This window comes from Lygodium microphyllum, chromosome 24 (genome assembly GCF_053477565.2).
Source record: "Lygodium microphyllum isolate KBCC chromosome 24, Lygodium_microphyllum_v1.1.10, whole genome shotgun sequence".
Lineage (NCBI taxonomy): Eukaryota > Viridiplantae > Streptophyta > Polypodiopsida > Schizaeales > Lygodiaceae > Lygodium > Lygodium microphyllum.
Genome location: NC_141158.1, coordinates 55,153,234 through 55,225,322, shown reverse-complemented (window position 1 = coordinate 55,225,322; position 72,089 = coordinate 55,153,234). Strand labels below are relative to the sequence as shown.

Sequence of the window (72,089 nt, the reverse complement as noted above, 5' to 3'; positions counted from 1 at the left end):
GGATTATGTTCATGAATTATGTTATGTATTTGTGTATGAGTTGGGCTATTGTCTCAATGTGTCTTGGGCTTCAATCCTCTCTTGTTTGGATGTATTCGGTTATGAGCTATGATTATATGAGATGATCTCTTCCATGTATGACAGGATGCTGAAATAATTTGACTAGATTCACCTCTATCAATTATCTTCTACATCTGCTATTTCTTTAATCCCCTTCTCTTTTGTCTACTCCTCCCCTTGAATCTCCATTCACCCTACTGTCTCTTACCCCTATGGTAGACTTTTGACCCCAAACACTCCGACAGTGCATACACATGTAAGTATGCATGCATATGTCTAAATATATATGCACATGTATACACATGTATATATGCTCATTACATATAAATATATATTTGTGTGTGTGTGTGTAAAGAGAGAGAGAGAGAGAGAGAGAGAGAGAGCATGGATACACACTTATAAAACACATACAAACATGCATACATCAACACGTGCATGCATACACATCCACACACAATCATACATACATATACATGTGTGTATGTCTAAATACATACACACATGTATGAACATATGTATATATGCTTATATACATGTAAACATATATTAGTGAAAGAAAAAATAGAGAGAGAGAGAGAGAGAGAGCATGGGGTTTTTCCAAATCCGCCTTGCAATGGAACGTTCACGGCTGAACCCACTAGGATCGACCTGAAATTTGAGCTCTTAGTGGCCAAGGTCTCCTATTAGCATTCTAGCATTGGATCCTGGACATCCTACTTTACGCAGAGATATCCAAGTTAAAGTAGACCCATGCCGTACTTGGTTCAAAGGGAATGGGAAACGAGAGGGATGCGTTGCTCAACCTCTCTGCTTGTAGGGCATAGTCCCATTCCGGTCCCCTAAAATGGCATGAATCGAGGTTCTATCCTAACGATTTCTAAGGTCAAAGACAATAAACCTTGTGAGAAGCCTCCTAGTTTTCTGGGACCACCCTACTGTAGAACGGACCCATCGAGGATTCCGCCCACCCGCTTCCCTTAATAGCTTTAGTTTTCTAATTAGGTCCTACCACATTTATGTGTGACATTTAAAGTCAGCTTCATTAATTAAGCCTTTTAGGGAACAGGGTTCGTTCGCATAACTTATAGCACATGCGCAAAAACAGAGCAAGCAATCTATTGACAAACAAGTTCCTTAACTTATCTCAAGTTAATCTTTGTCTCTCGCCCATACATGAAAAATTATGTATCGCTTCTGTCCAGCAGAAGTATCCCTTCTGCCCTACAGAAGTAACTGGTCTAAATCTCATGGTACCACAAACTCAATCCTTTATCTAGAATAGGATCTCCCAACATACCCAGACGTTGGGGGCCACGGAGGTCTTCAACTCCATTTGTGAGAGCTTTCGCTCAACCACCAAGACCCGCGGACCGCTTATTGTTTCAAGCATTCCAAGCCAAGCACTAATGGCTACCTCTCACATAGCTGACGCGCCATCCATATCTATGGGTGTAGTGAGCTTACCTCCATACCGATCGAGTTACCTCCTCTCCCGCGCACTCCAGTGGCTCCACGATCCAAGTGCAAGCTTCAAGCAAGCTCCATCCTCAAGCTCCATGCTCCAAGCTCCATAGCCGCGAGCAAGAAAAGAGAATAGAAGAGAATAGAAGAAGAGAGGAGAAGCTCTCCATCTCTCCGGTCCCTCGCCCTCACACACTCACTCCCTCACACTCTCACTCTCCCTCCCTCAAGCACAAGATCAAGTAAACAAGAACAAGAAGAAGAAGAAGAGAGCCACTTTTAGCTACACACAAGAATGAGCTTCTCATTCACTTTTCAACTTTATATACAAAACCCTAAATCCCTTTTGGGTGGTCATCCCCTTATCCCCTTTTTTACATGGCCGACCATGGCCTAGGCCCTTTTTCCTATTGTCATTCTATCTTCCTAGCTTTCTTTCCACTGCCTGTCTACATTTACAAATTGCACAGGTGAGAGCCCGACGCTCCTTAAATTAAATCATGATGTGCTTGCGTTCTTTTACAAAAGCATTGACTTGCACTTTTCCTTGTGCGTCTTTTTTCCTTATTTAGGACTTTTCTATGCTTCTTGTGTTTCTAGATTTTTCTTGACGCACCTTCATCTTCCGCGTCACTTTGCCTTGGCCTTTGTCTTCTACTTTAGTTTTTCTAGATTTTCCACCTTGTTCGTCTGACGAACAATGCCATTCTAGACCTAGCAAGGGGTGTCCAGAGCTCCAACTGACCCACAAGTTGTCTAGGAACGAAATATCATTCATATAGTTGGCCTTTTCACCACTCGACCTTCGGCCCATGAATCAAGCAGTGCCCTCTTTGGGTTAATCCACGGTGCGATCATGGAGGTGATCCACCCATGCAAAATACCATTCCTTACTTAAATCCTTTAAGAATCAAGCACAAACAAGGCATTCAACCCTAATATCATTTTCCAAGAAAACATTACTTTATTTCCATGGCGACTTGTCATCACAGATCCTTGCCATGCATTTACCATAAATCACAAGCACTTAGAATAATCATCCAAACAACAACTAACCACCAATTGAATGTAAAAGCATTTAGGATGTTATTCAATCAACCAACAAAACCAATTGCATTCTTTTCAAACAATGCAAGAATAGACGATATAATATTTCCATCGTATATTTGCTCTCCCCCTTGGGATCTAAGACCAACACTATGCAAAAATGTTTCTTATCACTTTCTTCCTTCGGCTAGGGCATATGTTAAGGGTTCAAACACTATTCATGATGTAAGTTATATAGATCACTTACCTTGATTGATAACCCAATCCTGAATTTGGATTGGCAAAAGTCATCGTTATCTGACGGATCTCAAGGCATCTTAGTTTTAACCCTTATGATTAATTTCTTATACTAGCTCTTAGTCAAGTCATGAGGCAAATAGAAAATTATCCTCATATATCAAAATATGTTATAGGCATAATGTGTAAATACTTGATAAGTGCGAGATTATCTCAAGTAATTACACTCCAACAAACCTTGCCTTGAGCTAGAATCTAGTTCTTCTTAATATTTGGGCTCTTAGGCTAAGTACTTTTGAAGTATCTAAACTAGTACTTTCTATGATTCTTAATGTCATATTCTTTTAGCACTTGTGTTATTTATAACCCTTGACTATACTTTAACCTAGCACTTGTATGCACAATCTGTCAATGTCGTTCTTTTAATGACTATATCATTCATAACCCTTGACTAATTCTTCCTTGTAATTGCTCTATCAACGAATAAGCCATATGCAACTAGGTGCAATAAACTTTTCTTGATATATGCACTTCGCAAGCTCCATCTTACGAATATGTGAGATGAAATGATCTATACTCGTGCATCATAGTATGAGCCTAACGTATCTCATACGAGGATCAAAACAAGCATCTACCAATTTGGAAATACATTACTTACGACCGGAACCGCAATTGGATTGACAATGATAGATTTGCCCGAAGCTTCGTTGTTGGTTAAGAGATTACCATCCGCACGTGACATTCTTCGCTTAGGAGCCATCGTTCGCAAGTAGACTCAAGAGATTAAGAAGGTGGAATAGATTCAAGATAGGAGAGTGTAAGAGAAGATGGTTGAGTCGAGGATCGAGATAGAGGAAATTGTGTAGCCTCTCTCTCTCTCTCTCTCTCTCTCTCTCTCTCTCTCTCTCTCTCTCTCTCTCTCTCTCTCTCTCTCTCTCTCTCTCTCTCTCTCTCTCTCTCTCTCTCTCTGTGGGAGTATCCTTCTCTCTACCTCTCTCTCGTAGCCTCTCGAGGTCTCCTTATGCTCTCTTGTGCCTCCCCATGCCTCATATTTATAGTCAATTAGAAAAGAGGGCTTGGGCTAAAAAGTGGAGCTCTTTGTGGAGGGCAATCTTGGAAAGATCATTGATCTGATGCTTAGATCATAAATCTGATGGTTCCATTGGCTCTGAAAGGGGGGTAAAACGCTAAGATACTTGATTAGAAAGCTCTTAGTTCACTCATTTTCTTTGCTCGAAGTGATGTTTTCTGTCTATAGACTGTGATCGCAACTTGCGCGATTTCACAAATCTCTCTCTTTATTTTTTCTTTTGATAAAATATCCCAAACTAACTAAAACATCACTTGTCTTTTCTTTTAAATGACATCCAGTTCTAGAAATCTCCATATCTTAGCCCCAACCAAACCTCTTACAACTTTTCCATGTGAATGCTTATCTTTGATAAAGGAACCAAATATCCTAAATTTGTGCATGAACGTTCTTTCAAACAAAGGCACCATTTCTACTAGTACCAAAATCATAAACATGTTAACCAAAAATTTAAGCTAGAAAGATCTAAGCTTGAAAAGTTGTTTTTCAATTATATTGATAATAAATCAAGATTGACCTTGCATCTTGACACAATGATGCAAAATACATATGTCCCTACCTTCCATAAACTCAACTTTTACACTGTGACCAATTTGCATGTGTGCTAGGTCATGCCCACCAATTTGTAAGGTCTCATCTTAATTCAACTTGAGGCAACATGAACATTCATGTTGCACGGAAAGATGACCTTCGTTCAATTAAAATGCCATCTAGCATTACCAAACCACATAGGTTTCACAATCAAAGCAAGAGAAAGGTTGCCAAAGCTACTGTGGTTACATAGCTCACTGAAGGATGGATTTTAGGCCTCGAAACGTGCCTAAAAATAAGAGAAAAATATAGAAATGCAGGGGAAAATGCTCAACCACGAAGGCGGCAGCTCGACCTAGGACGATTTTAAGCATCAAGTGCTTGACGGGCGCCCGTACGACACTCCGAGAATTTTCATAATTTTTCCGTGCGCCTGTGCCAGTCAATGGAGTTGCCGGTCAGTGCCGGATGTCGAGACGAGTTCATAGAAATTTTCAGAGGGATGATCGGGTTCCGTACGCGCAAGATGGCCCGAAATCGGCCGGCGTGCGCAAAGGGGGGCCCAATTTGGGAAATCCCAAGAGGTGTAAGGGAGGGGGCACCCCCCCCCCCCCCCCTCCAAAAATCGTGATTATAGGGGGGGCGGCGGCTGTTTTTGCAGCCGCCAAAAAAATCGCGCCCCCCCCCCCCCCCCAAATCATGAAGAGACTTCAAGCATAAGCCATGAAGGAGATTATGCCAGGCTCCTGCCTCCAGTCTACGCTCCGCATCGCCTCCTCTCGCGCGCAAGATGGTGGCCTGGTTGGAGAGAGAGAAAATCAGTCTTTCTCTCTCCTCCCTCTCTCTCCTCTTAACCCCCGTTCGTGCGTGGAAGAGTAGAATGGAAATGGATGGTCGGATGTATGCCGATTCTTGACGAGACTGAAGGGCAATGCCAAATCATTGTAGATTGCTGATTCCACGCAGAATTCATGGCTGGAAATTAATCGTGGGACGTGCCAAATTTAATGGAAAAACCCGCAAGACACGATAATAATTATTTTTACAAAGAAACTGGCCTTTTGATGCAAATTTGGTTGATAAAAATGTGTTCATATGGATTGAGTTTTGAGTATGTCGTGCTTTGAGTTGTTTTCTGGCTGTTCATCATTTAAAAATCAGAAAAACATGTGCGGGATAGCAGAAAATAGAAAACCGAGACACGAAAAACCATAAAAATGAAGGAAAATAGGGTTTTTTGGGCTAAAAATGATGCAATAAATTAATCCACACCTACTAAAATTCTTTTTCTGCTGAAATGAACTAAGGGCCACAGCCCATAAGCTGAACTTAATTTTCTGCAATTTAAAAATAGGAGAAAATGGGAAAAATTGCAAGAAAATTGTGGAAAACCCCTAAAAATAGGGGAAAATTTATATTTTGGGCTTCGAAAAATGGGGAAAATTATGAGTAATGTCCGTGAATGTATAGTGAGGCTGAGGCATGAAGATTTGCTTCAGATCGGCCTTGCTTCCGTGTTTTAGTTCGGTTTTGTCCGCTTTTGATATGAAAAATAAGGGAAAAAGTCGTAAAATGCCATGCAACGAAGCATACAATCGTTAGAAAGAAACCATTAAAAGGATGTTTTTGCACTTGTGCACGATACTGTTTTACTAAATGTTTGAGCACTAGACATCCACGAAATGCATAGAGCATGAAAAAGAATTTAAAAGTATTAGAAGCCAGCTCCTAGACATGCATAGCACTTGCTTGTATTAGGACTTTGACCCTACGTTGAGAGGCAGTGAGATACCCATGCTATAGGCTAGCCGTGGGATCCTAAAGGGGAAATCAAGTAAGGACAATGGTACATTCCTGGACACGCTTATTTGGTACCTTGAGCGACGTTTGTGCGGAATGTCTAAATGTTGAGCGACGCATCGAGGGGCCAATCCCCAAGGTGTAGGAGAGTCGCAGAGGGTCGACGGCATTCAGCCGTAGGAGGAACCCCATGTGTATGTGATTCGAGCCTTTTGGCTATGTGAAAGGGACTCCCTCTGAGGAGTAATATTGGGTTAGGATCAGTTGGACTACAACGTATTACAAACGCAATGTTTAGGAAGGCAGAGATTTTGATAGATGCTCCTGGCCGCGAGGCCGAGGGGTTGTCTTGTGCGTAGTGACGAGGTCCGGCTAGTGCATGAGCCAGTGCCGGCCCGTTTTTTGGTCCATCAGTGGTGCGTCTGTCGAGAGCCGCTTAAAAGTGGCGGTTCTCGAATCCTGGTTGTTTAGGGACCAACTAGCAGTTTATGCCAAAGGATACTGAGATTGATCCGTTATTTATTGATAAGCATCGTCTAGCAGAAATCCAAAAGCAAGAAAGAGACGAAAGAGCTAGGCGACGTGCTGAAATTTTTAGGAGATATTCCCCTAAGCGTAGCGGTGCTGAACCCTTACGAGGGAGTGGATCTAGTGGTCTTAGTACCACAAGCAGTAAGTTAGGAGAAGGTGGAAGCTCTAGTGCTCCCCTTCCTTCTATAAGCCAGTCCACATTAAGTACGGGAGGTGTAACCCCACCGTCCCCTATTCCTAGTGCAAATCCAATCCTTGTCATGGCGCAGCCTATTGCAATTCCAGCAGGAATGACGGATTTGCCGGCTCTAGGTTACCCGCTACCCATTTTTAATGGGCTAGTTGAGGAAGATGCGGAACTCCACATTAGGGAGTTTCAAAAGCTGATGTTTAATTGTCGCATCCAAGAAGAAGGACATTTAATGATGTTCTTCAACATGACTCTCAAAGGACTCGAGCCGCTATATGGTATCATGGTTTAGAAGCCGGAACCATATTGAACATTGATGCATTTTATGGAGCTTTTCGAAGGGAGTTTGCCCCTGAAAGGGATGGGCAATATTGGTTGCGTGTACTCAATGTGACCCGCCAAGAACCACACGAGGATATTCGTGCTTATGCGAAGAAGATAAAAGAGGTTTTCCATAAGTTGGATACCTCTATTCCTATCCCCGCAGCTGCCCAGTTGCAATATTTCCTACATGGTTTGGACTTTAATATCCAATTGTAGTTTAGTAGTGTCCCCTTGGGGGATATAGATACTGCCATTACACGAGCACAAGAGGTGGAATCCCGACTACAAGCAGCCTATGCTTCTCGAGGTAATTCGAACATGGGTTTAGTATTGGGAAATAATATGGCAATGGCCAATGGCAGTAGTGGCCAAGGGATAGCAATGGCTAACCCTAATGGGAGAGGGAACATGATACAGAATGTCCCTTTATTACCAGCTCCCCCTAGCATGTCGATGCCTACGGGCAGTCAAATGGCTTCAAGTGGTGGAGGCCAGGCGGTCAATGCTAATACCATGCATGTGGCTCAACAACCAGTGCCTAATCGAATTGTTAGGCCGATGGAACGACATGGTAATGACCAAGGCTATGAGTCGAGTTCTTCCAATGTTCTTGGCGAGGTTAAGGACATGATGAAGCATTATACCGATATGATTACGGAGCAGTATCGGCAAATAGCCGTTGATGTCAACTTCCTTAAAAAACAACAAAATTTGATAGGAAGTAGATACCCAGAAGAGGGTGCACCGTCGAGGTTTAGTTGCAAATGGTGTGGTGGGCAGCACTATCCAAGGAATTGCCCAAATGTTAAGTGCGACATTTGTGGAAAATCTGGCCATTTAGCAGCTACTTGCTGGAGTAAGATCAGTTCCCTCCAGCAAGGAAGTCGGCAACCAGGGCCTGTTAATCATCGTGCCCCAGGAAATGATTCCCAGCGAGAGGACGGGCCTAAACAAATACTTCAACGACCAAAGACTACAGTGGAGGAGCTACCAAGTGGTAGTGGGGTTAGTTTGATTGAGGCTGTACGCGTTAATGATGCTGAAACCTCTAATCTGTGAGCTGTCCTTACAAGAGGTCAAAAAGGTAGAGAGGCCGACAAGGATAAGCCTGTCGACGGAAACCCTAAACAAGGCGACAAAGGAACGCAAGTTTTGGACCCTTCCCTGGAAGGGGAACCTTTGAAGCCCGTAGAAAGTAAAGCCGATAAGGAACCACCAAAGAAGAAGGTGAAAGTTAAGAAAGAGACAATAAAGCCAGTGCAGCGACCTAAAGAGCGGATGGTTTGGCGTGAAAAGCGAGCTCTATCAAACTATCATGAATTCGATTTGGCGAGCTCTCTTTGCGAAGTCAAGCCGGATGTGAACCTCTTACAGCTTATTAAGCTTTTCCCAGGAGTACGCAAGGAATTTAGAAAGATCCTACGTACCGGGTATATTGTAGAACCTTTGGGTATTGCGCGAGTTGGTGATGACTGGTTTGAGCATGCTGAAAAGCATTGCCCAAGGGTTGCAGCCTATGTCGATGGGATATTAGTAGATTATGCCATTGTCGACACGGGATCATTTGTTAACATTATGAGTTCTGAACTGATGGAAAGGTTGGGTCTTGCGATTCAGAAAGATACCTCCACAATTCTCAGAATAGCAGATGATAGTTTGAGACAGCCAGAAAGCTGCATTACTAAGGTCCATGTCACTGATGCAAATGTAGAATGCATGTTGGACTTTAGGGTGATTCGTTTTGCAGGCCGGCCAAGTTACCAAGTATTACTTGGACGACCTTGGATCTTGCAAGCGGACTGCCAAGTAGATATACCCGCCGGTCGATTGATATTCAGCAGAGGTGCCCAACGTGTGGTGGTTGATGCTTATCCTGAGTCCCCGCAGAGTGAGAGAGCTCCTCTATCTTCTACAGAATTGGAGACATTAGAAGACTTATCTGCCAGTGAGACATCATCGAGTGATGAGTCTAAAGAGGGATCCACCACGGAAGACATCTATCAGATCACTTTGAACGAGCCGATAGAGGGCCAAGATCATATAAGAGATGCAGATGTTATCGAGCTAGACCTTGGTACGCCTGATGATTCGCGGCCAATCAAATTAGGTTCTATGCTCAGCTCAGCAGAAAGGGAGGACTATGTGGCCTTGATCCAGGAATTCCGTGATATCTTTGCCTAGAGTTATGATGAGTTGAGAGGCATTCCTCCTAGTCTTGCTGTTCATACAATTCCGTTGAAAGAGGGCAGTCGTCCTGTACGGCAAAAAGTAAGGCGTATGCCTTTCGAATTGAGGGACGGCCTGTTTGAAGAGTTACAGAAGCTTCGAAAAGCGGGTTTGATTTTTCCTGTGCAACACACGGAATGGTGTTCGCCAGTTGTGATTAGAAAGAAGAAGAATAATCAAATCCGTTTATGTGTAGACTTTAGAGAGCTAAATAAGCAAACAGTTAAGGACTACTACCCGTTGCCATTTATTGACCAGATTTTGGATCAATTAGCGGGTAGGGAGATATATTCGTTTATGGATTGCTTTGCAGGATATAACCAAATGGCAATTGCAGAAGAGGACAAGTTAAAAACAACTTTCATTACTGTATTTGGTACTTTTGCATACCATGTGATGGCCTTTGGTTTATGCAATGCGCCTGGTTCGTGGCAACGAACAGCAGATAAGACATTCGGTGACATATCCCCTGAAGAGTTGAAGGTGTTTATTGATGACTTAGGGGCTGCCACCTTGAGAGAAAGGCAGTTGATCATTCTAAGAAAATGCTTTGAGCGCTGTAGACAATTTTGCATCGCCCTAAACCCACGGAAGTGTATTTTTGGAGTACCTTATGGGCTATTGCTGGGTCATGTAGACAGTTCGGTGGGAATTGCGACAGACCCCAAGAAGGTCAAAGTTATAGTTGCCATGGGTCCACCACGCACTCCGAAGGAGGTGCATAGCTTTCTGTCTTCGGTTGGTTACTACCGTAGATTCATCAACGCCTTAGCAGAAAGAGCGTTGCCGCTTACAAATTTATTGTCCTTTAGCTGTTCGTTTGTATGGGGTGACCCTTGTAAGGTAGCATTCAAGGATGTGAAACAAGAGCTAGCAAGAGCGCCCGTCTTAAAAGCACCTAAAAGAGGTGAGGTATTTTATATATTTTCAGCAGCCACGATGTATAGTATCAGCTGCTGTTTAGCCCAAATTTGGGAGGAGAAGTGGTACCACCCGATTGCTTTTGCTAGTCGGAAGCTGGGGGTATCCGAAATCAATTACACCTACATGGAGAAGCTGTGTCTAGCGATGGTCTTTGGGACCAAGAAGTTCAGGCATTACATTCTCTACGAGAAAGTCGTGCTTTATACGAAGGCGGAGGGACTTCGACTATTGATGAATAAGTTACAGCCGCCTGATCGTCTAGCAAAGTGGTTAATCACTTTGCAGGAATTTGATTATGAAATCAAGAGTAAGCCACCAAGGTTGCAAGGCATCGTGGAATGCCTTGTGGACTTTGGGGAGCCGAAAGAATCTGTGACTGAAGGTAGTGACATGGAGTTGTTATTTAAAATAGACACGGCATCTATTCCCTCCTGGTATCCTGCAATAACACATTATTTATCAACAGGAGAGGCGGGATCCGAATTATCTAAAGCTGAGAGAAGGAAAATTAAGCAGCAAGCGTTAAAGTTTGCCTTGATCACAGGTACATTATATCGGCAAGGGGTTGATGATATCTATCGCCGGTGTGTGATGCCTGACGAGGTGCCATTCATTTTGGAAGAGTGCCATGATTCTGCTTGCGGTGGCCATTTTGCTGGACGGCTTACAGCACAAAAGGCTTTAAGAGCAGGTTATTGGTGGCCTGCCATCTTCCAGGATGCGTTTGCGTATGTTAAGTGATGCGATATTTGTCAACGACATGATAGTCAAGAGAATAGGAAACGACCACTCACCCCTATTATGGCGACACTTCCATTTGAGAAGTGGGGAATAGACTTTGTGGGTCCTATTACTCCGTCGTCGACTACGCAAAAGAGGTACATCATTGTCGCAACTGACTACTTCACAAAGTGGTCAGAAGCACGTGCAACAAGGAAAGATGATGCTAAAGAAACTGCTAGTTTCCTTTTAGAGCAAATAATATGCCGGTTTGGTCCGTCGAAAGAATGTGTCAGACCGCGGAACCCATTTCCTGAATAAGGTGATCAAAGATTTGACAGAGATGTGGCAAATCAAGCATAACAAGACAACCCCATATAATCCGCAAGCCAATGGTCAGGTTGAAAGTACCAACAAGCAGCTTGTAGGCATCCTGTCTAAAATCGTGTCGGAAAAGAAATGAGATTGGGATAAAAAGTTATCCGTGGCAGTGTGGGCCTATAATACGACTTTCAAACGAGCCACTGGCCATACCCCGTTCAAGTTAGTATATGGGGAGGAGTGTGTCTTGCCTTTAGAAATTGAGCTGCCGACTATTCGGTTTGCCATCAATCATTCTTTGAGCGCTACAGACGCACTTTTTGAATGCTTGACGACACTGGCACATTTAGATGAGCTTAAGTTGCAGAGCTTATTGCACCAAGAAGTGGCGAAGCGCCGAATGAAGCAGCTACACGACCTCAAAGCCAAGAAATACACCTTCAAGAAAGGACAGCTTATTCTGTATTATGACGCACGATGAGAATTATTTCCAGGCAAGCTAGAACCCAAATGGGATGGGCCCTATAGGATCATTAGAATAGGAAAGAATAAATCTACAGTGTTGTTAGCTGACCTTGAGGGGATAGAATTTAAAAATAAGGTTAATCTTAATAAGATTAAACCTTATTATTTATGACTGCACTAATGCTATGACTGCCTTGCAGGTCTAGGCGAGATCGATCAAACATCTGCAAGGAAATCGTGATAGAGGTTGATGGATCGTCTGATCCCTTATTTAGAACACCCATATTTAGAACAGAGATATCATCAGGGAAAGCTCATTTGGTGGAGCAAAGGATACAAGGTGCTTGAGCAAGAAGGCGGGACATTTATTTGGGAGATCAAGGTCTTCTGCCATCACTACCTACAAATTTTGACGAGTATCACTGTTGAATTCAATGATGATGGAGGGATGGAGCCTACAGTCCACCCGTTGAATATGCTGAATTTCGATTACCATAATTACGAGTAGAGTTCAGGATGGCAGGATATGTAAACCCTTTATGGACGTACACCTTGTACTTTGATGGGGCATCCAGGGGTCCATGCAAAAAAGGAAGTGTAGGAGTTGTCATCCGAGACTCCCGACGACGCATTGTCATGAAGTTAGCTGCTTATCTCGGGGTGAATTTTACCAATAATATGGCAGAATACAAAGCCCTGATAATGGGTTTGAATATTGCAAAGAAGGGTGGTATCCGTCAGTTATTGGTGAAAGGGGACTCTCAGTTGGTTTTAAATCAACTCAATGGGACGTACATGGTACGAAACCCTATCCTTTGTATGTACCATCATACTGCCATAGCCCTGCTAGACGAATTCGATAGAGTGTCTTTTCAGCTGATTCCACGGAATTGGAATCAGTTTGCCGATTCTTTGGCTAATCTTGCGTATGAAGAGGACCTCTTCTTTAATTGTGGCCCTTGTCCCGATATATCTATTGATGGTGAGACAGGACCTGGTCGTTTGTGGGGTATGCTTTCTGAACATGCCCTCTTTGGCAGACGATGGTTGATTTGGGTGATGCAGAGGGTAAGTGAGACTCATATGCCTTTATTATCTTGGACCCACAGACTGGTTAGACGACATGTGATGCGAACACCTCTTGCGATATACGCAGGAGGGATAGGTCATAATTTAATGTACCTAGTTTAGGGCTACGAGCCTCTGTTCCCCTGGAATAGTATGCTTTGCTGTCTATCATAGTTGTTTCCAGGAGGATGTTATGCATAGTATGGTTTTATTTCATTAGGCCAAGAGGGCCGATGCAGTTTTGTAGTGAAGTGTTTGATTTCATTAGGCCAAGAGGGCCATTTCCCTGTCTAGTGCGGGTGCGTTTAATCGGGTTTTTGTTTTTAGTGTTGTGCTGGACAGGTTTCGTGGTTCGTGGAATTTGGTGGAGCCTGGAGGAGCCTTTTGCTGCGATGGTAGCTTCTTGTGGCCAATCCAGGTGATATTTCTCCTTTACGAGTACCTTTCTTTCATGTTATATGTGTATCTGTACTTGTCGAGGGGATATATTTGTGTTGGGGACCAGCAACCAAGGCATGAAGTCCCAAGTTTAGGCTAAGTATGTTTGAGGGAGGTCGGAGTAGTCATGGCCTCCTGTAAAGACATTGTCAGGCATCGAAAGACCTGTTTTAGAAGGAAGTCCTAGTGGCCTTGTCCTGCTAGCCTGCTAGGCAGCCGTTCTAGGAGTTCTTGTTAGTAGTGAGGCAGTTAGAGAAGCCTGCCAAAAGATAATAATGATGATGCCCAGAAACTTTGTACATCCTAAAATATGAATATAAATACGAAGGTGTGTAAAAAGGGGTTCTAACCCCTATCAAAGCAAAGAAAAGGAATGAAAATATATAAGCAGTTGATCATTGCCTTGCGAGGGCCTGGTAGGTTCCTGGGGACGAGTCAGACCCGGGGCCGATACCTTGTCTTCCTAGGGGTGGCTTCTTGCTGCAAACCAAATGAAATACCAAAACAAGGAAGGTTGGAGCGAAAATAAAAGTGAGCGTTAGAAAAGGATTAAGTGTCGCCTTGCGAGGGCTTGGTAGGTTCTTGGGTGCCGAGACAGATCCTGAGACCGATGCCCTGTTCTCCTTGGGTCACTACGCTCAGCTCCCTCCTTTTTACATGCCCAAGTACGTCAATAAAATAAAAAACCCTAAAAGAAGACATGTATTGAAAGAAAATACTCCTTGATCAGGCTATAGGAGTCCTCGCCTTGTAGGAGCTCCTAGTGGTGTTGTCTTTAGTTGGTAAGTAGTTCAGACTACCACTTAGGGCAACCTCTTTGACATTTCTTTTTAGTTTGGCTGTGTTGGAGCAGTTGGTTAGTGACTCACTTCGGATCTTCTATTAGATGATGCTAGGCCTATTCCTTGTGGCTGTCATGCCTTGGTTCTGTCCAGGGGTAGGGGGAGCATTGTGCTGAGTTTTATTATATATTTGTTTTGTATCAGTTTGATGCTTCTTTGGTTGTTTATGTGCAGATATGTTCGTGGGTTCGACGGACTGAGTCGTCCTATCCCGTGGTCGCCAATGAAGGATGGATTTTAGGCCCCGAAACGTGCCTAAAAATAAGAGAAAAATATGGAAATGCAGGGGAAAATGCTCAACCACGAAGGCGGCAGCTCGACCTAGGACGATTTTAAGCGTCAAGTGCTTGACGAGCGCCCGTACGACACTCCGAGAATTTTCATAATTTTTCCGTGCGCCTATGCTTGTCAGTGGAGCTGCCGGTTAGTGCGGGATGTCGAGACGAGTTCATAGAAATTTTCAGAGGGACGATCGGGTTCCGTACGCGCAAGATGGCCCGAAACCGGCCGGGGTGCCCAAAGGGGGGCCCAATTTGGGAAATCCCAAGAGGTGTAAGGGAGGGGGGTGACCTTTGGCACCCCCCCCCCCCCCCCCCCCCCAAATCATGAAGAGGCTTCAAGTATAAGCCATGAAGGAGATTATGCCAGGCTCCTGCCTCCAGTCTACGCTCCACATCGCCTCCTCTCGCGCGCAAGATGGTGGCCTGGTTGGAGAGAGAGAAAATCAGTCTTTCTCTCTCCTCCCTCTCTCTCCTCTTAACCCCCGTTCGTGCGTGGAAGAGTAGAATGGAAATGGATGGTCGGATGTATGCCGATTCTTGACGAGACTGAAGGGCAATGCCAAATCATTGTAGATTGCTGATTCCACGCAGAATTCATGGCTGGAAATTAATCGTGGGACGTGCCAAATTTAATGGAAAAACCCGCAAGACACGATAATAATTATTTTTACAAAGAAACTGGCCTTTTGATGCAAATTTGGTTGATAAAAATGTGTTCATATGGATTGAGTTTTGAGTATGTCGTGCTTTGAGTTGTTTTCTGGCTGTTCATCATTTAAAAATCAGAAAAACATGTGCGGGATAGCAGAAAATAGAAAACCGAGACACGAAAAACCATAAAAATGAAGGAAAATAGGGTTTTTTGGGCTAAAAATGATGCAATAAATTAATCCACACCTACTAAAATTCTTTTTCTGTTGAAATGAACTAAGGGCCACAGCCCATAAGCTGAACTTAATTTTCCGCAATTTAAAAATGGGAGAAAATGGGAAAAATTGCAAGAAAATGGTGGAAAACCCCTAAAAATAGGGGAAATTTTATATTTTGGGCTTCGAAAAATGGGAAAAATTATGAGTAATGTCCGTGAATGTATAGTGAGGCTGAGGCATGAAGATTTGCTTCAGATCAGCCTTGCTTCCGTGTTTTAGTTCGGTTTTGTCCGCTTTTGATATGAAAAATAAGAGAAAAAGCCGTAAAATGCCATGCAACGAAGCATACAATCGTTAGAAAGAAACCATTAAAAGGATGTTTTTGCACTTGTGCACGATACTGTTTTACTAAATGTTTGAGCACTAGACATTCACGAAATGCATAGGGCATGAAAAAGAATTTAAAAGTATCAGAAGCCAGCTCCTGGACATGCATAGCACTTGCTTGTATTAGGACTTTGACCCTACGTTGAGAGGCAGTGAGATACCCATGCTGTAGGCTAGCCGTGGGATCCTAAAGGGGAAATCAAGTAAGGACAATGGTACATTCCTGTACACGCTTATTTGGTACCTTGAGCGACGTTTGTGCGGAATGTCTAAATGTTGAGCGACGCATCGAGGGGCCAATCCCCAAGGTGTAGGAGAGTCGCAGAGGGTTGACGGCATTCAGCCGTAGGAGGAACCCCATGTGTATGTGATTCCATCCTTTTGGCTATGTGAAAGGGACTCCCTCTGAGGAGTAATATTGGGTTAGGATCAGTTGGACTACAACATATTACAAACGCAATGTTTAGGAAGGCAGAGATTTTGATAGACGCTCCTGGCCGCGAGGCCGAGGGGTTGTCTTGTGCATAGTGATGAGGTCTGGCTAGTGCATGAGCCAGTGCCGGCCCGTTTTTTGGTCCATCACTCACCTACAAATTGAATGTTTTCCCATTCGTAATAATCCACCCATAAAAAGGCTAAGTGCAAAACACCAATGTTTGTTAGTACCACTAGCATACCACAAAAGAGCATGTAGAAATTTACTGTTGGAAAAACCTATAGAAAGTGGTGACACCTTATTCTCATGTGCACATCAAAGTCTAGTTTATGCAAAATTGAATTGAATCTGTGAAACATGATTTTCATTCTATGAAAAACTTTTAATTCAAAAACTCTCAAAACTTCTAGCTCTACATTTATTCAAATCACCAATGTCCACTGCATCACATGCATCTTCCAATTAGACAAGACAAGCTACATGCCTTGCAATATCATGTTTCCTTGCACCCCTCACCTCCCACCCTCCAAAATTTTTAAAAACAAAAAATAGAACACAAGAAAAACAAAAGAAAAGAGATAGAGAGAGAAAAGGAATCACCCCTTTAAAAAAACACACACAATTTAAAAATACCAAGAGAATGAATAAAGTTAAAAGTGGACTTAGCCAATGTATAAGCATATGCACTTGCACCTTAACATGCCTATATGTGTAGTATTAACAAGGAACTATTAAAATGGAACTAAGTTGAGTAAAACCATGATAATGGCTTTACTAAAACTATATTATAATTCAAGCATCAACAAAACCTACTCTCAAACCTACATGGCACAAAACCTTTATTTATTTTTCATATTTTAAAAATAAAGAGCTCTCTCTCTCTCTCTCTCTCTCTCTCTCTCTCTCTCTCTCTCTCTCTCTCTCTCTCTCTCTCTCTCTCTCTCTCTCTCTCTCTCTCTCTCTCTCTCTCTCTCTCTCTCTCTCTCTCTCTCTCTCTCTCTCTCTCTCTCTTTCAATTGTCTATATTTGTGAAAGTGTAGTTTGAGTGAAACATCACATATAATCAAGACTTCTAAGTTGTAAATATTTGTGAAAGTGTGGTTTGAGTAAAACATCACATATAACCAAGATGATGTGTTTTGAGCACGCATGAATGTTGTATTGTTATTGGCTACTCCATAATGCCTATTATGGTCGCTATGCACATATCCAAAAAAAAAAACTCTCTTTTTGCATGTTGCAATGATATGATCACTGCACGAATGTTCTAAAAATCTCTCTTTTTGCTTGTCATAATCAATGATGATCATTGCACAAATGTCTTGCATCTAGAAACTTTGACAATAAATCACAAAGGAGCCCAAATGATATTCAATAAAACAATCACAATTTGATCTTAGAGTTATCATATACCCCTCTCGAGGTTTTGCTCAATGAATTCAACATTTGCCTTCCAGAGCAAGTGATAGCATTCCATCAGGGTGCCTTGGTTGCAATTCTCCATAGCACCTCCACAATGCACAAATCACATACAATTCCCCCAAATGTTATAAACAGGCCAGCAAACCTCAACTACAAGTGATTAAGGGTTGTGTTGGATTCGTTGTTGCCATTTTTGCCAACGTACTTCTCTCTTGCAAAAACCCATTTTCAATTATCTCCTGGATCACCTCTAATATCATATCTTTCATAGATGATACATTCTTGCTCATGGCTTGGAACGAGGATTCATATTGCTATCACTATAGCTTGGGAAGTAGGTCTGCTTGTGGGACACTATGTTTTTCAAACTTTTGTGTATATCTAACATAGACTTTGATGGAGCTTTGATGCTCAAATGAATGCATAAAGTGGTGTACAATGTAGCTCTTATGTTGGGAGTTCTCTATTTAGCCATACATTGCTACTAGAACTTGACAACTTATCTCTTGCTTCAGAGGAGGCTACTATCAAGCTCCTTTCAAACGTTCCTATTGTGCAAGTCCATGGAGCTCGAATTGCCCCTCTATTGAAATCCCTTTTGAGAGCCAATTTGAAAAAGTGATTTTGGTTAATATAAAATCTCTCTCTTCGTATTGTCAACCTTTCAAATACAAGTAGTTTTTCCTAAAATGTACATATCATGCACATGTTGCTCACATTCTTTTAAAAGAACATTTTTAGAACATTCTAGAAGATATCTACATCATCACTTATATCATCATTGATGTTAGCATGCATGTCATGCCAATGTATTGATGTGCATGTCGTGCCATATGGCATCCTCCTGTAACGATGTGTGTTCCCCTTAAATCCCTAGGCTATAGTATAGATAGGGATCATGGGCTACAAGCCCTCCAATCTTGCCAACACCAATCTGCAAGGTATGTCCTCTTCCAATTCTTAACTGGTTCTAGTCTTGGCTCATATTGAGTCTTGTCTTGTAATCAAGCCACTCTCTTGTTAGAACTCTCTTATAATCAAGTTCTCTTATAATCGAGTTCTCTTGCAATCCAGCTCTAGTTCAATTTCTCTTGCAACTTATTGTCTTGTAAGTTGTGAGAGCAATCTCCTCACTCTCAAAGAGCACTTGTCGTGCCCATGACAATTTTGAAAGAATATACATATGCAATCAAATCATTACCCAAATGATATTTTTTTATTTAATCTCATATAAACTATTCTCTCAAGCACAACTCTCTCTTGGTTTTCCCCTTTCTTGAGAAGAAATTCCCATTGTTATATAATTTTGAGGCCTTCATACAAGAGTTCTCTACCACATTTAGAGAGAAACAAAGCAACAATAGCTAAAACAAAGATTAGAAATCTATGCAAAGGGTCAAGACCCACCTCATAATTTATATGCATTAGAATTTCAACAACTCACATGTAATTTAACATGGCAAATTAAGGATATTTTGCTCACTATGCCAAAGGTGCATACACAATGTGAATTTCTCCCTTAAGCAATTGAATGTAACAACCGCCACTTTGAATTCAAGAATGATAGACTTTTGAAGATCCAACCACCTAAAAAGACCAAGTATCTAAGGGAAAGCCTATGCAAATTGATATAACACGGTTCAAGCTGTTGACAGCTCAAGAAAAAACAAAGTTGGCACATTAATGGATTATGCATGTATTTCGGCCAGTCTAAACGCATAGCTAAATATTGTCCCAACAAAGGAAGGATGATAATTCAAGGTGCCACTACATCATTGTCGGGAAACATTGACATCCAACCTCAATAGAGACCATGCAGCTAAACAAGGCTTCATGATGGAATGGTTTATCGTGTCTTGAATCATTGCCAAGCAAGATGGAGTGGTTTCCTAACCAGATTCAACTTTTTCATTACTTATAGGCCTGGCCACCAACAAGGAAAGCCAGATGCTTTGTCTTGAGGATCCTACCCGACACCAAAAGAAGGTGATGAAGCCCATGACCACGAGAATTCAATAATCTTGAAACCTAAGCAACAAGGAAAGCCAGATGCTTTGTCTTGAAACCTAAGCAACTAAGGTGATGAAGCCCATGACCCCAAAAGACCTTAGATTTTAATCAAAGGTTAAGAAGGAAATTACAAGAGACTCATTCACCAAGGACATGATGCAATTATATCAAGGCCAAGAACAAACTCCAAGGGATTTTCAAGACATTGATGGGTTGCTCTATTGTTAAGTACTCTACATGCCTCCCTCTCTTTTACAAGTGAATATACTCAAGCAGAGACATGATCTCCCCTCAACAACTCAATTTGTGATAAACAAAAATTGAGCTAGTTTCTAGGGATTTTGGGTGACCACAAATGTGGAAACTAATCAAAGACTTTGTGCATTCTTATGGTCGACTTCGATTTAGCAACTTCAACTTCATTAATCAACTCAAAAAAATATTTAGATTGTTTTTGAACAGCACACTAACCAAAAAAAAAAAAAACTCATTCTTTTCTCACCCTCATTATTTGTTATTGTAATGAAGGTATCACCAAAAATTAGATATAGGCAATGCTATAGTGCTTTTTTAATCCTTAACGATGGTGATACATGCAATTGAGCTAAAGTCCCTTGTCATCAACTCATGGCCTTCTTCACCCATTACCTATTCCAAGTAAGCCATGGCCATCCTTATCCATGGACTTCATTGTTGAACAAACTTCTTCTAGAGGGTATGATTCTATATTGGTGGTGGTTGACCGATTCACAAAATTGGTACACTATCCCAATAATGGAGAATATCAATTGGAAAACGAACAGCAAGGCTCTTCCTAGAACAAGTATCGACACCACACGTTACCTAATGATATTATACGTGACTGTGACCCCCAATTTAGATCTGGGTTTTGAAGGAGCCTCTTTAAACTTTTGGGAGTACAAGTCAATCTTTTTTCAACCAGTCACCCATAGAGTGATGGACAAATTAAAAATGTTAGTCTTGTAGCAATATCTTAGATACAATCAACTATTATCAAGACAATTGGGTGGATCGATTACCCCTTGCAGAGTTTGCATACAATAATTTCTCCTATGCCTCCACTCAATTCACACCATTCTTTGTTAATTATGGTCAACACCCAAAGATAGACAATTATGTAAGATCACATTAGAAAAATCCTACTACTACAAACTTAGCTTAATACCTCTTTGATATTCAAAAACGAGCTCAAGAGATGCGGATTAGCTTTGCATGCAATCCACCATCATACAAATTGGATCTCTCGCTTCTTCGACATGATCTATGTTCTTTTCACCCCTCCTAGAAACTCGATTACCGATGACTTGGGCCCTTCAAGATTCTTGGCCGAGTAAATTTAGTAACCTATCATCTCAAACTTTCCCAATCTTTGAAAATCCATCAGGTATTCCATGTTTCATTCTTGGAGGCATACATCCAGTATCCTTGGAACAATACAAAAGCGATCGCCTCCGATCATGGTTGAATATCACCAAGAACACGAAGTAAACAAAACCCTTGATTCAAGAACTTCAAGAGAGATTACAATATCATGTCCACTAGAAGAGCTATGATACAAGTGAAGAGAGCCTCTATTAAGAATCACGATGTTATATTCAACACCCAACCAAGCCAAGGCCCATTCAAAAGCACACCACCACCCCTCATGGAGCTGGATGCTAGAATAAGGGGTAAGGTAGTGGATGCTTGAGCAAGAACAATCCTTAGCTCATATACAAGCTAGGATAGCACCTAGTTTTATGAAGTTTCTAAAAAGTCCTAAAACATTCTAAAATCCTACATTGTCACTTATGTCATCATTGATATCAACTTGCCATGTATGTGTCAATGTACATATCATGCCATGTGGCATCCTCCTCTAACATCATGTATCCCCCTTAACCTCCCTAAGCTACAGTATAATAGGGGTCATAGGCTACAAGCCCTTCAATCTTGCCAACACCAATTGTGAGGCCCCCAGTCTCTTGTATCAAGTCTTATCTTATAATCAAGCCACACCCTTGTGAGTGTTTGCTTATAATCACGTTAACACCCAATCAATTTCTATTTCAATCTCTTTCGAGTTCCTATCTAGTAAGTTATGGGAGCAATCTCACTCTCAAAGAGCACGTGCCATGCCCATAATGCAGTACCAAGTTATGGTAGCAATCTCTCTCAAAGCACACTTGCCATGCCCATAACTAAGGGCCGCATGAGAAAAAAAAGAGGGGGCCTGAGAGGGGGGGTTTTTTTTTTTTTGCGGGGGGGGGGGGGGGGGGGGGGGGGGGGGGGGGGGGGGGGTTTTCTTGAGGTCTTCAACTAGATGCAAATGATTTGTTATGGTATCTAAACACAGAAGGTTAACATGATCTAAAGGATGTATCTAGTATCTTAGGATGTGAAACTAAAGGATGCATTGCTTGAAAGTTTTTAAAACAAATATATAAAATGTCCAAGATATCTTACTCAAAAAACTTACATTCGGTATTAAGAATGGTCATGTATTCAAGTAGCTTTAAAGAATACCCAATAAGTACCTTTAAAGAATGCACCACTATGTGGAATGCACCATTTATTACACGTAAACATACTATTTGTTTTATTTTCTACAAGCAAAGCAAGCAATTGCTTCCCTTAGCAAACACATAAGGCGCAATTAACAAGCTTGGCCAACAAGCCATCTAGCCATATCCCAAGGCGTCAAAGCCATCAAACCGTAACCAAACCTCTTACAATTCATCCACATGAATGGTTAAATTTAATCAAAGAACGAAATGTTCTAAAATTATGCACATGGCATCAAAAGGGTCCACAACCAAACCACTTACAATTTCTCCACATGGATGCTTACATTTACCGGACCAAATATCCAAAAATTATGCACAATGTTGCCTTGCAATAGGGCACCATTTCTATTCATGCAAAAATCATAAACATGCTAGCCAAAAATTAGACTTTAAAAGACTAGACTCAAAATGCTCTATTGCAATATTGATAAATCACTTTAAGGAGATCAAGATTGATCGACAATATCAAGCTAAAAAAGCAAGGCTCAAAGACCTACCAAATGTTGTTAATCAATACCAAAAATCAAGATTAACCTCTCCCCTTGCGAGGAAATTAGTTAAACTTGATAATCCTAGAGAACCAAATGTGATCAAAATAGAATTTGCAAGCTTTACATAAACATGCCAATCATATGCGTTGCACCCATAAATACCTAGATAGGGTATGTATAAACAAGAGATGGTCTTAACTCAATAATCCTCGAGAACCAAATGTCGTAAAAATAGAATTTACAATCTTATATAGACACGCCAATCATGTGTTGCACTCATAAATACCTAGATAGTGTACGTTTAAACAAGAGTATCCTATCATATAAACCCATAATCACATTCCACCAAAATGTATTATATAAGGCACAAAGGGAATCGAACCCAAACCAAACCTTTTGCAGTTTGTCCACTTTGGATGCCTATGTTCAATATAACCACCAAACATCCTAAAACAAGGATAACAAAAGACATATTCATGCAACTATCTTGCACACAAACACGTAAACCAAAATTCAACCACTAAAAACCCAAAAGCTTCAATGCCACAATGACCAAACAAAATCCTAAAAAGAAATTACATTACAAGATTACCAGAAAAAGGACAAGCCCTTGAACCCAAAAAGGAGAATGTGTAAAGAAAGCACATGCTCCTGTGCCCCTTATATACCAAGCCCAAGCCCTTGAACCCAAATATACATGGATTAGGAAAAATGTGTAAACAAAGCACATGCCATTTCACACTGATATACCTAGATGGTGTGATAGATGTGTAAAGAAAGCACATATGCCCTTGAACCCAAATACACATGCATTGGGAGAATGTAAACAAAGAACATGCCCTTCAACACTTATCTAGATGGTGTGACCCTAACTTGATTGATATAACATAACCACGTTTCATTGGAAGACAAAACTTTGACCCCAACCAAACCTTCCAATTAGTTGTCCACTTGGATGCCTCGTCTTGATAATAAAACAAAACTTCCTAAACTTCTACAATGGTGCCATCAATTGTCACAAACATGTGAACCAAAATTCAACCTTGAAAAAAGCAAGGCTTAAATTAAGGGACTTAACATGAACAAATCGAATCAATAAAATCATGTGAACCAAAATTCAACCTTCCAAAAGCAAGGCTTAAATTAAGGACCTTACAACATGAACAAATCAAATCAATAAAATCAAAACCTCCCTCGTTCTAACCTCCTACCTTAAAAACCAAAAAAGAAATCAGCTAGCTAATCTCACAAGAGTTCAACTCCTATGGAATTCTCCTCCCCACAAAGGTAAGGATATTAGAGCAATGTATATATTGCATAACCACAAAAATACACCACATCACAATTGTAACAAAAGTTCAAAAAGTAGCATACTCATGCTAAATGCTAGTCATAGATCATACATAGCCACAATGTACATCTAGCATAACCACCATGACAATATTCAAAACACACTTTAGTGCTAAATGCCAACTTAATGCCTATGCGTACAACTTTGAAACACACAACTTTGATTACTACCATAGCCAAAGTCAAAAGCCAAACTCCCAAGCACCAAAATTATAAAGATCACCTTACCTAATCAACTCCCAAACATTAGCTCCGAATTCCTCTAATCATTGTGGTAAAATGTCACATCCTTGGTTGTGGCGTTAAGAATTTTGTGCAACAATTGTAGGGTTAAGAATCTGGTATAGCCATTGACCAATAATCATATGACCACCTTCCATAGTGGCCCATGGGTAAATGTCCAATGCTCCTAACCAATCCAAATTGCTATTGCTGCCTTGTTTCCCCTGTGATGTAGGCAACCAATAGCCAATTTAACAACCCATCACCACTAGCAACTACGTTTGCACACACCCACACTACCATAGTAGTAGGATGGATGTTTCACATCCTTGGTTATCGTAGAGTTAAGAACCTTGCACTATAGTCAATAGAGAAGAACCTAGTGTAGCTATATACCAATAATATCACTACCTTCCACGTGTGACCCATGGATGACAATGGCCAACATCACACCCCTAAATCTTATTTGCTATTCCTAGCTCCCTTCCAGTTGGAGAATTTCCCTGATAAGATACATCACACAATCAATAGCCAGTTTGGGGACCCAACAGCACTAGCAACTACACTCTCCTCACCCACCAACTCTCTACAGTTGCAAAAGCATTCATGTCACTGCTACCAGCACCAAGACTGTGTGACAAAAAGGCTCGGCCAAGTAATGACCACCTTCCTTTATGATGTGTTACTTGGCCATTCAATAACCATCTTATGCACAGAATTCAAAAGCATTCATGTCACTGCCACGAGCATCAACCGACACTATATTCAGTTCAATCCAAGACGTGCATTGCTATGCCAGGCAATGACCGCCTTTCATAGCGATGCATTGCTTGGCCAGGTTATCACCATCATCAGTACATCCTGTAGTTGCATTCAATCAAATTGAATAGGGCTATTTCAGCCAACTTGGGCATTCTTTACATTAATCACCAGATTTCTCAAGCTTTGACTTCTGCACTACTAAAATCCTTACCCCAAGGCATGGATATAATGCAAAACATCCATATGCAATTCATCAATCAACCACCTACAGGAACTTAACATATTGTTTAAAATTCATGTAGCTTCCATAAATTTCAAGTACTTAGTTACTGAAACTTAAAATGCCTTTGGATGGTCGAAACACCTGCAAAAATTTCGACAGGTCTTGCATATATTAGATATAAACATATATCATACATCATGTATGATGCATGCGGATTTTATTTGCAACCAAAAGTAGCGCACATGCAAAGGTACTAAACACCATTTGTACAACAGATGTATCCAAAAAGAATATGCATGTACTGCTGTACCTAGTGTGGTGTACAGCACACTTGGCACGCACACTATGCTGCATGATCTCTATTCTTAGTGCAGTGCACTAAGCCGTGGTGTCATGCATATATTGTCCCAAGGATAGATTTTTTTTTTTTGTATATGAAGATGCATGCTGCTGTGGTGGTGTCCCAAGGATAGATTTTGTTTTTTGTATATGAAGATGCATGCTAGCAGGTGTAGAAGCTATAGGCTCATACAATGACTACACCGTAATAGTACTTTGCTCTCATTCTAAACCATAGAATACAATGCATTAAAACGTGCACAGGATGCTGAAAGCCCAGTTCACGTATTAAAACACCTACCAGCATGTATCAGTGTGCTTGGATAGAGTAACTACTGTTGCATAATAGACATCTATTGCACAACAAAATTCCCTGCATGAGTATCAGGTGTTGAAGCCCTTACAGGCAAGGATCTATGCACTTATGTATAGTAGGTGCTGTGCAGGATAAGAGATCTATTGCACCACAAAACACCGGAGATTATGTATTGAAGCCCTTAAAGGCCTGGATCAGTGCACTTATGCATTAGTCAAGTGCTGTTTCAGAATAAGAGGCACTGGTTTAACCAGTAAAATCTCCAGAAAGACCTCTGAACTGATGAGACGAAGAAAGTTACAAAGCAGCACTGTTATCTAGTACAGTAACTGACAGATTCTATCTGAAACCCGAGGTAAGACATACAATCTTCCAGACAAATAAACTAGGTAGACTGACAACAGAGAACCTACCATTTTCCGACGTAATTTAACTTTTGATCATTAAAACCCCTCCAGTACCAAAGCAAAAAACAGTAGTAACAATGAGATACATCTCATTTCTCAATTCCAAGTGTCAAATAATAAATATTTTCTTTTGCTTTCTGTGCAGCATATCGCCACAGACTATCCACCAAAATATGACTCGTAAAAATATGCAAACTGAAAAATTCCACGGAGACTCTTGGAGAGAAACTCTGAACCACTCGCAGTTTGCAGTCTCTGTAAAACGGATCTGTTGACCTGTGCAAATCATACCATAAACCCCATGATGACCATGTTCCCTGCCTCAATGTGAACTGCCTGATCCGTCTCTGTACTAGTCAGCGAAGTTTTCGGCGCATGCTTGTAGTTCAATTGAAAATACTATTAAAAATGTAAGTTGGTCCCAAGGACATCTATTTGCTACATGGCAACTCCATGCATTTTGCCAGTCATACAACATGTGAAGCTTGATTAGAAGCAGCCACATGCTTTTTGGCTAGTTAAATTGAAATAACTAAATAAACTTGCATTAGCAGAAGGCTTAGGAAGTAAATAAAATGCCTCGTAAATTTCAGAGGAATCTCAGATGCACAATGGGAAGAAAATTTTTTAATAAAGGCCTGTTAAGACAAAGCACTAACCAGAGACTTTATAGTCAAGCCTAAGCACTCTAAAAATGAGAAAAAGCAACAAAAACTCACAACTACCATCTAGATGCAACAAGACAAGCAAGACAACTAGCTTCCAGAAATATCACTCTTAAGGAAATTCTAAACACTCAGATCACTTTGGAAGCATAATGAAAAGAGGGATATGACAAAGTGAGCCGCTCACAATAACAATGTACAGTACATAAAGAGGCCCACTCTTAACTGGGCGAGAATGGAAGCCATTCCCGCAATTAAACCTTAACACTCCACCTTCAAATCATGGCACCCTTCGACTGTACTAAGCCGAGATTATTAAAAAGAAAGACTGATAACTTGTGAGATGCCTTACATGAACTTTCATCATGAAATCATGCACTTCTAACAAGATACGGCTTGCAATATAGACTCGTACCTCTCTTCGACACACCTTTGACAATATCCCATTCTCAAAAGTTCATGAAACCGTGCAGTTATAACAAGATATGGCTTGCAATATAGATTGATGGCTCTCTTCAACACATACCTTTGACAATATCCCATTCTCAATCTACAGTGACCAGATAGAGTGCAGTAGACATCCCATCGCAATAGACCCTTCTCAGACTACATTCACCAGAATTTGTCACTAAACATTCTCCAAAAGCTCCATAAGTGTTTGCCCGCAGCCTTCACAATCAACATTTAGCAGGAAAGGAGCCATGGTTCCCCCTAAAAAGTAACATAAAAGGCTCACACTTCCAAGATAAAAAGCAGACATTAAGGAATAAAATCTAGATTTGCCAAAAGAGTCATCATGATCAAAGCTAATAAGCTACATGGAGACTCAAAAGAAGTGTTACCAGTTCCTTAATAAAAGGAACATGTTTGTCAAATATAATTTACAATCAAGATGATCAACTCAAAGTCATGCCACCTTACTCTACATGTCTTATGCAGGTTATTCCTCACCAATGCGCATTTTCAATCTGCATTTTCAAAGTCAGTCATAATACTTTATAGCAAAGCTACATGAAGAATACAATCTGCAGGCAATCTAGTTCCTTAGAACATTATATATTTGCCAAACCAATGTGAAAGCAATTTCCTACTCTCCTGAAGCTACAAGGATGCTTTGAGTGTAACTCCACCAACTATAACGGTATTAAAATTAAGCTTATTTTCCAAACCAATGTGAAAGCAATTCCCGACTGTCTCCTGAAGCTACAAGATTGCTTCAAATGTAACTCCCCCTATAAGGGCATTAAAATTAGGCTATCTTGTTTATTGAAGTAGCTGCAGAGACCTCTCAACATAACTTCAGTGCAGATAGAACTATACTTCTACTGGATACCTTTCCACCAAAACTGTAGAACTATACTTCTACAAGAGAGAATTATTATTACCAACTGATGTCTCTGTCTCATAAATAATGCATCCATTTAAAACTCTTCGGCATAACTAAATTCTGGGCACCTTGGCAGCCGGAGAAAGGGGCTCACACAGAGTTAACAATACTCAAAAACTCACCACAAAAAGGGATGTCTAGCAAAGGACCCACTGATAGACTGCATCACAACCTGAAAGACTGTTTTTCAAGCCTCCAGATCTGCACATGCAAAACATCTGCAAAAAAGGAAGGTCCTTAGGAAATGCAAAACCCACCACATCAGTTAGAATTGCATTATGGGCTTCGCTAGATACTAGATTGAATTGAAGAGACTCACATGTCACACCAAAGCCCACTCTCATGCTAGGAAGACCTCATAATTTACATTGGGTGGGAAGGTCTTTGGAAGTACAGAAACCACCGCATCAGTTAGGATTGCACTATGGAGACATGCTTCCTCCCATGCTTCAAAGACCTCATATTTGCATTTTGGAGCCTTCCACTCAGCATACCTTAGTCCCCCACACCAAGGAGGGCAACCCAAATATCAATTTATATTTTTCAAACAGTAATACAAAACTCTTAATGCTGCTGGTAAAGTTCACAAAACTTTAATGCTGCTGGTGAAACCATACAAAACAAATATATATAAAACACAGATTGTTATGCTGCTTCTAACATCTTCCATTCAAGAAGACCAAAAAAGGATTATTGCCACACTATGGAATTCAATCTACTAGTACCAACTTTTCAATTCTAAAATTCAACGACCATCAAACTTGTGAAATACACCAAGAGAAACACACACACATATATGACAAAGGTTTTTAGCAATCATTGAAGCTGCTGCCACTCCAGGCCTTAATCTCAAAAACAACTAGAAAAGGAAACATTATTGTGCCACAGACATTCTATTACCATGAAAATGCAATGCACATAGCGATGGTCAGTGCTGAGAGATATCTGCATACATATAACAAACCTGCAGGCGTGCAATACTTCTTAGCAGAGAATCTGATGGCCTAAAAATTCAGCTTTCTCAGTTTGACCAAGAGTGATAATACTTAAAATCACCACCACAGATTGCCTATGACAACAGCATTGCTACCATGATTCAACGTTCTGAAAAAAATAATAGCCACTTTACTACATACCATCAATAACCAGCAGATCTGCAATAATGTTGTTAAGCTCTTTTGTGTACCTCAAAACCAGCCTCTTCCAAGCAGAGCACTAATCTTATACTTCCAAACCAGCCTTCCAAATGAAGCCCTAAACTCCTGATCTCCCGCACTGTGCATAGAAATTATGTAAATAGCCTGAAGTTGACAAGCACCAGCTTCATGCTATTTCCCATGCTGCCAGCACCAAGTCCACGCTATCTCCCAAGCTGCAAAGTAAAACTTCTGGAAATAACTTGAAGTAAAGCACCACTACAAAACCCCTTAACATATTTGACAATCTCAGGGACAATAATGTATGATGTAATCTACATTGACATACACACTGAACCGTTGTAGGATCTCTTGCTGTCTGAACTGACTTGACCATATGAAGATACTGCATCAGAAGTGTCCAGAATTTGAGCAGAAAACTCAAATTCAGGCCATTCCTTCATAAAAACTTGGAGAGTTCTTAATTGGCATAAGCACCACTCCAGATTCAGCCCATCTGCATATTCAGCAATGCTCCCTAACACAATGCAAGTAAACCTTTTGAAAATGGCTTGAAGTAAACCACCACCAACACACCCCCCGAATATAATTGACAATCTATCAGGTAATAATGTGAAATACACAGTAACACACAAGTGTTCTAGATATCTTGCTGTCCGACTGACTTGACCATGTTACAATTTCATCAAAAAGCCTCCAAAAGTAGATCAGCGATCCCTGATTCATTCTTACATGAAGGCCTGTAGTGTTCTACAACAGCATAACCCCACTCCAGGTCACGCCAACTCCATGTCCAGCACACCTTACATGTACTATATCAATAAAATACCACTCCATTACCCCATCTGCATATTTCAGCTAATGCTAGTCAAACACAAAACAAATTTTATTCCCTCTTCAGTTTAGGATAATCCTTTACAGAGGAAAGCCACCTATTAGATCCAAGTTACAAAAATAATATATCTGCCATCCATCCGTACATGCTTGCGACCACTTAGGCTAGAATTTATTTCGGATGATACTTACATGTTTTATTATCGACTACTTTGATGTTGATTATAGAACCAAACACAGAAATGCCATCTATTTTTACGAAAGGCTTTCGTCCATTAGTTTTCCGAGAACAAGAATGTACACATTGTCAACAGTGCTACCTGGTTTAGTACATAGTAGGAAGTATGACTAGCTAATGGCAAATGAATGATGCACGTAGGTAAGAAATAATACTCACATAGCATACTACTGTTTTTGCTCTTGAAAGAGTGTGATGCAAGATCAGGCATTAACTATTAGGTACTCAAAATAATGCCTCATCAGTACATTGGCACAAATAAGTAGAGCATTTACATGCATCATTTACTCAATTGTGCGCAGCGCATCTCCTTGATGAGTCACATCAAATGCTCATTCCATACAGACAATGGAACTCATAGATTGATATCATATGTTGTCATTAACAAAGGCTTAGTCCTCAGAATAAAAATTTAACACACTAAAAACATATCTATGAACATACAACCCCATCCATGACAAAATGGCACTATAGCTTTGAGAATCCAAATGTGTAGAGGAATTCAATATCAGTCAGTCGAGTTATAGATAGAGAAGCCCCACAAATAGCTATACATATAAAGCCGCATATCATTGCAATATCATCTAAAAGCATAAAAACTAAAGTTCTATGTGGCTAAATGAGACGAATGACAATCAAATCACAAATAAGTCTTCTCTACGTGCAAAATAGACCCAATCAAAGAAAAGGAACACATTTGAATCACACAACAATCTTCTAATAGAAGACCTAACACAGACATGATATTATACTTCTTGTAAGAAATTTTAGGAACCAATCAGACGGTAATAAACAAGATAAACAAGAAAGAGATTTTAGGAGCCAACCACATAGTAGTAAACAAGATATGTCAATGGGATATCATCTAGCAAAGTAAAAACTGAAGTTTTATGTGGCAAAAAAAACGAATGGAAAAAGGATAACACAATCAAATCACATACCAGTCTTCTCTAGGTGAAAAATTAAAAAACCAAACAAAGAAAAAGAACACCCTTGAATCACATAACATCACCTAACACTCTTCTAATAGAAGACCTGACGTAGACATGCTATCATAGTTCTTGTAAGAAATTGTAGGAACCATCCACATAGCAGTAAACAAAATATATGATTGGAAGTAAAATGTAGACTTGTCTGGCTACAAAGAGAAGCCACATCAATCAAATAGATAGAACGTCGTCTAAATCTTAAGAACCAACCCTAAATTGCTCTTCCAACAAATGCCCTTCCCAAAAAAAAAAAGGGAGATTAACAAATCTCTTGCAATATAAACATCAAAGAGTGTATTAGTAAAAATGCAAGACCATGGGGGATAAATCACCAAGAAAATTAGCCTATCAATCACACCATTGAGAAAAGCATACCTTTAAAGAAGGCCTGAATGCAAAACCTTTCACCAACTACCAATCAACCTACTTGTCAACAAGCAGAAAGCAATTCTGGTACAATAAACCTAGTGTGGCAGCTACTAACCTTAGATCAAGACAAGAAATTGTTGCAACTAAGGTCAAGGCAAGAAACCGTTGTGACCACTAATTTTAACATCTTACAACAGCAATCTAGAACACAAACTGCTATGCACAATAAGGCAAAACAAACAGCCCTAATCAATGCATCCAGGTCCAAACACGCAATTATCCTACAAAACCACACAGTAATCAAGCCATTGCATGAAAGGTCTCTAGCAAAACCACTCAAGAAAAACTGTGACTTCTACAAGCAACCCATTGTCAACAAGCAAAAGGCAACCAATCAAGCAATCTGGAGTGACAACTAAAAACTACTTGCATAAACTCATTATAACACTAATATGTGCACCATATACAAGCTACTACGACCAATGCTTCTAAACCAATATGATCTACATCTCTTGTGGCCACTATTTGTGGCAAAAAGTTGTCCACGCACATCTACAATATCAATTCAACTTGAGCCAAGCAACGAAATGCAATTTGATGTCAATTTTTTCAAAGCTATTACATTCAATGATGACTATGGTCACCTTCCACAATACACCATGGACAAATACATTCATAGTACATGCTTCCAATGCTTTACCACTCTTGCACCTTAGAAACATAGTTTCCATATTTCCCTAATCCGTACACAACACAGCACCCAATCTAAATCCATTTCCATTAGGCACTCTAACATAGTTTGTGTGGTAAACTTGTTCCAATCCGTACACAAGACACCACCCAATTTGCATGGTAAACTTGTTCAAGCTCCTACACAAGACACCACCCAATCTAATCCATTTCCATTAAAAACACATAGCTTGTGTGATAAACTTAACCAATTGAACATTCCTTATACCATTAAAAATGGTATTTCAATGATGATGAGGATGATGATAGCACATTTTAAATCAAAGCCCCTCCTCTATCACTTCTTTTGGCACAAGTTTATTGTGCATGCATCTCTAATTTACCATTCCCATCAATGATACCTATTTTAAAGAAAGCGTTTATACTTGTTAGCCATGAACATAAGGTCTACACTAGTTGGCAATGAATTGATCAACTAATTGAAGGCTACTCTTTCTTACCAATTGGGAGCAAGTCACATGCATGACCAACTAATTTATAACTACTTTCTTACCAAACCGGGAGTAAATCGCACACATGTGCCTACTTTAAAGAAGATAAGATAAGATAAGATTTACACTAGTTGACAAGGAATTGACCAACTAATTAATAACTACTCCTCCTTAATAACAGCAGGGAGTAAAACATATGCAAGGACTTTTGAAATAATCAAGACATGTTGACCTATTGATTTTCAATAGAGTGGAGGGAGGGAATGCATGCTACATCTAAAGCCTCTTAATATGTTCCTAACACAAATTTGTTCAACTTTTGCAAAGATGTAAATTGCTTCAAACTAGCATATCACGAATCAGACAACACAGCTTGATGAACTAAGCGAATTCTTCCTAGATGGGAAATTCTAACACATTTAAGACAAATTCTTTCTAGATGGCAAATTCAAACACTAAGTATTTAAGTAGCAACAACTCATCTCGATGAACTAAGCGAGATACCAAAGGCACAAATGAACTTCATCAAGAGAGCAAACGTGGTTTCCATCTGAACTAAAAAGCTAGCTATGGAGAAGTATGTTAGCAAATCTGCTCGCATTTTACACTATCACATAGCCTTGTTTATTGTCATATCATCATCGTGCTAACAAATGCCTCACATACCCCCATTGTACACTATCATCTGCTCTTGTTCATCATTGAGAAAAACTGAAGTAACATCAACAGAATGGAAGAAGCTGCCAAACATATCTTGGCCTTTCATATCTTCATCAAGCTAGCAAGTTCGTCATCTCCTCATGTTTCACTATCGTGTAGCCTTGTTCATTGTCATATCATCACCATGCTAGCAAATGCCCCACATACTCCCATTGTACACTGTCATCTCGCCTTGTTTCATCATCATCAAACACTAAACGAACATCAACAAAATGGTGGCAGAAGCTGCCAAACCTATCTTGTCCTTTTAATTCATGATTAACTATTATTTCATTAAATTGTACCTAATAGGTTAGCAAGAAATAGCAACGGCAACACCTATTTACTTCGGTTTCTGGTTAAATTAAATCATCCCTAGTACCATCTGCAGTGTTGCATGCATAACATTAATAGCGTTCTCTCATTTCAGCACTTGCAGATTACCTTAGACCTGTGCATACCCATCTGTATCAGAAGCATTAAACAGCAACCAAAACCAGAGACAGCGACACAGAGAGAGGGTAGAGCCCCTCCCCCAACACAAAAAATGCTATTTTTATTAGGTGTAGATCCACCCCGTGAGCGCACCCATAGGGGAAGGATCTCATGGAGTCCAAAACAAATAATATACCTCACCCTTCATGAACGCCAGCAACTGGCATGGCTTCAATCATGATGACCAGAGAAGCCTCAAATACAGCATGACTCACATGTTACATATCTGTCCATTCTGTACAGAGATCAAACTGTATAAAATAACTTGTCCTTGACCCTGTAAATAAGGGGACACAGAAATATCATATAAATATTGAGAGCACGAAAAGAGAAACTGAATGTTGCAAAAGCACAACATAGTGTATGCAGGGATACCAGTGAAAAAAAAATGGATTTATGGAATAAAAGTAGAGATGAACGGAACACGTACATCTGTGATGATCATAACAGAAGGGCATATCCATATAAGAGAGAGACTGGATCCAAACAGTCAAGGCCACATAGATCGAGCATTTTGCGATTGATGCACAACCTTGCTTACACTACGACAATTCCACAAATCTAGAACTGGAACCTGAAATGTGGCAGAGCATCAGAATTTTCCAACACAATTTTAATTGGAAAACAAGCACATCCCCATTGCTTGTCTGCGTGATTGCATCAAGGCATACCCCTCTGTAAAGAGAAGATGCGACAATTTTTTTCACGAATTGATCTACCAGAAATCCAACTCTTAGAAAGAATAGAGACGTTTCAAGTTCCCGTGAACAATTAAAGGCCTGGCGTTACAAACTTCATGTTTTCTACCGAAATCGCATATTTACAATCTGAATCAACGAAAATCGTCTCTTTGAAGCATGTGGAAAAGAAAAGCTTACATGCAGATTTATCTTCTATCTCTCAGGCAAGTCGGTGGAGATGAAAGCATGCTTGAGACCCTGAAAAAATCAGATCTTGCATGCAATACCGAAATCTGGGGGGCCGATGGAAGCAAGGACCACGCCAACAGTGCAATAAGCGCAAGGATTGGAAGGCACGGCCACGGAAGAGAACGAAGGGAGATGCGATAGGCAGAAGGATTGGAAAGATGGAGGAGGTGCGATCCGGTGAAAGATTAGAAGGGAAGGAATGGAGGAGACAAGCAGGTGGAAGGAAGGCGCGAGATGAAAGAGAAAAACTGGAGAGGAAGGAATATGGCGAGGTGGAAGAGCAATCATTCGTTCACTGAGAGAGAAGAAAACGGAGGAAGTCGGTAGGTTGGAAAACTATTAAAATTTAGGGCAGGTCAGGCGAAGACCAAAAATTTAAAAAACAAAAAACAAGAAAAAAGAAAAGAGCCGTCGCATCGGTCGGTCTCAACAAGGCGTCCCACGTGGCTTCGTATCGACACCTCCCCAACTTCCAGAAATTTCCAGGACGCGTTCACACCTGCCATGTTCGTTCCCCCCCACCGGAGCTGTTCCCACAGGGCGGTTATTTGCAAACCATTTCAAGGGTTTCAAAGAAAGTGAAAACTTTTTCCAAGGCACATGGGACTAGTTCCTGTTTTTCTAAGAAAAAGAAGGAGAGGGTAAAGATATTGGGGAGTTGTTCTCATGAGGGTTTTTGGTGGTTGGGACGCAGGAGGCGCAGAGGGGGGAAGGGGATTTTCTTTCAAAAGATTTTCACAGAAGCTCAAAAACTAGCTTGACACATGCAGCTTAGTAAAGGAGTACGAAGTTCCATATGCAACTCTTGCATGTTTGTAATGTAGCAGTTTTACTTATTGTGTTTAGACATGTGACGTGTTTTAAAGTAAACTATGTTTGTAAATAAGTTTTAGCATTGTTTAAATACATGGAGAATCTCAAAAGGAGAATATATATACTTATATAGCTTGAGTCCATGATCATGAGTTTGAACATTCACTTTTTTTTTTGCAATGTTATATGAGGTTACTTCTCTTAAAAATAATATTTTTTATATCTTGCTAGGTGTCCGTAAAGGTTATTGTACCCTATCATGGTTGCATTTTTCTTACGAATAGTGGCTTGCTCAAAATTCCTAGCCTTGTCTATGATATCAACTATTGCTCCTATGTTAACCTTGAAGTTATCCTCGAACAGTTGGAATGTTTCTATGTCTTTCTTCATTTTCCTAATGGGATTTTTTCGGTGTTGTTGGATTTTTTTCTCGATGTTGTTCGTATATCCTATATACTCCTTGTTTTTCTTACATCTTATGTTGTAGATGAAACACTTTTGTGTCTCTACATTGGCGCTTCTAGTCTGGCTCGTGGGTTTCGGTTGCGGACAATGCCGGATGATATGGAAGTACTTGAGGTGATGGTAGGACTTGCAATAGTTGAGGCTACATGCTTGGCACTAGCAAAAGTTTCTTGGTTTGCTTCTATCCACATTTCTATGAGAGAAGTTGTTATTGTTTTTTTTTTTTTAAATACTGTTTGAGAAGGAGTCTTGTTTAAGAACTTGCCTATCATGTAGATTATGTTGTTGAATGAATCCAAGTTGGAGCCGTGTTTTCAAGTGTAGACCTCTTTGCTCAATAGATATGTGACCTCGATCGTTATTGCAAGATTGTCACAACTGTGATTATAGTGGTTATTTTCATGTAATCTTCTAGTGTGTCCTTGCCTTCTTTTTTCATGACTTCTACCAACTAGTTGAGTGAGATGTTAAATCCGTAGTGAAGCGGCTCAATTGGGTATGTTCTAATGCCATTTGTTCTTGTGTCTAAAAGCTCTTGGGCTGTGCTTGTTCATAGTGGATTGTCAACCAAGTCTTCGTACTACTGAAGTTCGAGTTTGTTGAGTATGTCTTTGAGAAATCCTACATGTTAAGTGCATATAAGTTAGCATTGTTGCTTCAAGTAAAAATGAAGGTTGCGAACTTTGTAGCAAGTTGTGTACCATTTGCGAGCTTGTCATTTGATACAAGTTGTCGTTCATTGTCAAGAATTTGATTAAATTATATGGCCATAAGCTTTTGGAGCTTGTTGTACATTGTGAAGCCATTGACATATGTTGAAGACTTTTGCCCATCGACGTTTGCCAATCTCATTTGGTTTGTCATTACATACCTACAATTTTGTGTATTTATAGAACGGTTCTCGATCTGACAGTGGGTGTTCCTATGGTTTTGAATGTATAATTAGAACATCAACATGTATAGGTCAATGTGGTTAGGTGAAGTAATATATTTGTATTTTTATACATATAGTGTTGAGATATCGAGCTCCACTCGTGATACGCCAGGGTGGCCGTTGTGTATTTATGTCACCGACGTGTCAGTTGCAGACGCGGTTGGTACACCGCCCATGAATAATAGCTACATGATAGCTATCCTTATCTACTCTAGTTCGTGGCTCAGTTAGTATGCCACCTTAGTTAGTTGAGTTTGGTTTGAGACCCATATATAGGGTTCTTCTATTTCTTTGTATTGGAGTTATTTTGGCTTACACAACTAAGAAGAGGAAAACTGTTTTCAGCCTCCACCCTTGTGTGTATTCCCCCATTGTGCAAGCAAGAAAGCTTCAAGTGAGACTCCTTCCTTCTCTCCCACAATCTTGAAATGGTATTAGAGCCTTGTTCGTGGTAAGGAGCTCAAGGAAGCAAGCCAAGCTCGTGGTGTTCTGGTAAGAGGAGCAGTGTTGCTTTCATTTTCTGTTTTGGGAGCAGATCTCTGCAGCCCTTGGCGACCTTGTTTTTTTTTATTTGAGGCCATTTCGGGGCCTGTTTTGGAGGCGGAAGTTTTCTCCACGCACTCAAGAAAAGGCCCAGTTTTATGCTGTGCGACCACTGTTCTACAGGTCGGTGAAAAGTTACTGTAGAAATTGCATTGTATGCTTGTGCGCAAAGACATTGGGAGTTACTGAATCATCCCTGTTGCCTGTTGATGCAAAATCGTCACTAGGAAGTGACTGTGTGGTCAAATACCACTTTCGCTAGTTTTGCAGATTTTCCCTTGTGAGGGTGAAGCTGTGTTTTTTGCAGTGACAGAATTTTTTGCAGTATTCTGTAATGGCATCTGATTCTCTTTCACAGATTGTCACTGAAAAGCTTGACAAGAACAACTTCCAAGCATGGAAGTTTAGAATGACGAATTTCCTTATGGGAAAAGGATATTGGGAATTTGTTGCAGGAAATGAAGAAGAACCAGTTCTTCCTGATGTTCCCAATCAACAGCAAATGCAGGCATTTAAAGCATGGCATGAGAGAGCTAGGAAAGTTATGTACTGGCTGTCTATCACCATTTCAGACTCTATGATTGTGCATATTCAGGATGCAGGTACGCCAAAGGAGGCATGGGACACTTTGTCAAAAATGTATAGCACAAATACGCAAGCCAGGAAAATGCAGCTCAAGCAAGAGTTGCATAATGTGCAAAGAGAAAGTATGAGCATCAATGACTACCACATGAAGGTGAAGAAGATTGCAGATGCACTTGCTTCCATTGGGTCGCCAGTGGAAGATGATGATTTAGTTTCTGTGACCTTGAATGGTCTAGGAAAGGATTATGCACAGTTTCGGACATCCATTTCAGTTCATGAAAGATTTCCTGATTTTGAGGAGTTGATTGCTCTTCTAATTTCTGAGGAGCAGAGAAATGGTGGTGCATCTTCTTCAGGAGGAACTTCAAAAGAAGCTGTCTTCTACTCAAATGCTGGAAGAGGTAGAGGCAGAGGTAGAGGAGGCCGATTTGGAGGCCATGGCAGAAATCAGAATATGCAGCAAACTCAAGAAAACTGGTCCTATGGAGGAGGACGTGGTAACTCTAGAGGCAGGGGGAGCCAAAGAGGTCGTGGTGGATGGCAAAGAGGCCAAAATGCAAACAGTAATGTTGAATGCTACTATTGTGGTAAAATGGGTCATATGGCTAAAGACTACTATAAAAAGCAGAATGACATGATGAATGGAAAACTGCAACAAGGGAATTATGCATCTTCTAGTAGACAGAGTGATGACAGAAATGAGCATTTGTTTATGGTGCAGCACATGAACAATTCTGTGACAAGTGTAGAAGAAAGCAATGATGTATGGTATGTTGACTCAGGTGCATCAAACCACATGACAGGTCATGCAGAATGGATGGAGGATGCAAGAAAAATGGAAAAACTAGGATTTGTAGAGACTGGTGATGATACTGCACATCCTATTGTGTAGATTGGAAAAATTCCTTTGTCTATGCAGGATGGGAAAAAGAAATACATGTCCGATGTATTTCATGTCTCGAATATCACCAAGAATCTGGTTTCTGTTGGTCAAATGGTTGAGCAGGGCTTGCAGGTCTGATTTAATCCTCATGGATGCTTTGTTGAGGATATGAAAAATAAAGGTCGCTTGATAGCAAAAGGAAAGAAGAAGGGCAGAATGTTTACATTGGATGTAGACATGTCTGAATTGAGTGCATCAATGTTTGCACATGGGACCGGTGTAGTTGCAGATATTGATATCTGGCATAAACGCATTGGTCATGTTAATGTACAGCGACTTAAATCAATGCAGGCCCAAAATATTGTTGCAAGATTGCCCAAATTCAAGGTTGCAGAAATGCATAAGGTATGTGAAGCCTGTCAGTTTGGAAAACAGGCAAGGAAACCATTTCCTAAACATGTTCAAGAGAGCGAGAAGCCATTGGAATTAATCCACTCTGATGTGTGGACTACTAAAGCTGCATCTCTTGGAGGCTGTCATTATTTTATCACTTTTATTGATGACTATAGTGGAAAAGTTTGGGTGTATTTTATGAAAAAGAAAAGTGAAGTTTTTGGGCATTTCAAAACCCTTAAAGCTATGGTTGAAAAAGAAACAGGCCTGCAAATAAAATGCCTAAGGTCAGATGGAGGGGGAGAGTACCTCTCAAATGAGTTTGCAAGGTTTCTGCAGGAGCATGGCATAAAGCAACAATATTCATGCAGTCATACCTCACAACAAAATGGAATTACAGAAAGGAAAAACAGGCATATTGGAGAGGCATCTCGTGCCATGCTAAATGAAAAAGACTTGCCAGATTTTTATTGGGCTGAAGCAGTTGCTACAGCAGTCTACATAATGAACAGGACTCCCACTGCAGCAATACATGGAATGACTCCAGAGGAGAGGTATACTGGTAAGAAACCAGATATTTCTCATTTGAAAATTTTTTGTTGCATTGCCTATGTACATGTGCCAGATGAATTGAGATCCAAGTTGGATCCAAAAGCTGAGAAGTGCATCTTTATTGGTTACTCTCTGTAGCAAAAAGGGTATAGATGCTATAACCCTTCTACTCATAAGTTTACAGTGAGCAGAGATGTTGTTTTTTATGAGATGAGTAGCTGGTATAAACTAGTAAATGTGATTGATGATGTAGATGCACAAAATGGTAATGCTGCACAGAATTCACAGCACCAGTCACAAAATATTAGTGGACCTGGAGCGTCCTCTAGCAGTGGTTCACATTCTTCGCCATGGACAGGCAAATTGAGATCAGGAGAATCTTCTCAAAGTAATGCAGATAGTGGTATGCAGGTATCACGAAAAGGAAAAGAGAAGGTAGATCAGCCCATGTTTGATGTGAATGCAGGTCACTCTTATGTGGATGGTGAATCCAGTGGCTCAGAATAGAGCATTGATGATGAGTTGGGTATTCCTTCTATTGTTACACCTGGAGTAAGGAAGACCAGGGATGTTTTGAGAGCACCTGGGAGTGAACCTACTTTGCGCAGGTCTACGAGAGCTAGGTATCCTGTGGATAGGCTGAAATATGATGGATTTACAGCCATTCACTATGCATATATGGTCAAAGTGATACAGGAACCAGAACCCACTTCTTTTGAGCAAGCCATGGGAAAAGAAAAATGGGAGAAAGCCATGGATGAAGAAATGGATGCCTTGGAAGCAAATGCTACATGGGAATTGGTACCTTTGCCTAAAGGTAAAAATGCAATTGGCTGTAAATGGGTTTATAAGGCGAAGCATAATGCAGATGGTTCTGTGAACAGATACAAGGCAAGATTAGTAGTCAAGGGGTATGCGCAAACATATGGCATTGACTATGAAGAAACATTCAGTCCGGTTGCAAGGATGGCAACCGTAAGAGCGGTCATTGCTATGGCTGCATCAAAGGGATGGTCTTTACATTAGATGGATGTAAAGAATGCCTTCTTGCATGGTGATTTGCAAGGAGAGGTCTATATGGAGCAGCCAGCAGGTTATGTGCATGCTGTTCATCCTGAGTTTGTTTGCAGGTTGGAGAAAGCCTTGTATGGCTTGAAGCAAGCACCTAGAGCATGGTCTGACAAGATAGGACAGTATCTTGTCACTATTGGCTTTCAGATTTCCAAGGCAGATTTCTCACTTTATGTGAGAAAAACAGAGAAAGGTATTATGCTACTTGTCATTTATGTTGATGATTTGATTATGACAGGTGACAGTGATGAAGATATCCTTCATGTGAAAATGCTATTGAAGCAGAAGTTTGAGATGAAGGATTTGGGAGAGCTGCGTTATTTCTTGGGCATTGAGGTGATTAGATCACCAAGTGGGATACAGCTCTTGCAGAGGCATTATGGATTGGACATGCTGTCCAAATATGGGATGACAGGCTGTAAGCCTATTTCAGTTCCTTTGGAGCAGAATGTGAAGCTGAGCACAGATGTAGGTGAGCTTCTAGAAGACCCCACTATGTACAGACGCATAGTAGGAAGTTTGATTTATATGACTATTACCAGGCCAGATTTGAGCTATGCTGTTGGATTGGTAAGTCAGTATATGCAGGCTCCAAGGAAACCACATTTGGATGCGGCTAGACGCATACTCAGGTATGTGAAGTCCACATTGCAGTATGGACTATTTTATGAGACTGGGGTTCATATACAGTTGCATGGATACACTGATGCTGATTGGGCTGGTAGTATTTCTGATAGACGATCTACCAGTGGATATGTGTTCTCTTTTGGGAGTGCTGCAGTCACTTGGAGCAGCAAGAAACAGCCTACAGTTGCCTTGTCGAGCACAGAGGCTGAGTACAGGGGTGCAGCAATGGCTGCATGTGAGGTAGCTTGGTTGCATAAGCTACTTTATGATATGCATCAGTCTAGAGATGGGCCAGTTGTCATTTATTGTGACAACATGAGTAGTATACACTTGGCAAATAACCCAGTCTATCATGCTAGAACAAAGCACATTGAGGTGCATTATCACTATGTGCGAGAGAGGGTTTTACTAGGCCTTATTGATCTAGTTTATGTCAGCACAAAGGATCAGGTAGCTGACATATTCACGAAGGCATTGGGCGCAGAGAAGCTGCGCAAGTTCAGAGACTTGCTTGGTGTGCAGGAATTGGGATTGAGCTCGAGGGGGAGTGTTGAGATATCGAGCTCCACTCGTGATACGCCAGGGTGACCGTTGTGTATTTATGTCACCGACGTGTGAGTTGCAGACGCGGTTGGTACACCGCCCATGAATAATAGCTACATGATAGCTATCCTTATCTACTCTAGTTCGTGGCTCAGTTAGTATGCCACCTTAGTTAGTTGAGTTTGGTTTGAGACCCATATATAGGGTTCTTCTATTTCTTTGTACTGGAGTTATTTTGGCTTACACAACTAAGAAGAGGAAAACTGTTTTCAGCCTCCACCCTTGTGTGTATTCCCCCATTGTGCAAGCAAGAAAGTTTCAAGTGAGACTCCTTCCTTCTCTCCCATAATCTTGACATATAGGTATCATATAGATTGTGCATACCTTGTCCAAAGTCATCTTCGCCTTGATGGGTGTTGTGTATCTGTAAAGGTGAAAATGAGGAAACCACATTAGTGTGTTAATAAATCTATTAGTAGGAGAAGAAAGTTGGGATAACACATTAGTTTCTTAGCAAACAATGTTTGAAATAAAGTTTAGAAGATTATTTTATTACTTGCTACAAGAAGCATATAAGATTATTGTGTGATGGAATGTATTGTGTTTAATCTTTGTTTATTTTTTGTTGAGTTGTGTTGTTTCTTTACTTGCATCATGGTGTAGGAAAGGTGTCGGAGTGAAAGCAGATGGATTTAGAAGGCCAACAATACACAAATTTATTCTTTCGATTACGAGGGAGAGTATTACGTAGGCTAGTTTGAGTGTGAACACGCTTGTAATGTGTAAAAGTGTTTTTTGGTTGACTGTGGCTCCTTGTGATTTGTGACTGGTGACCCCATACGTGAGTGTCAAAGAGATGTGGATTTATGGCACCACTTGCTATTCAGTGCCTTGTCTTGGTGCTTGCCACGCTGCAGGGTAAGTTGTTGGTTCGTTGATTGGATTGCAACTTGGATTCCTGATATCATTTTGTCATTTGATGTGTCGATACAATTTATCTTACACGTCGCACCATTTGCTACACCTATGGTGAGGTCAATGTTCTTAGTTATTATTGCAATTGTGTCAACTGCTATCTCATCTATCTCGTGGGAGTTCTTGTCATGTAGCAAGGTGTGCAACGATGGCTTATCATTTGTATTTGTTTGAACTTTGACAATGTGGATCTATTCAGCTATGTAGTATTTGTGTAGAATCTACTTGTTGTAGTTATGAACATCTTCATTGTGTGTGCATATGATTGTTGTTTTTTAATCAACAAAATGTATGATGTGCTTCTTGTTGATCATGCAATGATGTAAGCATTCACGTATCTCTCGTTTTGTTGGACAACAATGCCTAATCACTTGTAGAAACTGTAGGAATGGCAAGTGGCATGTGTGCTGAACCGAGATTTGGAGAGTTTGTTGCTTTCCATGTGCCCAGTACGATGAGGAGGTGATGTAGCATTGTTTGTAGAACTCGATTTGATGGTTGCAGATAGGTGGTAATTGTGCAAGATTGCCAAATAGTATCACGAGCTTCTTATTGAATGGATTGAGTAGCGAGCCACCTTCACAGGCGCTCACTATCTAGTGCACTATTATATCGAACATTGTCATTGTTGTTAACATGGACATCTCATCGATGATGATTGCTTCAGCTTCTCTTATTGCAATATAGTGTTCGTCCATCTCTTACAACTGTGCTAGATATGGCTGTGCACATATTGGTATCTTGAACTAGTAGTGGACTATGGTGGATAGGTTACATAGTCTAGTTGCAACTGCTCCAATGCTTGCTATTAGCAATATGCTCTTATTCCTGGTGATGAGGTTGTAACTATAGTAACATGTGAGGAAGCTCTTTCCACCACCTAGTGTACCATTGGTGATGTATAAGCCATATGTCGCATAGATGAGGTGGTTGTAGACAGCTTCTTGTTTTGTTGTTAGAGTATCGTCAAGAATTGCTTGGAACTCTTTTGTGAGCTATAATAACTTTATCCTTATTGATGCAATGCTACTTTTGTAGTCAGAAGTTGCTGGAGGTATTGTGAATGTCGCTGGGTTGTCTTTGATGAAAGGGATATTTTGAATGATGTAACCATAGGATGACATATGCATGTAAAGTGCCCTTATGTTGGATCTCATACCTAATGACATGGTGTTGCCATCATTACCTTGACCTAGCATAATAGTAGCAACCTCATAGCAGTTGGCATGAAGTATTGTCGTGACATTGCATGGCCCTCTACACTAGTCATCCTTACCTCTATAGTAGGGTTTTCTAGAAGCATTTCTCCAGCAATTCAAAAGGCTCTTGCATAGACATTGGTAGCATGCATCATTGATTGCAATGAAGAAAATATGCTTGAATCAAGGCCATGCATTGCCAACTTGCTATTTTGAAGTTAATGCTTTGAATTGTAAACTTATGATTGGGAAAAAAACATTGGTCTTGCGTGATTGCTAACATTAGGCACCATTGATCCAATATGGTAATATACGGAGCCATGCACTCAAAAGTTGTATCCATTCTCACCATCAAGCAATGACTCATCTATCTCGGTACCCAGTGATACAAAAAGCAAGTGCAGCATTGTAGACACATATGTGTTTCTTAAACTCCTTATTCTCATGGTTATCACCAATCAACAAACCATGCAAGGACTCATGTGATTACCAAAGGGAAGGTAATGAAACCTTCCCATTCTTGCAATAGTGCTTACCCACAATTAGTCCACTAACATTTCTAGACTCAGAAGTCCAAAACTTTGCATGACACTTAGAGCATAGCTTGCTCATCTCTACAAGACTATGCAACCAAGGTCACGGCAATAACATAGCACACATTGTAGGATGCACTCTCATTAGCGGTATCTCATAGAGAAGGGAAAGCACTTCACCATTGTCACGATTGAAATTTGATTCTACCATATATTGTGCAACAATTGGTGCTTGAGAAATGCAGAGGCCTACATGCTACACTTCATGTGCTAGGCTTGCATGCATAGGTGCAAAGAATGACAATGGATTCATGGCTTAGGAGGAGTTCCATTTCTAGGAAAGTAGGGTACTATAGGAACTTGATTTAGTGTACTCAATGAAAGATGAGCATCATTAAATCCATCAAACCTAGAATTTTGATTTGCACCTTGCAAAGAAGAAAGACCTAACTAGAAGCTTCGTAGTTGAATATGAAGCTTGGTATAGTGTCTTTGATTAACTCTTGTTGAGTTTAACCATAACCTATGCAACTATAGAATTGGCTCCCTTGACAAATGGATGAAAAGCTAGTGCCATCCTGAAATAAGAATATTATTGAGGCATGTGAACAAAATATATGCAAAGTTGAATCGAAAAAAAAAGAAGAAGAAAATATATATGCACACATGGATTCCTCAAGCATATATACACATGCATGCGTGCACGCACGTGGGCACACACACACACGCACGCTGTTGTGCCGCTATGTGGACACAGTGTGAAAAACCTTGGAGCGCATTATCATTTGGCTTTCTTATTAATCTAGAGAGTCAATGTCATATTAGTCATTAGTGTTAGTGCCCATAGTATGGATAGTTTCAAAATACGGGATTTTTGGACAAGTTTAGCCTATTTTTTATATTGTTTCTTGTAGATATTTGAAAAAGGTGTAGAAAACTTCTAGAATAGGGTGACATGCAAAAAGCAAGTGGCTTTTCAGCTAGTTTTGGGAGATCTCATTAAAAAGGAAAGGCTTCCGAATTCGCACAGCGTGCGATCACAAATTTCAGGTAGCAAACAATACTTCGGACTAGGAAGAAGAAGAAGCAACAATCTTGGAGAATTTTGAGTAGGTGTCCTCTAGTCTTATCCCCCTTTCGAAGCCAATGGAACCATTAGATTTGCCATCTGAGTAGTAGAGAAGAGTGTTTGGTACACATTTTTGGTCTACCATGGAGCTCTAGGAGATCTAATGCTTGGAGATTACTTGCAAGTAGTCCCAAACAAGGATTTTTTTAATCTTCTTAGGTTCTATCAATACATAGTGCTTTGAATCATTGAGCCTTGTCTTTATATTGTATAAGGCTTTGGAAGATTTGAATCCCTTACCTATTCTTTTTCTTTTTCTCTTCTATCTCCTATTCTCTACTTCCTTCTCTCTGCGATCCCTAGAGGATACGACCTTTTGACTAAAACCCCTCAGACAATGCAGAACCATACACTGTACATGAGAGAGAGAGAGAGAGAGAGAGAGAGAGAGAGAGAGAGAGAGAGAGAGAGAGAGAGAGAGAGAGAGAGAGAGAGAGAGAGCTCAAACAACTAATAATGAAAATGAGACAAGTAGAAATGTGAGGAAAGCAAATTAAATATACTCGACTTAAACAGGAAACAATGCAATTTTTCACTTCAACAATTGTCTACCAAAAACATATTTGAAGATTTCTCTTCAAACCAACAAACTAACATTGAAATCTAGATGGCCCACCAATCATGTTACTACTATCAACAATAGGACAAATAATATGAAGGACACTAGGCACAGCATTGCCGGCTGAAGAAGGAAATTCGGTATGGCAGCCTCTATACTATGCCAAACTCCCTTCTGCCACAAAGTGAATGAGGTAAGGGCACCACCTAGTCATTGAAGAGCGGACTAGGACGCTATGCAAGAGGGAGAGGAGATTGTGAGGGAGAAGAGATGAAAACTGAGAGAGAGAGAGAGAGAGAGAGAGAGAGAGCTACGAAAAAATAGATGAATCAATAAACTTAAGAGATGGATAACCCTCGGGACATAACCAATATACACAATATGGACACCAATATCATGGGCTTATTACATTGTAGAGCATACATAAGCTATAGTAAGGGAAGGAATTTCATAAGCTCAAGAGAGAGAATGGGGAAGGCTCAATAGGGCTGAAGGAGGCCTTTTGGCTCTCTCTCTTCTTACAATTTACAAAGGAGAAGGCCTCTTTATATAGGCCTTGAGGGTGTTTAGGGAGGAGGTTAAGATATAATAGGAATTAACACCACCAGAGCTGCATTAAGCCAGTTCCACCAATGTGGAAGCTCCATCTAGATGTTTTGTTGACCAATTTGTACTTAATCAAGCTCCATCATAGGTGAGTTGTCTCCATTCTCCCCTCCATAGCTTGAGTCCAAGATCTCTCCTATAAAAAAATATAGAGAATCTTCATAAAATAAGATCATATCTAGCAATAATAGAGAGAGAGAGTAATGAGAGTTCATACATTACTACTACAATTAAGGATGATTTGAGGGTGATTTAGGAGAGGAATTCTAATGGTTTATTAGCTTGAGAGAGAGGAGAAGAGAGGGGAAAGGGTTGGGAGTCTAATGAATGATGTTTTATGGAAGTGTTAAGTGTGGGGAAGAAAGTATGGATGTGTATAAAATTGGGAGGTGGTCTCCACTGTAGTTGGAAAAAGTTTGCATCCACCATTTTGGCCATTTCTCCCGACTCGTAGCTCCAAAAAATTATAAAAAAATACCACCCAAAACTTCAGCTCTCGTGCTACAACTTTCATGTTGAAAAGTTTTTTTGTATCAGAGTGGAAGTATTTTTAAAAAATCTTACAAAATCATGTGCCTAATTTTTCTTCCACTAATGCTTCCAAGAAGGGTCCCATTTGGTTGAATTGTCATAAGGCTCCAAAGTCATGACATTATGAGCCTCACATGCCCTTTGGATGGCTCCAAATCTATTTCATATCTTTTCTTTTCACATTATACATTTTCCCTTCACCTTCCTCCATTGATCTTTACTCTTCACCCCCCCTTGGTAAACCGGTTCATGAAATATTTTCATCCAGTGATTTCTTGGATTTCCTAAGAGGTTGTTCCCACCCTCTTCTTTATTTCAAAGCTCCAAATGTACAAAAAATCAACAAAGTGGTAGACAAATATTTTTTTGTGATTTTCTCAAATCACCAGCCATCCTAGAAGTAGTACCATTCTTGATCCTTATAGTGACTACATTCAAATGGCCTAGATACAACCTAAGGTCGGCAACCTCTAACATAAAATTATCAAGCTAATGCTTCAAGGAGTGGGGTAGCAACCTACAATGTGCAAGATACACTGTTGATCCTTTAGGTCCATCCCATAGCATGTCCCACATCTCAACATACATCCTTCTTGTGTCATTCTATATGCTGGAAATGATGTCCAACAAGCCTCGAAGCATAGCATCAACTCCAACCCTCTAAGAATTATCATATTGTATCGCACACCAAAGATGAGCTGCAATATTACTTTGGCAACATTGCTCTACATGTTGATACAAGCATCATGTGTGAGGATACGGCCCATCTCAACACACGTGATAGTTATTACAAATTGTGTTCAAGGCTATCTCTATGGCTTTGCCCTAAACTATTTCCTTTATACACTTGACATTATGCACGTGCGTGCACACGCGTGCGCACACGCACACAAGCGCGCGCACACACACACACACACACACACACACACACAAAGCAACTTTTTGTTTTTTGTTTTTTTAAATTAACAGTATCCTCATATTCTCCATGGTAGCAAAGGCAACAATGGTGGCAAATAGCTTGGTATGGACGAAAGAGAAAACATTGGAGAAAATGTATATATTTAAGACTAACCTTTATGATAGTGGACAACCTATGGAACCTTCTACCTCAAAGGTGAAGTTTTACATGAGAATTCCATTCCACAATGGGAGCCATCAAAGTTTTGGGGCTACTTTCAAACTTGACAAAGCCATTGGTAATGATGTTTAGCTTGCGAGAGAGTGTGTGTGTGACACACACACACACACACACACACACACTCTCTCTCTCTCTCTCTCTCTCTCTCTCTCTCTCTCTCTCTCTCTCTCTCTCTCTCTCTCTCTCTCTCTCTCTCTCTCTATCTATCTATCTATCTTTATCTCTCTCGATGATGATGATATTTCCCCCTCCCTTTCTCCCCCACTCTCTCCAAGGAGGTTTCCTCCTTCTCAATCTTCATCTCCCTTTCCCTCTTTGCAATCCCTCTCCCCTTAACCAATCGACGGCTAGCAAGGTGCAATAGATCTCTCTCCGTCTCTCTCTCTCTCTCTCTCTCTCTCTCTCTCTCTCTCTTTCTCTCTCTAGACTCATCTCTCCCTAATCCCTCCATCTCACATCTGCAACAACAATGAGAAGAAGATTTAGAGCCTGCATGTTGCATCTATAGCAATAATGAGAAGACAATTTGGACCCTAGCCAGATTGTCACCTTACTGCTATTGAACACCACTAGGTCCTTTTGATGAGGAGCCTAGCTAGTAGACTGTTGCCCTGTTGCTCCCTATCTTCAATGGCACCAACTTTCTCACCTTTGCTTGCTACACCATCAACGATGCTTGTTGCCAGACCATCCAACAATACCTCAACAACATCAATCACCTTCCTTTGAATGTGCTCAATCTCATGATTTGTGCCTCTCTCTATGTTGTTTATGATAGGTTCTTTCATGGATTCACTGACTCTTGTGTCTCTCTAGTGATTTTATCTACCTCCTTTGATACATCATCTTTTTTTAGTCCCAGTTTCCTTATTGCTATCATTATAGATGATTCTCTTTGTTGCCTTCTTAAGCTACCACGATCATCATTGACTGCCCTTTCTTCATCTACACTCTCCCCCTCCTCTCATTTTGATTTTCTTGTGCAAGCTCTACTTTCAAGTCATTTAACACTCTAGAGGCCACTTCATCAGAATTATCTACATTGCATCTTAGTTCATGAGACATAATGGCTACTCTACATCATTTTAAAAGGCATTTTAAAAGTATTTTGGGGACTTGAAGAATCCCTTTTAGATCTACAGAGTTGGATCCTTGAGAGCCAAAAACAACATACCAATTTGCTTCCACTTGGGCTCTACCTTTCAACTAGTATCAAAGCCAACTATTTGAGGATCTTCTTAGTCCTTTGATTTAGCATGGATTCAAAGCTTTAACTCAAGGTTTCATGGTAGCCATTATTTCTTCCTCCTAAGGTATACATTGAGTCTTCCCTTCTCTCGACTTGTTCCCAACTTACTCTTGACTTGTTGAGGAGCTTTCTAGGGCTTAGCTGAGGCTGAGCCTTATTGAGTGCTTATTGAGCTAAGGAGTAGCCATTATATCCATTTTGAGTGGATATAGAGCATGTTGCAAAAGTCGTAAATAGCTATGGCAACTTGACAACACTTTCGTATTTTGGACATAACTTTTGCATACAACATTAGATTCAAGCATTCTATAGCTAGAAACAAAGAGTGCAACAAGAGCTAAAAATTTGAGTACTCATAGAGTTTTTTTAGTTCTCTATTTCACACAGAACATAACAAATTTGGTTTGTACAACAAATATTAAATTCTACAATACATATTTAATGCTTCAAGAATGCTATTTTGGTGCCCCTATATATGGTTATGCTTTGGGATGCTATTTGGATTATTTAAAGCTTGATTAGCTTAGTTTTGAAGAGGTTTATTGTTTTCATAATACTTTGGACATCAAGCATACAATAGTGAATTTCATGCTTTGAATGTCTATTGTGCCTACATGGTATTTCAAATATGCTACATCTCTACGGTGATGTCTAGCATTGATATATGAGCTCGGATATGGTTATGACATGTTTTGGCACTTGGATTTCAAGCACATTTGATGTACTTAGGATTTGATCAATTGCTTTGAGCTTTTATGTTTACTCACTTATGGGTATTGAAGCTTCATTGGACACTTATGCTCTCAGATGTATTTGTGATGTGCTTGGGCTTCTCGAATGCTTTGATGTATATGTCTTGAGCTTTGCTTGCTCATTTTGCATTTCAGATTTGCTTCCAGTGGGAGATGCTTGTACTTACTTGCTAGAGCTTGGTTATTTGAGACGATGGGACTCTTGGTGCATGTATATGCTCTCTTGTATACTATTGGATGTAGCTACCTCTACTTGTGGGTTGATTTGATTTTGTATACTTTGGACACTAACACTTACCTCTGTTAGTAGTTTGTTAGTGATGTATATGCTTATGGAATGCATGGTTTAATGATAGTTCGAGTTTGTGATGACAGTCTTTGGTACTGGTGGCCTATGCTTAGTCACTGTTAGTTGCATTCTTTGTATCTTGGTTGCTACTTAGATATCCCTAGCAGTGGGAGCTTGCTTTCTTGGCTCTTTGTCCGCAATTAGATTGACATATACTATTATTTTTATTTCAACATTGCTGCAATTATAGTTTTCAACATTCTTTTGGAAAGCAAACATTGTATCTTGGCAATTTATTACTTGTAGTTGGTGGATAACTCGATAATGTGGTATTCCCTCCTACTTTGCCCTTGTTTTGGCTGAGTTTTGTGGACCGATTTGCAATCAATTACACCAATCCACTCTCTTGGAGTTTACATTAGTATACTATCATTATGGCTAGTTCTTTGAATGATATTGCTATTTTTAATATTGAAAAACTTGATGGCAAAATTTTCACCTATTGGAAGATGTAGATATAGCAATTTTTTGTTCAAAAGAACCAAGTTAGGCCTTTGAAAATCAAGAGGGTAAAGCTTGAAGGCATCGATTAGGATTGCCCTACTTCCCACAATAATGACGTGTAAGAGAGGCCTTACAACCACATGACTTATTGTAAGACCACCACGAGATTGAGACCTCAGCGAGTTTCAATTGATGCTTACACACCATCGATTGGGTATTAAGCATAAGTTGATCACCCCTTATATACCACCCCGGAATGGTATTACAGAGTGCATGAATAAGATGATTTAGGAGAAAGTCTATCATATGCTTACCCAAGTAGACTTACCACAGTATTTTTGGATTGAGGCAGTTACTACTACCGTAGACTTGATACATAGATCCCCATGTACTATTATTAGTTGTCAGGTTGCAAAGGAGATATATTTTGGAAAACCTCCCTCATATGTGCATCGTAGAGTCTTTGGATGTGAGGCTTTTTGCCATGTTCCCAAGGATAAATGCAAGAAGTTGAATTCTAAATCAATGAAATGCATCTTTCTTAGTTATGGGGGTGTAGGTGAGATGGGCTATCACCTATGGGATTCACAAGCTAGGAAGGTCATTTATAGCCATGATATTGTTTTCACAAGGAGAAGATGCATAAACAACTTGAGTAGGTAGTTGAGGTATGCAGGATGATCTTTCAGGAGGAGTCTCCTGTTACTGTATAGCTAGCTAGATAGTATGTAGCTGATGTTCCAATGGCCCATGATCATGCTATTGGATAACATGCACATGCCCCACAACCTATTTTGAGAAGCGTGCCTGGACAACCGATGGGATGGGCATCTTATAGTAAGTGTTCTGTAGAATATACGTGTAACTTTGGAAAAGTTTTTTAACTTTTGGAAAGGATGAATCTAAGTTCAAAAGAGCTAAAACAAATGGAAGAAGCAGCTGCTGAAGACTGAAGAGAATACTGGAGTGACAGGGACAGTAGTGAGCTATGAAGAGACACTGTAGTGGCTCTGGCGCCCTTTCATATTAGACATGCCTCTTGGGAGGTGCATCCACGACCTAAGAAGGATTATTAAGTGCCATTCTTGAGTATTGTAGTGAGGAGATGATGTACTATTGAGAGAGAGAGAGAGAGAGTCAAATACAGCCAATTCTATCAAAACAATATATCTACTATGAGAGATTGATAGAGAAAGCTATGAAGACATTGAAGATGAATACTATGTGATTGATTTCCATTTAAAAGTGGTGTATTCATTTGTGTTCTTGTTTGTTATGATGGATTTTATGAGGATGTTGAAGATTATGGTTGATTCTATCAAATTCGTAGGAGATATCTACTATGATGTTGTGTGAAGATTTGATGTTTTTTTTGTTTTAGTCATCAAAAGAATGAAATAAAAGCTTGTTGATGTTACAAGATAGTTTTTCTTGCAATAGAAACCCTTTTTCCTTGGTGTCTCTCTTGGGGCTCCATGTTTTTGGTTCACAACCTGGGAAACTTGCCATCAACAAGCATTAGATGAGGTTGAAAATGAGGGAAATGGCATTGCCAAGAAGAGGAGAATTCAATGGATATTCGCAAAAGTTCATTTTTTCACTGAAGAGTTGGAGATTCTTATTGCCAAAGCCACTTTTCACAAGAAGTTCATCCCACAATGGCGGAAACATATTACCATCATGATGCAAGCTTTATGCGGTGGACTATTTCCTCTTCCTGTTGAAGCAACAGAGATGTGCATCTTGGTGACAAATTGTTTGGGAACAAACTGAAGAGCATAAACAGAGAGAATGACCATTCATGAAAGATTTGGCATTCATTGAGAAGTTTCTAGACATAATTAAGTGGGAGATCGTGAAGAAGCTTCAGGAGTCGTGGTCAGTGGAAGTTCACAAAAACAAGAAGGAAAAGAGTTGGAATTTGTTCATGGATGCTCAACAGAAAGATATGTGTGATGATTGACGTTCTGACAACCTTCTGTTTGTTCAATTAACAACCCACTATAAGTTGGTAGATAGAGTGCTTTTCATAATATACACTATTGAAATCATCAGAATTTGGCATTATTATGATGATGACACAATAACAATCCTAAGAAAAATGAGTTTTGATACTTTCATAATGGAATATCTCCCCCTTTGTAGTGGTTTGAAAGCTGAATTCAGAAATGTTGAAAAGAAGGAAGTAGAAGAGATGTTGGCCAGAGAATCCTCTAGAGACTGAAGCTTCTCTCTGATTCTATTCTGTTGAGTACAAACCAATAGGTTGGAGTCAACCCCCTGATGAATGACGCAATCAAGAGGAAAGCGCTAAAACGAGTCCAGAGGTACGTGAGAAGAGAAAAGGAAAGAATCAAGACTGAGAACGAGCTTGCAGCAACAGAAGCCTCCTTTGACGCCCTAAAAGCACTCTTTACAGAAGTCCCCATGGCGTCTCAAGGTCTCCTTCCTAGTCAAATTCGTCTTGGAAATATTGATGACAGACTAGCAAATGTAGTCCCATTGCCAATTTTTAAGGGAGAGTACAATGAATATGGTATTCATGTAGCAGAGTTTATGGTAGCATGTGTGGCTAACAATGCTAGAACCCCTGAGCATTGGTTAGCGATATTCCCTGCCACTTTCAAGGGTGCAGCATTTCAATGGTATGAGAGAAGCAATAGGAACTTTTGACACATGGGACGACATGAAGTTGGCATTTGCTCACTAAATTCAGGCATGAAGGTTTTGAAGAGCGGATGCGAGAGGAGTTTATGAACCTAAGTCAATCCTATGGAGAAAGAGTAGAAGCTTATGTCTCGCAAATGGAATTCATCCTGAAGAGATGGACTAATCATCATTTGGATGAAGGTATTCAGAAAGGAGTGTTTCTCAGAGGCCTACAACCGAAAGTTTGCAAGTTTGTGGAATTGAGAAGACAAATTAATCTGCAAGCTGCAGTGGAAGGTGCAAGATTGTATGATGAAGTTGAAGCAAGGTTGTCAATGACTCCAGTAAGAGGTCCTACCTCCTCCCATGCCAGGAATGGTATATCCACAAAATGCAGTCCCAGGGACAATTCCCTATCCCTATCCCCAAATGCAAACAGTGCTGCAGTACAGTGCACCTAATCCAAATGGTCTCTATCGATGTGACAGTGCCTCAAATAATGGTTCAATCACAGCAATAGTGGCCTCAAACAACTCCTCCAATGGTGACTTAACAACAGTGGAACCCTACCAACTGGAATAAAAAACCCCAAGTCTCAACAGGAGCTTTGAGTCAGAACTAGAACGGAGGACCCTCTGGATCAACCCAACCTGTATTTGCAATAATTACAGACGCTTTCCAAAACCCTACTACGAGTACTTCAGGAGGTGAAAATCTGAAGGATTACTTATCCAACTTAGTTGCAAGTATCAAGAAAGAGCTTATGGATATGATTATAGAGCAACTATAGACGGTGAAAGTGATTACCGCCAATATATCCACTCCTGCAGGAAGTGGGAGAGATGTGATGCATTCAAATGCATGGTGCAGAAAGTGCCATCAAGCGGGACATTTAGCCACTGAATGTACTCGAAAATCAATCATTCTTGGAGCCTTCTGTTCATACTGTTTGAGGAAGAACCATATAGAGGATATCTGCTCTTTGAAAGAGATGCATGAACGAAGACAGAAAGATGAAAACACAATATTCAACTTACTAGAATCTAAAATGACAATGCAGGACATTGGACCAAAGCCTAGAGAGTTTGGTCCTAATTTCGGTCCAAGGAGGTTTCCCTCTCAAAGTTACAGAGGATGATAGTCTGGCAGTGGTCAGAGATCAGAGGTGAAATGTTACAGGTGTGGAGAAAAGGGTCATATCTCCCTGAATTGTCAAAACCTTAGAAGATCTGTGGATTACAAGCCCTTATGTAGCCGATGCAAAGGAGGCCACATTGCAAAGGACTGTTCAAGTCCAACCCTTGTCAAGACCGCTATCACGCGCACCAAGAAGAAGGAACTAGTCGTCCAAAAAGAGAACAACTCCCGTGCCAAGACTGTGAAGTTCAGCATGCCAACAGAGGGACAGAGCAGTACAAGACAAAACAGTGCAATACAGAGCACCGCAGTGCCGCAGAGAGTCACAGAGACAGTCCCAGAAACACGAGCAAAGGCCCAGAAGATAGACGATACTACAGAAGCACCTCCAAAAACAAAAGAAGTGTCGATGTTGTCATTGTTAGAAAAAAAGGAAAGATGAAAATGGGTGTAGCCCCATTCCCCAACAGGCTGGAGAAACACGTGGATCTTATCAAAGAATATGACTTGATAAAAGACCTAGACACTTTTAAACCAAACCTAACATTTTGACAGTTGCTGATGCTATCTCCCAGCTGTTGAAAGAAATTCAAAAGCATCGTGACTCGAAGACGTGGCCTAAGGATTGCTTCCCCAACAACAACAAAGTCCAACAGAGCCTCAGAACCTGCAAAGGAAGTAGATGTGGCTAATGTCTTCCTAGATCCTGGAACCCTAGAGACTTGTGTATGGATAGAAGGATGCTTCATTGCAGATGCACTGATTGATGGAGGCTCATCAGTAAACATAATGACCAATGTGATAATGAAGGACCTAGGCCTACAAGGTATGCAACCTACATAGTGGCTTATTAGATTGACAGATCAGAGCAGAATCAAGCCGTTGGGCATCCTTCTATATGTAAAAACAACCCTCTTTTTGAAGCAAGAGCCAGGATGGATTGGTTTAAAGGAACCATAACCCTAAGAAAAGGACCCCATAAAGTGGTGTTGAAATTGTATAGATCGCAAAAAGGCAATGGATCCACATCCATCGAAGTCATAACAAACTCCTCCAACGAAGTAGCAGGTGGTACACCAGGAGACGAAGAGACTGTTGAACAGATATTTTCCAAGAAAACATAGGCACAGTCCCTAACAGTGGGCACTGTAAGCCAACTACCAAAGGAAACCAAGTCTTTGTCTATGGGGGAATACATCCTGCCTCAACTCGAATTGACTTCGAAAATCACCTCTGATAGTGAGATAGAAGCATGGATGTACTGTTCTCCCTGTTACATGGCAATCGCAGAGACAGAAGCAGAGACAGAGCCAGAGACAAAGAGAGAAGCAGAAACAGAGGCAGAGATGGAGGATCTGTTCTTCTCCTACATAGAGCCTTTACAGAAGCAAAGACAGAGCCTCCAAAGAAAGAGGATGAAAATGATGAGGAAGAAAACAAAGCAGGTTATGAAAGTGCAAATGAAAACATTTCTCTAATAGCGGATGATCTTATTGATGTCCCTACAGAGACCTCAGAGATCGAAGATCACGGGGTGTTGGATGGAATGACCATGGTTCCATTTGGGTTTACCAATAGACCACAAAGTATGCAAAATCTGCATAAGAAATGGATCAAAGGTATAAAAATTAAGTTCACCAGTGGCTCATGTCGCCCTGACCATTCATTCTGGAGAAAAGATGATGATGATGCCCCTTGTCAATAGAAGCCAGAGCCATCAGAGCCACGGCTTATAAAAGGTCCGTGCTATGTGCCATTCTTGGACTCATCCTTTGAAGATGAATCCCTAAGTCCAGAAGAAATCACCACTCACACATAGGCAAACAAAGCTCTAATACCCTTCTAACAATCTCAATAGACAAATGAGTCATCTATTCAGAAGGAGGACATTAGTTCTAGTGGAATATCGAATGATGACACTACTCCCTTGAAGGAGTCAGACCTCTATCTAGAAGCAATCCATGAGACATTTAACTGCGAAGTGGAAGGTGAAAGACAAGTGACATTCTTGGATATTGACGGTACTGAACGTCATCTGAAAGTGGGTCTCAATCTTCTAAAAGAAGAATTAGTGGTCTTGCAAGACTTACTAAAGGAGAACTTAGATGTGTTTGCTTGGTCATATAAAGATCTAAAGGGTATTGATCCCACAGTATGCCAACATCACATTGTCCTAGATCCTGATGCCAAACATGTAAGGCAAAGAAAAAGGTGTATGAATCCTAATTATTCTGCTATGGTGAAGGCTGGAATATTGAAGCTTCTTGAAGCCGAGTTCATTTATCCCGTGGCTAATAATAAATGGGTTTCGCCCATTGTGGTAGTACCCAAGAAGAATGAGAAACTTTGAATATGTGTGGACTTTCGTAAGCTGAACTCGAAGACGAAGAAGGATAATTTTCCTATCCCTTTCACAGACCAACTGTTGGACACAGTGGCAAGCCATAAGCTCTATTTCCTCTTGGATGGTTTCAACGATATAACCAAGTCCAAATTGCAGAAGAGGACTAATCCAAAACAACCTTCACCACAGAAAGGGGGACCTATGCCTATAGAGTGATGCCGTTTGGGCTCTATAATGCTCCTACCACATTCCAATGAGTAATGATGGTTGCCTTCCAGAATCATCTGCATGATTTCATTGAGGTGTATCTTGATGACTTCTGTGTCTATATCTTAATATGTGCGCATTGGGGATACCTAGAGCAATTCTTTGATAGATGCCGAGAGTATGGGATTTCTCTCAACCCCAATAAATGTGTCTTTGGCGTCTCATTAGGAGTTCTTTTGGGCCATATTGTCTTTGTACAAGGGATTGCAATAGACCCGACGAAGATTGAGAAGATTATCACCTTGACAGTACACATCACCAACAAACCTCAAGCAACTGAGAGGATTTCTTGGCCATGTGGATTACTAGAAGATTTATTGCAGATTTTGCAACCAAGGCAACCCCTTTGCACAAGCTCCTATAAGGAAAGATGTGGATTTCCTTTGGACTGATGATTGCGAAGAATCCTTTAATACCCTAAAACAGTGCCTTATCCAAGCACCTATATTGCAGCCTCGTAACTAGACTAAGGAGTTTCATATGCACACAGATGCATTAGTTGAAGGGCTAGGTGCTATCCTATGCCAAAAGGGACCCTCTAAATTAGATCAGTCAATATGTTATGCAAGCCAAAAGGTCACTGATAGAGAACGAAACTACACAGTGACAGAGATTGAATGCTTGGTAATGGTGTTTGTACCGGAGAAGTTTTGATACTATCTACTGTCAACGCATTTCAAGTTCTACGTGGATCATGAATCCCTGTCCTTCCTGATGAACAAAGCAGATGCTAAAGAACGACTGATGAGATGGTTGCTCCTATTCTAGGAGTTTGATTTTGAAGTGGTCACTAAGCCTGGACATTTTCATGTCCTAGCCGATTATTTGTTACGGATCCCTCATATTACAGAAGAGGAACATGATGATCCAGAACTTCATGATGCTTCCTTGTTTCTAGTCGAAATAGTTACTCCATGGTATGCAAATATAGCCAACGTCCTGGCAACTCAACAGTATCCTCCTAGTATCCCAAGCCGTGAGAAGAAGAAGCTTCTGTTAGAATCAGCCCCCTACACCTTGCTAGGCGGTGCACTGTACAAGAGAGGCAAAGACGAAGTATTGCGAAAATGTGTTATAGGAGACAAAATCGGCATAGTATTGAAAGCATGCCATGATGAACCGTGTGGTGGACACTTCGCAAGAGAAGCAACAGCCATGAAGGCTTTGTTAACAGGATACTGGTGGTCTACCCTCCACAAGGATGCATATGACTATTGCAAGAGATGCGATGCTTGTCAGCGAATGGGGAAGCCCACCAAAACAAGTACCATGCCACTGCAACCTATTCTTCTTCTAAAGCCATTCAAGAAGTGGGAGATTGATTTCGTCGGTCCCATTGATCCGCCTATAGATGGAAGCAAAACAAATACATCCTGGTATGTACGGATTATGTTACAAAGTGGTGTGAAGCTAAAGCTCTGAAGCGGGACAATGGTAACAACGTAGCCTTGTTTATGTACGAGAATATTATCACCCATTTTGGCTGTCCCCTCGAACTAGTAAGTGACAGAGGTACTCATTTCCTTAACAAGATTATGGAAGAGTTGATGGAACTGTATAAGATCCACCATTGCAAGTCCACTCCTTACTACCCCAGAGTTAACGGCCAAGTTGGAATCACCAACTATATCCTCTACTCGATCTTGACAAGAACGATTGCTGCACATCGTCGTGATTGGGACGATTGACTTACAGAGGCCCTTTGGGCTGCAGAACCTCCCCTAAGGCTACCACAGGACAGATCCCTTTCCAGTTAGTGTATGGTACCGAAGCTGTCTTCCCTGTTGAACTGAAAATTTTCTCTTTGCGAGTGGCAATTAAAGAATGATTGGGAGATGAGTCATTGCAACGCCACCTTCTGCACTTCGAATGTTTAGACGAGATTCGGTGGATGGCCCTACAGTGCATGGAAACCACTCAAGCATGACGTAAGGCCTATCATGACAGTTTCATCAAGTACAAGGAGTTCAAAGAAGGTGATCTTGTCCTGGCCTATGATTCGAGATTTAGCAAGTTTTCTAGCAAGCTTCAATAATGGTGGACGGGCCCATACAAGGTACTTGCTATCAACCCTAATGGCTCTGTTCAGGTGCAGACCATTGATGCCTCCATTGGGTTCTGTTCTATCAATCCTAATGGCTCTGTTCAAGTGCAGACCATTAATGGCCTATGATTCTAGATTTAGCAAGTTTTCTAGCAAGCTTCAATAATGGTGGATGGGCCCATAGAGTGTGAGACAGAGGGTGGATTGAGTGTGACTGGTGTTTCTTCTCAATCAATTTTGAGAGGTGAGATTGAGGGATGTTACGACACCTGGAGTCAAGTATGTTTCTGTTTCTCTATGCACACACGAGACGGGTCTCTACCATCAGTACATGACACATCACCTTGTTTTGTGCACTGCACTATAAGGCTCCCTGGCCTTCCTTCTTGCACCTGTGCCAGATGGGTGGAATACACGAATACACCATCAATTGTGCACACTAGCATACTCCCTCCCAATCACTTTCCCCTTGTTCAATTCTAAACTGACCGTGAGTTATGGGATTTCATGCTTATTCATTGAGCGATGTACATCATGGGGTGAGTGACTATTCATCATCCTCTTGAGTGCCTGTGAGCTGAGAGTTCTATTGTTCGTCATTGACACTTGACTCAACGGACTTAATTGACAAAACTACCTCCCTGGTGTTGTTGCATGGTCCATGCTATGCTGGACATGTTCTGTGGTGTGCCCTAGTCTCTCTTGCCTCATGGCTACAGCTTCAATCTTCTGCATCAACGGCGTTTCCCTTCAGCCATCTATGAAATGGGTCAAGTGTTCCTAACCCTACTTTTTTGTTTGCAAGTGTATGTTATGTCTTAAGTGTGGGGACACCAGCATCCAATCGGTTGACAAGTTCATGGCTGTGTTGATCAATCTACTCTAACCAGTAAGGTCTTAAGTATGGGGACACGTCCCGACGCGTCTAATGTGCATACCCCCTGCATATGTCATTACCCAATCATGAGTGTCTATGGGTACTAGTACTGTTTTGATGGGGTCCCTTCCTCACCCACCCACCCTTGTACCCCTTGTCGTCGAGGCCGTTTTCCTTGTTGCTTTTACTACACAATTTTTTCCTTTTCTATGTGAACATCCCCTATGTTCACCAAATTCCTGATCCAACCTTATAGCCCACTTCTTCCCTTTGAATGCCACACTTTTCCTTTTTACATCTCCCCGTTCTAGTTTTTCTTTTTAGCCTTATTAATTTTTGAAGCTTTTCCTATACAATTGGATATATTTCCATGCGAACATGCCCTTATTGATTTGGAACAATGAACTAACATACCAGCCCTCTCCAACTCTTCCCTTAGACATTTTTCCTTTTAACCACCTGTCATTTTGACGTACGGTTTGTCCGTAATTAATTTTTGTGGAGTTTCGTGCATTTTTCACATATGTTTTTGCCATTTTTCCATGTGAACCTGCCCTATTCTCCTCAGAATTCAATTTTGACTGGACTGCCTTGTTTGTCCATCTTTTTTGTACAATTCTCCTTTTTCCTCCTCCTTGTTTCAACCTCAATTTTTTGTTATTAAATTTTATTGGTGTTATCGAGCTCCATTTTATTATTTTTTCCATGTGAAGGCTTGCTAACTCCATCCAAATTGAAATTTGATGTGATAGTCCTGAAGATTCTATATGTCCTGAAATTTTTTCTTTTTCCCGCCCTCCCTTCTGGTGCACGGATCATTTCGTATTAATTTTTGAATTTCGTTTCGAATACTCTTTTTGGGTTTTTTCCATGTGAATGGAGTTTCTTTTGCTTGACACTATGTTCTGATGTGATAGACTTGTTGAGCACACTTTTTTGCACATTTTTCCTTCTTCCTTTACTTCATTCCGGCTAATGAATTTTTTGATGTTAATTCCTGTATGCGTTTTTGGGGTTGATTTTTACATTTTTTGAATGCAAAATCCCTCCTAATTTCCCTAGAACTGCGTGTTGATATGCCAGCCCTATGAATCCCCTTCTCCGAACATTTTTCCTTTTTACTACCCTTTGTTCCGATGCCCAGATGTTTTTATATTAATTTCGGTATCCTGTTTCGGGATTGATTTTTGGGTTTTTCCATGTGAACGGGTCTTATCTTCATTGGAACTGTGTCCTGACATGATAGGCTTGTCTGATATAACTTTTCTCACAATTTTCCTTTTTTTCATGTTTCATTTTGGTGAATGGATGCTTTGATATTAATTGTCGTATGGGTTTTCACGCCTATTTTTTGCCTTTTTCCAATGGGAACGCCCTGATTTGATCCTGAACATCCCATTGTACTTTTCCGCAGTCTCCCCCTCACCTTCCGGCCTGGTTTTTCTTTTTACTGCATTGCATTTCAACGAACAATTTGTGAGTTATTAACTTTTATTTATTTTGCCGTATCCCATTGCGCCTCGCCTTGCACGTGAACACGCGTGCTTTTGTTTTTACGCGCCTCACGACGTCTTTGCGGCGTCCGCGACTCCCCCCATCGTCGTCTTGGCCTGTTTGCTCCCGCTGACGCACGTTTTTTTTCTCCTGCCACGCGGGACGAGAGTGATTCTCTTCTTTTCTTTTTCTTAATTTTTTCTAATTATTTATTTATTTAACAAAAACACAAACACCATTTTGTTTTAGTTTTAAAAAAATATGAAATTCGCCCCTCCCCGACGGTTCTCTCCTTCCCTCTCTCCTTTCTTCCTCTTCTCTTTCCTCTTCTTTCTCTCTCTCTCTTTTTCTCTCTCCCCACCTTCTTTCCCTTCTTCTTCTTGCTCTTCTTCTTCCTCCCTCTCTCCTCCTCCTTTCTCCTCCCCTTCTTCTTCCTCCCTCTCCTCCTCCTCCATTCTCTTCCCCTTCTTCTTTCCTCCCCTCCTTCTCCTCCTTCTCCCCTTATTCTTCCTCTCGTCCCAGTCGCCGCCGCCCCTTCCTTGCCATCGTTGTCGCGTTCTAGTCGCCGCTGCCACCGCGTCTTTCCCTGCTGCCGCCGCCACCGCCCGTGCCCTGCGCCTCGCCTCGATGCCTTCCTTCCCACCCTCCTCCTCTTCACCACCTCTCCTTCCCGCCACCTTTTCCTCCTCTACCCTTCTGCTCCACCCCTCTCCTCCTCTGTGATCCCACCCTACCACCCCTCATTTTGAACCCCACCCCCTATTTTGTCCCCCATTCCCATTTTGGCCCCCCCACCAAATTTACCCCCCCTAAACTTGTCCCCCACCCCCTATTTTGGCCCTCCCACCTCCCATTTTTCCACCCTCCTCCCCCCACCAAATTTGCCCCCCACCCCCCATTTTGCTCCCCTGCCTAAAATTGGCCTCCCCCCTTCCTTTAACTCCTGTTCCCATGACCTTCCTAAGCCCCCCTCATCTCCCCTTTTCCCCTGCGGCCTTATAACCCTTGTTTCCCCCTCGCTCCATTCCCAGGATCTCCATGCGACACGCGGGCTCATCACGTGGGTGCTGAGGTGTAATCACGGTTCGTGAGCTGCCAGCGAGTGTTTACGCGTGAGGACGTGCGTTCGGACTTGTCCATGCGGTGGTGCATGCTCGGCCATTTCCATGCAGCTGTTCACGCAGCCCCATGTACCTATTTTTAATTTCAAAACTTGATTAAAAACCCGAGAAAACACATAAAATCCTAAAAATTTCTTAAAAAATCATAAAAAGTCAATTTAAAAACATAAAAATAACTAAAAAATCCTTTATCAAATTGGAAAATTTTTTGGTTTATTTTCTTGATTGAAATACAAAAAATAAATTTTAGATAAATTACAAATATTAAAAATCCTTCAAAATATCTTAAAAATTGAATAAAATTTATTAAAAAATTAATAAAAATAAAAAATAATTTCAAAAAAATAAAAATAAAAAATTCAACCAACTTATATGAATATTTTTAGAATGTTTCATATGTTGAAAATGTTCCAGGTTATGTTCATGACTGCGATGTGAGCTTCGACTTATCGACAAAGGCTCGATATGATGAATATCCTTGACCGCATCTACAATCCTTCACCCCTGTACGTGGAACGGAGATGGACGGGTGATTCAGGAATTTATTACATAGCTGCCCACCGACTTACGTACCTTCGAACCAGCTTGAAGAGAATCAAGTGGATGGAGGACCTAAAGATCGTGAAGCTGTTCATCTTTGTTGAGGCTCATGCAAACGCAACCCTACTACATGTCAGCGGGTCGAAAGGTTAAGCAGAACAAGTATGTATATGAGGAAGTGAGAGTAATCCCTGCCGACAGAATCAAGGTGTTGGGACGTTATGAGAAGAACATATATCAAAGGAAAGGATACCCTAATCTTCCTATGACCTATCGATTCTTGAAAATCCATGACCCCAATCCATACTATTACTCAGTTCCCGTAGCTGAATGTAACACAATCTTATTCTCCCCGAATTAATGTATCAGCTTGTTCCATCTTTCCAAAAATAATTGTACTCGAAAGGGCTATGCCCATATGAATGAAATAGATTTAAAAAAAAAACAATGACTGTCATGGTTGTGAGTATTGATAAAGAAGTTAAGTGATTAGGTCACTTGGCTAAAAGTTGAATTGGGCATGAAATGTAATGTGAGAAACACTTAGCAAGTTTTTAACGTTAAGAATTTCATTGCCCAGGCACAACCTCAAGTGCAGATTCCTAGTCCGACCCCTACACCAAGTACGATCGTGATTTAAGAGAAGAAGTTTCTTCTCAAGAAAATCAAGCCACCAGAATTTGATGGTAAGGGAAGGACCGTCCAAACTGATGCCGAGATCTGGATCGAATCCATGGAGGATTATTTCGAAGCAGCATGTACTGCACCCGCTAACCAAGCAATGCTCGCCAAGCTGAAGCTTACTGGCGAAGCAAGACTTTGGTGGAAGCAATGGTGCAGAGACCAAGGGATCTCGCAAGGGTCAGTTACTTGGGAGAAGCTAAAAAGGGCTGTGCGAGGAAGATATCTACCATCTGCCTATCGCACGCAAAAGATGAACGAGTTCTATGAGCTGAGACAACTTGGTTTATCTCTTGATGCATACTATTCAAAATTCGTCTCTCTTTTGAAGTATGCGCCACAAATGGATCAGGTGTCGAAGTTTTATGCTGGATTAAACCCACCTATAAACACCCGCCTTGAATTAATGCGCCCAACAGACCTTTAGGAGAATGCGCTCATTCGAGCTACACCGATAATACAGGAGGTGCAAACCAAGCCAAGAAACAACAAGACTTGGTCTTACAAGGGTCAGAACAAGGGAGCGTATAGGTCCCAGGCGAAGAGAACGCAAGGCTAAAATCCGGGACAAAGGAAAAAAGCTAGGACCAACACTGTCAATAATTTTGTTTCTACTTACCCGCAATCTCTGTTGCTTTCATTGCAACGAGCCCGATCATTTTAAAAGATAGTGTCCCAAGCTTAACGGAGGACAATGTCAAGGACTATCCTAGGGAACCGTCAGTGGCCAAGGAGCCGCCACCCAGGCCAGAGGGAGAACCGCTAGTGTCGCCAACAAGGAGTTCGGTGATGAAGAAGACCCAACCATGGAAGTTGACTTTGAGAGGGCAACAATTCATGCCGCTCTTCATAAGAAAGACCCGAATCGCCAATTTTCGGCAATTTAAACCCCATCAGATTATCAAGGTAAAAGCTTCAAAACCTTGATTGATTGTGGTAGTACACATTCCTTTATTTCACCAGTTTGTGCAAAAAGATTAGGAATAGCCACAATAGATGCACCTACCTTGCTTGTGGAATTAGCAAATGGTCATGAGGTCACTTGCACCAGGCAAACTGCTAAGGTAAGATTCCTACTGGGTGGAAAGTTGACTTCGGTTAGATTCAGGGTTATGAACCTAGGTATCCATGAGTGTTTGCTCGGAATGGATTGGCTTAAACCTAATGATGCCCACATTCACTATGGAAAGGGCCAAGTTTCCTTTCGAAATCTAAAGGGGAATTGGTTACAACTCAAGGAGAGGCTGGTAGGCCAAAAATTCAACTGGCCAAAGCATCTCGGATAATAAAAGAAGTTAGAAAGGGACTACATGTTTATTTGATTAAGCTAAATAAGCTAGATCAGAATCAGGAGTCAAGAGAAGAACCTTCATAGCTAAAGGAATACGCAGACATATTTCCTAAAGAGCTGATAGAACTTCCTCCTCAAAGGGAAGTTAATCATGAAATCAAGCTAGCACCAGGAGCTGCACCAATTGCAAAGAGACCATATAGAATGTCCATCCCGGAAGTGATTGAGTTGAAGGAGCAACTTAAGCAATTGTTAGAACAAGGTTACATCCATCCTAGTAGTTCACAATGGGGAGCTCCAGTGCTGTTCCAGAAGAAGAAAGATGGAACGCTTCGGCTATGTATTGATTACAGAGGGTTGAATCAATCAACCATTAAGAATAAATATCCCATACCAAGAATAGATGAGCTTCTTGACCGTCTTCAAGGTGCGAAGATCTTTTTCAAGATTGATCTCAAGTCTGGATATTATCAGATAAGGATCAAGGAGGAGGATATCCCAAAGACGGCATTCAACACAAGATATGGACACTTTGAATTCCTAGTCATGTCATTCCGGCTGACAAATGCTCTTGCTACGTTCAACAGGCTAATGCAGGATATCTTTAGGCCATATCTTGATGACTTCGTACTCGTCTTCTTTGACGATACCTTAGTCTACTCCAAATAGGAAGGAGATCATGAACCCTAGCTTCGCATTGTTCTTGAAACAATGAGGGCACATAAGCTTTATGCCAAAAAGAAGAAGTGTGCATTCTTCAAGTGACAGATTGAATATCTGGGATTTATCGTATCGACGGAAGGAATTTCAATAGACCTGGCCAAGGTCAGAGACGTTCTAGAGTGGCCAACACCTACAACTGTCAAAGAAATATGCAGTTTTCTTGGATTGACAGGATGGTACAGGGTCTTTATAAAAAACTATGCCATGATTGCAGCACCTTTAACGGATCTACTAAAGAAGCAAACATCATTTGTATGGTCATTAGCTGAACAGTCCAGCTTTGATAAACTAAAACAAAGCTTGGTATCAGCACCTATTCTGAAACTTCCGGATTTTAGTAAGGAGTTTGAGGTGATAACTGATGCCACCACACTTGCCTTAGGATGTGTGCTTATGTAAGAAGGTCATCCTGTAGCATACTCTTCAAGGAAACTGAAGAGCCATGAGAGGAATTATGCTACCCATGATCTGGAGCTGTTAGCTGTCATCTATGCTTTCAAGCTTTGGAGAAACTACTTGCTGGGTAATAAGTTTACCCTAGTGACGGATCATAAAAGTCTCAAATGGATTTTTACCCAGAATGAGCTCAACATGAGGCAACGTCAATGGATTGAAGTGCTGGAGGAATATGATTTCGAAATCAAATACGGGCCTGGAAAGGAGAACGTAGTTGCCAATGCACTCAGTCACAAGGCATTTCTAAATTCTCTAATTTTGCAAGATCCATCAACAGCTAGATCTCTAGCCACAAAGGTATCCATGTCAAATAATCCAATTCTTGAGCTAGCTAAAGAAGAGGCATGCCATGATCCAACCTATCAGAAATTGCTAAGGGAGATCCCTATCAAGGATCAAGACCCGAAGCTACAAATAAAGTATTTAGAATTCTCTATCAATAGTGGACTTGCCTACTATAGAACGAGATTATGTATACCGGCAAGCCAATCACTCAAACAGAAGATACTTTGGGAAGCCCATGACTCCCCTTTTTCAGGACATCCTGGCTATACCAAGACCCTCAATGCAGTCAGAAAGAGCTATTATTGGGAAATGCTCAAAAGTGACGTTCTCAAATATGTTTACCGAGTGTTTGTCTTGTCAACGCATTAAGGCTGAACATGTCAAAACGCCAAGGAAATTGCAACTACTTGACATTCCTAAAATGAAATGGGAATTCATTAGCATGGATTTTGTTGTTGGTCTACCCCAAGTTCAGGAAGGATACAACTCCATTATGGTTGTGGTTGACATGCTCACCAAGGTTGCACATCTTATTCCTGTTAAGACAAACTATAAAGCCTCATATATCGCAAGGTTATTTATCAAGGAGATATTCAAACTACATGGGTTACCCAGAAGAATCATCAGTGATTGTGACTCTCTCTTCACATCACATTTCTGGAGGGCTATCGGACTTAACTTTGTTTTAGTACAGCTTACCATCCCCAAACCGATGGTCAAACAGAGCGAGTCAACCTAGTCATTGAGGATATGCTAAGGGCACACTGCTGCCGTGAGCCCAAAAAGTGGATTCAATATTTGCCACTGGTTGAGTTTGCCTACAATGCTTCCTACCAACAAAACATTCAGATGACCCCTTTTCAAGCATTGTATGGGCACGATTGTCGAAGTCCTTTAAACCTTTCAGATCCAACCTTAAGGGTTGAAGCTTCAAAGCAGATGCTGGAAGATATGGATGTTGAGATATCGAGCTCCACTCGTGATATGCCAGGGTGACCGTTGTGCATTTATGTCACCGACTTGTTAGTTGCAGATGCGGTTGGTACACTGCCTATGAATAATAGCTAGATGACAGCTATCCTTATCTACTCTAGTTCGTGGCTCAGTTAGTATGCCACCTTAGTTAGTTGAGTTTGATTTGAGACCCATATATAGGGTTCTTCTATTTCTTTGTACTAGAGTTCTTTCTGGCTTACACAACTAAGAAGAGGAAAACTGTTTTCAGCTTCCACTTTTGTGTGTATTCCTCCATTGTGCAAGCAAGAAAGCTACAAGTGAGACTCCTTCCTTCTCTCCCACAATCTTGACATGGTATCAGAGCCTTGTTCGTGGTAAGGAGCTCAAGAAAGCAAACTAAGTTCGTGGTGTTCTGGTAAGAGGACCAGTGTTGCTTTCATTTTTCTGTTTTGGGAGCAAGTCTCTGCAGGTAGCATAGCCCGAAAGTGCAAGAGTGCATTGTCTCAGATTGAGACGCCATTCGCGGTGTAGTAAGAGGGTAGTATATGCTGTGGGTACAGGCCTTTAGCCCTTGGTTGCACTGTTTTTTTTATTTGAGGCCATTTCGGGGCCTGTTTTGGAGGCGGAAGTTTTCTGCACGCACTCAGGAAAAGGCCCAGTTTTATGCTGTGCGACCACTGTTCTACAGGTCGGTGAAAAGTTACTGTAGAAATTACATCGTATACTTGTGCGCAGAGACATTGGGAGTTACAAAATCATCCTTGTTGCCTATTGATGCAAAATCATCACTAGGAAGTGACTGTGTGGTCAAATACCACTTTCGTCAGTTTTGCAGATTTGCCCTTGTGAGGCTGAAGCTGTGTTCTTTGCAGTGGCAGAATTTTTTGCAGTGTTCTGTAAGGGCGTCTGATTCTCTTTCATGGATTGTCAATGAAAATCTTGACAAGAACAACTTCCAAGCATGGAAGTTTAGAATGACGAATTTCCTTATGGGAAAAGGATATTGGGAATTCGTTGTAGGAAATGAAAAAGAACCAGTTCTTCCTGATGTTCCCAATCAACAGCAAATGCAGGCATTTAAAGCATGGCATGAGAGAGCCAGGAAAGTTATGTACTGGCTGTCTATCAGCATTTCAGACTCTATGATTGTGCATATTCAAGATGCAAGTATGCCAAAGGAGGCATGGGATACTCTATAAAAAATGTATAGCATAAATACACAAGCCAGGAAAATGCAGCTCAAGCAAGAGTTGCATAATGTGCAAAGAGAAAGTATGAGCATCAATGACTACCACATGAAGGTGAAGAAGATTGCAGATGCACTTGCTTCCATTGGGTCGCCAATGGAAGATAATGATTTAGTTTCTGTGACCTTGAATGGTCTAGGAAAGGATTATGCACAGTTCCGAACATCCATTTCCGTCCGTGAAAGATTTCCGGATTTTGAGGAGTTGATTGCTCTTCTAATTTCTGAGGAGCAGAGAAATGGTGGTACATCTTCTTCAGGAGGAACTTCAAAAGAAGCTGTCTTCTACTCAAATGCTGGAAGAGGTAGAGGCAGAGGTAGAGGAGGCCGATTTGGAGGCCGTGGTAGAAATGAGAATATGCAGCAAACTCAAGAAAACAAGTCCTATGGAGGAGGATGTGGTAACTCTAGAGGCAGGGGGAGCCAAAGAGGTCGTGGTGGATGGCAAAGAGGCCAAAATGCAAACAGCGATGTTGAATGCTACTACTGTGGTAAAATGGGTCATATGGCTAAAGACTGCTATAAAAAGCAGAATGACATCATGAATGGAAAATTGCAACAAGGGAATTATGCATCTTCTAGTAGACAGGGTGATGACAAAAATGAGCATTTATTTATGGTGCAGCACATGACCAATTCTGTGACAAGTGCAGAAGAAAGAAACGATGTGTGGTATGTTGACTCAGGTGCATCAAACCACATGATAGGTCATGCAGAATGGATGCAGGATGCAAGGAAAATAGAAAAACCAGGATTTGTGGAGACTGGTGATGATACTGCACATCCTATTGTGCAGATTGGAAAAATTTCTTTGTCTATACAAGATGGGAAAAAGAAATACCTGTTGGATGTATTTCATGTCCCGAATATCACCAAGAACCTGGTTTTTGTTGGTCAAATGGTTGAGCAGGTCAGATTTAATTCCCATGGATGCTTTGTTGAGGATATGAAAAATAAAGGTCGCTTGATAGCAAAAGGAAAGAAGAAGGGCATAATGTTTACGTTGGATGCAGACATGCCTGAATTGAGTACAGCAATGTTTGCACATGGGACCGGTGTAGTTGCAGATATTGATATCTGGCATAAATGCATTGGTCATGTTAATGTATAGCGACTTAAATCAATGCAAGCCCAAAATATTGTTGCAGGATTGCCTAAATTCAAGGTTGCAGAAATGCATAAGGTATGTGCAGCCTGTCAATTTAGAAAACAGGCAAGGAAATCATTTCCTAGACATGTTCAAGAGAGTAACAAGACATTGGAATTAATCCAGTGAGATGTGTTGACTACTAAAGCTGCATCTTTTGGAGGCTATCATTATTTTGTCACTTTTATTGATGACTATAGCAAAAAAGTTTGGGTGTATTTTATGAAAAAGAAAAGTGAAGTTTTTGGGCATTTCAAAACTCTTAAAGCTATGGTTGAAAAAGAAACTGGCCTGCAAATAAAATGACTAAGGTCAGATGGAGGGGAAGAGTATCTGTCAAATGAGTTTGCAAGGTTCCTGCAGGAGCATGGCATAAAGCAACAATATTCATGCAGTCATACCCCACAACAAAATGGAGTTGCAAAAAGAAAAAACAGGCATATTGGAGAGGTATCTCGTGCCATGCTCAATGAAAAAGACTTGCCAGATTTTTATTGGGCTGAGGCAGTTGCTACAGCAGTCTACATAATGAACATGATTCCCACTGCAGCAATACATGGCATGACTCCAGAGGAGAGGTATAGTGGTAGGAAACCAGATATTTCTCATTTGAAAATTTTTAGTTGCATTGCCTATGTTCATGTGCCAGATGGGTTG

At 40.8% G+C, this 72,089-nt stretch overlaps 1 long non-coding RNA gene across 8 annotated transcripts; it reads right to left on the bottom strand.

Annotated features, from left to right (window-relative positions):
* Positions 1-27,319: 27,319 nt before the first annotated feature.
* LOC148015113 (uncharacterized) lies at positions 27,320-35,623 on the bottom strand. 8 transcript variants are annotated; one of them, XR_015688413.1, is made up of 7 exons: positions 35,250-35,623; positions 34,802-34,945; positions 29,546-34,648; positions 29,310-29,373; positions 28,729-28,903; positions 28,532-28,627; positions 27,320-27,733 (listed from the first exon to the last, which is right to left on the bottom strand). It is a non-coding gene; the product is annotated as an uncharacterized LOC148015113 (long non-coding RNA). The 8 variants fall into 8 exon arrangements; XR_015688415.1 differs by having other exon boundaries at positions 29,310-29,513; positions 29,596-34,648; XR_015688410.1 differs by lacking the exon at positions 29,310-29,373 and having other exon boundaries at positions 29,546-29,781; positions 29,885-34,648.
* Positions 35,624-72,089: the final 36,466 nt, after the last annotated feature.